The 58,110-nt window shown below is 32.9% G+C and overlaps 2 protein-coding genes across 2 annotated transcripts; both read right to left on the reverse strand.

The window, feature by feature from the left end:
- Positions 1-6,448: 6,448 nt before the first annotated feature.
- LOC143222757 (uncharacterized) lies at positions 6,449-17,692 on the reverse strand. The gene is made up of 5 exons (XM_076449702.1): positions 16,881-17,692; positions 14,037-14,227; positions 13,298-13,344; positions 12,942-12,981; positions 6,449-12,676 (listed from the first exon to the last, which is right to left on the reverse strand). The coding sequence occupies exons 1-5, from the start codon at positions 17,189-17,191 to the stop codon at positions 11,640-11,642; spliced, it is 1,626 nt and encodes a 541-aa protein (XP_076305817.1). The 5' UTR covers positions 17,192-17,692; the 3' UTR covers positions 6,449-11,639.
- On the reverse strand, positions 17,689-56,439 carry LOC143222756 (uncharacterized). The gene is made up of 10 exons (XM_076449700.1): positions 56,320-56,439; positions 38,407-38,603; positions 35,247-35,505; positions 33,781-34,020; positions 31,066-31,140; positions 29,079-29,277; positions 23,806-23,939; positions 21,424-21,587; positions 20,649-20,770; positions 17,689-19,228 (listed from the first exon to the last, which is right to left on the reverse strand). Exons 2-10 carry the CDS (start codon positions 38,536-38,538, stop codon positions 17,689-17,691), a joined length of 2,865 nt encoding a protein of 954 aa, XP_076305815.1. The 5' UTR covers positions 38,539-38,603; positions 56,320-56,439.
- Positions 56,440-58,110: the final 1,671 nt, after the last annotated feature.

Below are 58,110 nucleotides of genomic sequence, written 5' to 3' on the forward strand. Positions count from 1 at the left end.
ACTTACCCAGTTAAAGCTAGTGAGGTGTATGTAGAATAGCAATAGCAGGAAGTATGTAGCCTAAAAATCAAGTAATATTATCCAAAAGACAAACCAAACATAAAAAAGATCCCCCTAAACTGTATATGAACAAATGGAACACTTCTACAGACCACTACTTTGGTAAAATCCTTAGGTTTAACTTATGATACGAATCACTTAATAGTATTTGGAAACGCGCAAATTATGTAAGAAGTCTAACCGATAAAAATCAAGGAACTTCACCAAACAATATATAAAACGTACATAAGTCTAATCATAAAATACACATGCCCAGCTCAGTTAAATATAGCACCTAAACACAATAGGCAGTACAAAACTCAATTATTTCAACAGTATTCAAAGTCCATCGTAGCACCTCAATAAAATATATAAATAAATACGCAAGTATTCAAACCATTGCCGATAAACTCTTGCATAATTTTCTAAATTACTTTCAAAAAAATTAGCAAAAAGTTATTTACTATATGACCTTGATCACTTTTACATACATCATGAAAATAGACCTAAGTTCCTCTTTTCTGTTAACATCTGTTTTAGAAATAAGAATGTCATAAGACCAACAGCTGCTGGACTTTAAAACCAATGCTAGTTTAACGTTGATATTTTACCGCTTAAGAAAAAGTCTTATTCTTCTGACATTTATTATTAAGTAAAGTACAAATATAGACATGGACATTAGACCTGAAAATGGTCTGAGCAAGTGCTATTTTTCTCCAACCAGCAGATAAAATAATTGCACTGAGAGGAAGAAGAGGTCCAAGGGAACCTGACCATCCCTGGTCTATAAGCTCAAAAATCTGACAACGAGAAAACGAAAGCGAACTGAATAATTGTGCATTTTTATCTCCCCAGAGCCGTTCCTTATTACTATAAAGGATCCCATCGCACGGTAAGAGCATTATACTAGAAGAGAAATACATATCACGTGCTCAAAAATCACTAATTATTTCACAGAGCGATAATGAAAAAACATGTACGACAACAAAATATATAAAAGTTGTTTGATGATTCATGTGTTACTCAATATAATATGACTGAACACATTTATAAATTTTATACAGTCGTTAAACTTGTGACATCACAAAGGTCATATGTCCTGAAAATATGCAGGTACATAAAATAGTACTGTGAGTCCATATATCATAATCTGCTTACATCTTTGTTAATAATCACCAGTAGTGACGTCGATGTTCCCTCAGCGACTTTCTGAGAGTAATATTTCACTTTCTATTGAAAACGTGAATAAATAGATTTAACTTTTAACTAAATTAGAGATGATTAAGGCTATCAATGCTTTGAAGTGATGTCTCAAGTACATTTTATAAGTTGAATGGTATGGAAAGTTAAGAAAACATGACTGAGACCCTTATTTCAAAAACTTCCTGTACTTACACTCTAAATAATGTTCGTTGCCCAGAAGAGGTCGGTCTATAAAAATAAAAATTTGTGAGGGAAATGTTTGTAAGCTATGATAACAGTGCATATTTACATATTGTTTTAATGTCATTTTCACACGGATGTACGGAATTGAAAAGAAACTTACAGGCTGGATTACACTATGTAACACATATTTTGTTCCTGGACAGTATGTGTTATTTCTTAACTGCTTATTTTGTAAAAGCACAAAAAATTACCATTATTTCCTTCAAACTTTGTTTTTGTGACCTGGATAATGAAATTTAGAAACATACCTATTTTCTACGTAAAAACGGGCAAATTTTTACATTTTCATTTATATAAGGTCTGAATAAAACAAAATGTTAATCAAGATTTACATGTATTTATACTCAAGTTATACAAAAATGAAAAAAATGTTTAGAAGTGAGTAGTTTTTTGAGATTTGCGACTGTAATGTAAATTACTTTCACGTGTGAGACCCCATATATAGTCTCCCATCATGTTTTCGTTATACACTCCCAGGTCACAAAAACAAAGTTTGAAGAAAAAATAGGTCTTTTACATTTACTTTAGGCATAAGCAATTAGGAAATAACACTTTCTGTCCAGGAACAAGAAAGAGAAAAACATTTGTTACATAGTGTTACCACGATAAAACGTAATTAAGGATTTCATTATACGAAAGCTTTCCAATTTTAAATATTACATTCTTTATCTAACCCCTTAGTGATTCATAAGAATTAGAAAAGGTTGTAATAATAGTACTTCTAACACACTATTCTCACCTTTTTTATTGTTGATTATGCGTTTCGCTTTATCCATCGTTCTTCAGACCGGCTGAAATAATAAATTATTTATCTAACCTTTTAGGAATTTTCAAGAACGAAAAGCGTGTACAATAACAGTATTTCAGCCCTATTATATTCGCCATGTTCGTGTTAAGATGTTCACACAATATTCTAACAAATAGCTTATGTAAGTAGTGTTCTCACCACCACTGTGTTTCACGTATCCCAGCCGGTCTGAAGAGCTCTGGATTGAGCGAAACGCGTTGTCGGCAGTGAATATGAAAAATGTAGTATAGTTGGAATAAAATTATTATATACTTTTGTAATTCTTGAAAATCTTTAAGGGACTAGATAAAGTATGTATTATTTTAAAATATAACAGACATAATACTGATGTCTTATGACGAGTTATTATGAAATTAATCTTTTTAAAAAAACTCATGGTGCTATTACATCGTAGTAAATAATATTATACTTCGATTATAATTTCTCTTGAGTTATTTAAATAATTAGATGTGTGTTGATGTTTTTGTGTTCGACAATTATATAGTTTGTTTTAAAGAAGAAAACATTATTAACAAAAGGATTTTCATTGCGTCATAAGCTGGATATATTTGTGATAAGGAAGAGCACAATATTCTGAGCAGCTATCTATAGTCATACATCCTTAACAACTTTCTGTACCTGTCCAACTTATTTTGTGATTTCACCAAATTCTCTATTTATTCAATCTAACATCAGTTCTTACAACTTTCTCTACCCATTCACAATTTCTCTACATACAGAATTTCACCCACACGTATGATACACTTTCTCTACTCGTATACAATCTAACCATCTTTCACCACTTTTCTAGTTATTTTATTTAAAATTTATCTTTATCAAGTACTTTTTCTGCCTATCCGGAATGTCTTTTACCTTCACCACTTTCAATACATGTTCGATTTATTTCTTAACCATTCTATCGTCATTCAACTATCATCTAACGTCATCGTTTTACCTGCCTACATTTATCCTTATCATTTTATCCACCCTGTCTGTTACCTAACTTTCTTTATCCTTTAGGACACTCACCTACCGTTACACCTTTTTCTACTTCTTTAAATTTTCGTTTCAAAATTTTCTAGGAACCTTGATGACCACCAACCTTAAGTACCCACACCTTAAACTATGCTAACTACATTCTCTAACATTCCAAACTGTTATATACCATCATATGACTGCCTTTTATTTTTTATAATGCCTGAGAGTAGGCCAATGGTTAGCATGCCATAGTGTGGATACAATGTTCGTACAGTATTAGAGCCGAAAACAAAATCACGATCCACACTTTGGTGCCGTGGGTAAGTTATAAAAGTGGTGGTCAGTCCCACTAATTGAGTAGAGTAGACCACGACTTGGCAGTGGTTGGTCCTTACAAGAAACTTTCCCTCTACTATCATTTCAAAATTAGGGAGAGCTAGCACATTGGTTATTAGTATGTGTGGAATTAAGTACAAAGCTACACAGTGTGATCCGCCCATCACGGTTGTAGAAACCTGATTTCTAGCGTTGTAAGTCCACAGACATTTTGCTGTACCACTGAGGTGCGCCAGAACGTTGATGGTTCTCGGACAGTTTTACGCAAGATTCATCAAACAATCATCTTCTTTACTAATCATGACCTCCGCTACCTGAACTGTTTGTCATCTTCTTTACTAATCATGACCTCTGCTACCTGAACTGTTTGTCATCTTCTTTACTAGTCATGACCTCCGCTACCTGAACTGTTTGTCATCTTCTTTACTAGTCATGACCTCCGCTACCTGAACTGTTTGTCATCTTCTTTACTAGTTATGACCTCCGCTACTTGAACTGTTTGTCATCTTCTTTACTAGTTATGACCTCCGCTACCTGAACTGTTTGTCATCTTCTTTACTAATCATGACCTCCGCTACCTGAACTGTTTGTCATCTTCTTTACTAATCATGACCTCCGCTACCTGAACTGTTTGTCATCTTCTTTACTAATCATGACCTCCGCTACCTGAACTGTTTGTCATCTTCTTTACTAATCATGACCTGAACTGTTTGTCATCTTCTTTACTAGTTATGACCTACCTGAACTGTTTGTCATCTTCTTTACTAGTCATGACCTCCGCTACCTGAACTGTTTGTCATCTTCTTTACTAATCATGACCTGAACTGTTTGTCATCTTCTTTACTAGTCATGACCTCCGCTACCTGAACTGTTTGTAATCTTCTTTACTAGTCATGACCTCCGCTACCTGAACTGTTTGTCATCTTCTTTACTAGTCATGACCTCCGCTACCTGAACTGTTTGTTCTTTCTTTTCAAACTTTCAAAATACTCGTTATCTGAAACGTTGCCGCGCATGGCCTTATGGCCGTCCATAATTTAGCAGTCTATTACCCTATATTAGTGTATTTGTATTATCCTGTACAACATACCACCACATTTTGCATCACCCTGTACAACATACCTCCACATTTTCATCACCCTGTACAACATACCTCCACATTTGCATCACCCTGTACAACATACCGCCACATTTTCATCACCCTGTACAACATACCTCCACATTTGCATCACCCTGTACAACATACCTCCACATTTGCATCACCCTGTACAACAAATCTCCACGTTTGTATCACTCTGTAAAACATATCTCCACATTTTCTCAAACACTTCAATCTCCTCCTTAGAAGATAATGTTACCTCTGAGCTAATGTCTCCCATAATGATTTTGTTCTTTACAGTGAGATCATCTACATTTAAATTAAAACAACATGCTCTTTTAAATTTCTTCATGTCAAAATCCACTATAACACCAAAAGATATAAAATGCTGTCTCTATAGAACCATATCGATTAAAATGGTGGCAAAATGGAATAACCTTGTTCGAGAAGCAGCTACTAAATAAATTCTACATTTAGGAGTTCATTATTGGGTAACTTTGTATAAGTGTAGTGTTGTTGGAGAATGTCTTTATTTTCATACATAAAGGGAATTTAAAATTTTGGATTTCATAGGTTTTATAAAATGAAAGGATTATCGATCTTAGAATAACATCTTTGGTGATTTTACAGTGGTAAGACCAAGTTCTGGTAAACAGTTCTTCTTAATATAGTGTATTTATTAAAATATCTTGAAGCAATGCAACTGAATTATGTAGCAAACAAGTATCGGCCTGTCACCAGTAGCTATATGATTAGTACGATGAGTTTCTATAGACTATAAGAATATTCTATTTACAGTGGCTGCAGATGTGTATCAACCATTGGATGACGATGCATCACAGTCAGTATTAGAACTCATGATGCATGCTGGGCTTAAAATTACAAAGCTACAAACGAAACTTTGTTTGTATCAGTCATTTGATACATGTCAGTTTTATCGTATATAACGCCTTATGACGGAGAGGCGTGATCTATAAATTTTGTGGATTACATAACAATAAAAGTGATAATTTTTAGCAATTCTTTATTTATATTCTGTGTACGGGTGTCTCTTGAAAGATAAATAAAAGCATAGAATAATGTTCCAGCCATACACTGTGCATGTTGCGCGTCGCTGTCTACTATGGTTTTCATTAATACAAAACATTATATGATCAGTTTGGTTTTAAAGTACACAAATCCTAAGCTGAAATGCTGTTTATACAGTCCATTATTATACATCAAATTTTATTATGGATAACATCTAGATTGATTGATAGTTTGTGATATTATGTACTCAATTTTACTGAAAGCCCGTATAAGGCCAGTAAAAAAGATTTGGTAAAACGTATGAGTAGTCTTACTGTGATGTAATAGTTTAATAATGTTTTAATTTCTTTTCTAATGTTGTAAAACTACCAACAACGTAATATGTTAACCTCCTTTAGTTCAAATGAATGTGACGCAACTTTTTCTAAGTTTGAAGAGTTTCGTTGGTTTTCAATAAAAAAAACTGAAAATTTGTTATTAGCTTTACAGTTTTCAAACACTGAATGATAAATAATATTGATACACAAGTTTTAGTCAAATTTCGTAGTTAACTTTAAGATATGACGTAAAAAGGAAAGAAGAATTAAGAAAATAATAAGTATTTTATAAAGTATTAGTTTAACCTAAAGTTTGAAATGTTCCGATATACAATGAATCATACTAATTTTTCACGCCCATTTAAAAAACTCGATATAATTCGAACAGGAAATTGTTGTACTAAAGATTATTTTTATTGTATTTAAATCAAATATACATAGAGCAGAAACATGTTTGGAGCCATTGTAATAGCGTTAGATTAATATATGCAATATCACAGACGTCATATATATATATATATATGTATAAACAAACACAAAAAAACAGTATTTTCATATATTTATCTGACGTGAATGCTTTATACCATATGATACAAGTATATAGAAAGCTGTGAAAAAGCGTGGTGTTATCCATTATTATTGTATACAAATTAAAATATGTACATTCTAGCACCCCATTATTCACTTCTCATAAATATATAACAAAATATGTGTGTATTATTAATGAAAAACGAAAGTGCCTGGTGGAATAAACGAGTTTTTATGGTCTTTAACAAAATAAGGATGGTGTTTAAAATACCACACTGGGTAAATAATGCTCATCTTCTCGTTTATGCAATGCACAACAGAAGACATAATTTTGACAATAGATAAAAATGTTTTCAATATATCGAAAATATTTAATACTACGGAAAGAAAGCTGAAAAAAATCAATCGGTAAATTTTATGGATTTTTTTAATCACGAATCATTTAGAATCTTTAAGGTATTGATAAATTATATTCATAATTACTGATCCAGCATAAAATTTTTCATTGTGAGAAGCAGAAGTCAACTATCTTTTAAATGTTATTTAAGCTTCTTAATTGTAGCTAAACCTAACTGTTAACATTAGTACACTGGATATTAATAATAAATATAATAATCATTTCGAGCCTTCATTCACAGAGGTTAAAGAATGTCTTTCTGTAATGCCTTCAAACGATCATTCTTCAAAAGTAGGCACATTTAGAAAAATAAAATAAAAATGTTTTCTCTCCATATACTTTTTTTAATCACAGAATAATCGTTATTTTTAAATGTTGAAAGTTTTATTCATTGGTGGGCAGGTAAAACTAAGGTGCTGGAACTGAAGTGCTGGAGCTGTAATATCGATCTAGTTTTAAGGTGAAGTTTCAACTAAGTTTAAACAATATTAAAATATCTAATATTAAAAACGTCATTAAATCGTTAGAAAAATACTTTTGTAGTTTAATGTTTCAAACATAAAGTACATTATTTCTTATAGCCTATGCGATAGTTATAATGACTGTTTGAATTGTTTAAAACTATGTCACTGGAATTAACATAAGTCACCAAAATATGCTTTCATTTGACTAAGGATTTTATACGTTACTATGCCCATCACAAAATCAGTTGAAAATCAACGAATTTGTAGAAATTACTTATCCGCGATTATTTATAGCGCTCAAATTGATAGGCAGTTCATATACGTGCACGTGCAAAGTATTTTGCATTGTAACTTGGAGTTGAACATCTAATTTGTATATTTATTATTATTCAGATGTATGACTATGTTCTAAGAATGTAACAAACGCAGACACATAAAAAAACAACTTTTCACATGTTCATCTAAACCAGTTGGAATAAGCAGAGGAAACAACGATATTATTTAAAGAGACATTATTGTTTGCTGCAGTTTCTCCAGTTCTACTCGTAATGAAAAGTTCCCTCGTTATTTAACTTATGCTTAATAAATCAATCTAATTCAAAAACATACTGGAAGATTATATGCCAAATTTATTGTGTTGCTTTGTGGCTTAGCCTTATAAATTAAAACACTTTATCCCATACTTAAAGTCTTTCGTGACATTTGTTCTCGAGATAACTTTAAATGAGTTATAGTGTTTTATTACATCGCAGCCATGACGTATCACGCTTGATTGGTTATCTTTATTAGCTTGAGTGTTCACTTATACTTTAAACCATTAGAAATGTTTCTAGGAATTTTATCCTAAGATACATGAAAAGAGATGTCCTAAACATACGATCCCAAAACGACTGAAGATTGCTACAAATAAGTAGCATTTTATATTTAATAATACAATGCATGGTAACATATATCGAGTTCCGACGAGATTTAAACTGACACCGTCACTTGCCAACCTCTACCTTCGCTTTTATGAAAGTCAATAGTGAAACAAAAATCCCACAGACATTTAATCCAATTAACTATCATAACTTTACGTTTGATACTTTGTAATTTTTGATGAACCATAAAATGTTTAATAAATTTTTGATGAGAATTAACAATAAGCATAATAGCATAAAATATACAGTAGAACACCAACAAAAATACACCATTTCAATTTTAGTACTTTTAATAATACAGAACGAGAGATATGATGTGTATCATGAAATCATATTCACTGTGTTTGTAGTTTAGTTTTGGAAGCTTTCTACCAGACGTGTTCAAAAGAAATTTTGTTAAAATGTTGATTCAATTGGCGCAAAAACTCTTATTGAAGCATATATAAATAAGGAACTAAAATTTTTAAGTAGAAATGTATATCCAAAAATTATGGTTTATGGTACTAAATAAACAAAATGTAATGTTTTGTAAACAATCGATAATTATAGTGGTAAATATAGTCTGTATGCGAGAAATCACTTAAACAGACTTGTTCATCACATATCCTCAACGGTAATTTGTTTGTTTTTTTAGAATTTCGCACGAAGCTACTCGAGGGCTATCTGTGCTAGCCGTCCCTAATTTAGCAGTGTAAGACTAGAGGGAAAGCAGCTAGTCATCACCACCCACCGCCAACTCTTGGGCTACTCTTTTACCAACGAATAGTGGGATTGACCGTCACATTATAACGCCCCCACGGCTGGGAGGGCGAGCATGTTTGGCGCGACTCGGGCGCGAACCCGCGACCCGAGGATTACGAAGTGCACGCCTTAACGCGCTAGGCCATGCCATGCCACCAACGGTAATACGGAGATCATAGTGTATATACAGATGTTTTTTTTTTTTTTCCATTACAAAGATAAAATATCGCCCTTAAGATCGTACAAAGCAGAATTACGTTTAGTTGTAATTCTAAATCTATATCCAGCAGATGGTTCTCTACTTGTAAATGAATACACCAGCATGAGAACAAACAACAAATAAATTTTAGAAATCATGCATTGCGAGTCCATGATATAGGTATATATCATAAGTCATTTAAACGTTATCACCAGTGCTAGGAATAAGAGGACAATATACGAGTCTTCTAATTTCTTGTTATTTCTTAATTATCAAAAATCTTGATCGGAAAAATTATTAAACTTTAACTACAAGTTTCTTTTTCGTGTATTTGGAGGCTCCAGAAAGGAAATGGAACTGTGAAAGTCACATGGACGTTTTAAAAAAAAAGTCCTCACGTTCATCACGTTATAGCAAAATCTAATATTAGGAAGCAAAATACCAAAGGAAAACGTAATAAGACATTTGAACTTTGGATGTTTCGGGTGTTTACAATTACTGTCATCAGCAAAGTATAGTAACATATACCACATATGTATTAAAGAAAACAAATTAATAACACAGAGATAAATACGCTGTGTAGGAGGGAAGAGACAGACTACAGTTTAAAAGCTCAAACAAACTCAAATACAAATGACTTTCAAATCTTCCTTTCGAACTGAAATACATGCTGAAAGCTTAATATTTCTTTTCGTTCGACGGTCATCTGTATTTACAAAACTTTACGGCAATCAAAAATATGTACCTGTGAATATATGAGAGTTTCGAGTAGAAATGAACAAAAACTCCACTTTCATTTTTTCTCTTCCACTCGTATAAACAGCGAAATCAACAATCATCCTCCATTTCTGTACAGAAATGGTTTATCAAACTAATTGTAACTTTACCCTCACCTGGTTCTTTTATACGTAAGAGGGCTTAAAATGTTGAAAATTGGGTTCCAATGCCTGAGGTGGGAAAAGCAATGATATCCTAGTGTGTACCTTTATATATAGTATCTCATAGTACAGAATGGTTCAAAAGGAAAATTAAAAATGTGGCACAACTAACTTGTGAAGAACCCTTGTGTACATCTTGCTCATTTATTTTATTAATGCCAGAATGTGTACATTTCTAAATGTATACAGCTTATACATGTTTTAGTTATTGTAGAATAGAGTCGTTAACTTGCGATATAACAGTTTAAACACACACACACACATACATACATTATTCAAAACGAAACAACCTATGCTGTTACTTGTAAGTGTCATGTGTAGAGGCGCTTGTTAATGGACACGAGCAACAAGCAGTCACCAATATTTAATTTCCTAAGTGATTGTTTCCTGAACAAGAAAGACAAAAAAGAACGTAATATCAAACAAGAAGTTAAACATATTGTGACTAACTACGGTTCTATTTTACGTACTGTAACACGTTTTATCGTCACTGATATTTTAACGTGTATCAAATCATATGTTACAATTCATACTTGGTAGTCTTATGATCAGTTAAACTCCCACACCAGGTAATATCTGGATGTTTTTTTGGCTTCTCGTGCTGTGTCTTATCTTATAATAGCATGTTTTTGTTTTTTTTTTTCTGTCAGGTCATACATACCTAGTTGTTGTTTGAATTCCTGTATGAGAACATGTTATGATCGTTTTCTTCTCATATCAGGTCACACCTTAGAAATCATTTGATTTCCTGTATCAAGACACATTAAAATAACTTATTTTCTTTAGGTTACTTACTTCTGGCATTCTTATAACTTTCAATATCCCGAGTCATACTTTTAGATCTCTTTCTTTAAAACATGTTTGTTTCCGATAATATGTCGCATCGGATAGTTCTAGAAATCCGGTACAATCTCATTTACTATGATTATTTGTTGTCCACAGCGAATCGTACATCACGCTTGCTTGTTTTCTAGTACAAACCTGATGAATGCTTAACTTCTTATGAATTGCCACAATTAACAATTATCTAGTAATCAGAAATTCTTCAGCTATCTACGTGCGTTTCGGTCAGAAACTGAGATCTCTATTTTATCAGTCATCTACTTTAACTAGTACTTAGTAACAGATCTGTTATGAACATTTTTGTGACACTACACAGTGTAATAGTAGTTACTTTTGCTGTTTAAGTGATTCATCAGTAGAAACCAGGAAAATAAGACATCTCTACAGTTCTTTCAGTTTCACAGTTACAACACTTTCTGAAGACGAAATTGAGCTGATTACATGAGAACTTTTGATCATCATAATCAAAACAAAACAAAAACAAAATAACATGGATAAATTTATATCACACTGGTTACAAAACTATGTGGTGACTTAGTACACAGTTAATAAAGGGAAATTTGAATGCAACCAGCTTTCTAGCAAACCGGTCTATGTTCTTCTTTCCCGATTGTAAAAGTCACCTGCCATTTTTTGTTATTCTGTAGTTTGTCCGCCGGAAGTTTAAATACGTTTTTTTCTCGACCATGCCTGATTTCGAACGTGAGAGGTCCATCGTTCTCCAAATCAAGCATATCTTCTAACTTCAGCGACCGCTTCTGTGATTCGTCGTCTGTCCTTGGAACTGTTGTTGCTCGAAGTAGATCCTCGACTGTTGTAGTGTGAGTATATTTTGTAGCGGAACCTTCGGAGCTCACTTCTACCGTAACCGTATCAGAAGGTTGGGCACCGTTTTGAAGACTAGCACTCATTACTCGATGTACCGACTCATTAACAGATTTTTTATCTTTATTATTTGTTTCTCCCTTTCCTGAAGAAGACGAAATTTCTTGCTTTCTGTCTGAACTATTGTCTTGTTCAGATTCGTTATTCTCTCCACTTACATCTTTCAGTTGCCCGTTATAATCAGTAACTAAATCAGTTGTCACTCTGTACCTACTTTCAGTTACTTCAGTAGTTACTGTATCATCTGTTTTTCCATTACTTGTTATAATATTTCCTTGAAGATCGAAGTTTTTACCAGTCTCTCCTTCTTCCTCTAAACTATTAAAATTCTGGAATCCGTATTCGGTCTTCTTGAGGTGGGAATTATCAAGACTCACATCATTACGTGCAACATTACTCGCTGTGTCTTTATGTGACACAGGCCTATTTTCGTTATTTACCTGTTTATACTGTTTCAAATTACTTTCATTAACATTCGTTTTTGACCTTAGTTCATCATTTTTCATACTTTCTCTCTTTTTGACTCCAGAAGGTGCTGCTACAGTGGATCCTATATTTCGGTTTAACACAGACCTTATAGTAGATTTATTTGACGAACGATATATATGGTTTGAGCGATTTTGAGAGTTTGTGTTTGTTTCACTAGCTGTTGTTCCTCCACTTGATGGAGGAGAAATAGCCGGCAAAACGGACTTCCCAGGAACATTAGGTTTTGGGAAAAATGGTTTAGCTGAAAAAATAGAATTATGACTTAAAATCATATTCAGTTAAGGCAAATAAAATAGAACATTTGAGAGAATCTGTGCATTAATGCAAGTTTATCATATACAAATAGACGTGCGATAATGTTTTAATACTTGGAAAAAGCAAAAATAAAAAGAAATTGGTGCATGAAACAAAATAAAACATTTTTACCTGTAAAAGTGACTATTAAAGAAGTCTTAATTTACAGTGGATTTGTTGTAGAATAGTGTTAGTTTTGAAAAATTACGTACCTGGCCGACGTCCGTGACCTTCTATGACAGGATTGTTTTTCTGAAAAAAAAAGTAAAAGGTTAACTTTAGAACATTAAAAAAGGTTATAAGGTGAATTAGATGGAAGCTGATAAGTAAATAAGTTATTTAATTTGAATATTTGTTTAACTCAGTTTTAAATATTACTATTTATAGCTTTGTGGACACGGGAATTCTATAAAAGTCTCAATTTAAATTACGTTTGACATTTATTATTTGTATTATCAAAAATATTACTTAATGGATCTGATAACCGTGTATGTTTAAGTGCATCAGACTACTTAAGTAATATAACAATATTTCTGGTACTTACTTTTGATGGTAAAGATTAACTTACCTTAATTTGTGGTATCTTTCCTTGATTCGACAAAAGCCTTATTTGTTCTGCAGATATGATAATAAATATATTAAGTTTAGAGTTTATTATAAATTAATTTGTTGCTGTTTTCTTTTTTATTGAATAACAAGTTAAGTTTATATTTCCTCCTACACTTTAGCTTTTTATAGCAATAACCGTATAAAAAACATAAAATATAGTTGCCTACGTAAAGTAACTATGTAAATAATGATCATTGGCGATATAGAATACACGATACATTGACATTATTGAGGTTATTGAAATTGCAATATTTGAGGTTTCATCTTAAAATTATTATTCTTAACTTAATTTACCGCGAACTGGAGTTTATTATCAGACATTTTTAAAATGTAAATAAAACCATGACTTGTATCTCCAAAGTGTAAATTTATTAGTTCAATATTTCGTTATTACAGCTTCGTTAGGAGCTATACATATCTTTTACGAGTTCACTAATACAAGTTTAACTGGCTTAACGAACTTCTAGGATATCAATAGCTCCTGACAAAGCTATAATAGCGAAATATTGAACTGAAAAAATTATATTTTGGAGATATAGGTCGTGGTTTTATTAACATTTATGGAAAAATTAATTTTATAATGATTAAATAATTTAATTAGGATAATAATAATAATAATACTTTACAGCACACAGTGTATATGCATTTTAAAAATGAAACAATGAAATATATCACTTTTAAATAATGTAAAATATTACCAAATATATATTTTTCATAAGTTTTATAATTATATGGCCCTTCAAATTCCCGTAGACCAGCTGCCACCACGTCCTTTCGTAATTTGTTGGCTAACCTCTGGACAATGACAGCTTCGTTTCTGCGACCATAGCGTTGTTGTTGTTTTTTCATTTCTTCTAGATCTTCAAATAATCTTTTCTCCACCTGGTTCCTACTATGAAATTACTTTTTATTTAGGCCTTAATGACCAGCTAGTACAAATAACTTCATTAAATTTTCCAAACAAGAAACACGTTTCAGTCACATTAATATATCACTGTAAGAGCGCCAAATCATTAAATTAGAACGTATAAAAATGCAACTCTTAATGACGAGAAGTTTAAATTAAATAACCAAATTCATACAAGTTTTAGTTATTAACCCTTGTATCCCGGTCATTGTAATCTGTTTTATTTATTAATTTGTATTTTTTGTTTCGTTTAGAGTAGTTTATTTCCTAAAACTGACTGCAGACGATAAAAGATCGTCTTAGCATCATAGTTTTAGCATCATACATCCATCTATTAAAATATTAAAACTTAATCGAAGTACACGCAAAGACAAAATATGCAAAAATAAATGTAAAAATACAATCATTTAAAATCATAGGAGTGTGTAACTGTTTACTAACATTCAAATATATCCTTCTAGATAATCAAACGTTTTTTAATAAATTTTATACTTAACATGCTATTTTACCGATGCTAAATATATATATATATATAGGGTTGGTCGATTTCACCGAGCTCGTAACCATTATTAAAATTAGGAAATAAATCTAAATTACCTCTTTCTTTACTTTAGAAAAAACTGCAAAAGTGCAACAGAAAACCACAAATGTTAATTCGAAATAATTTTAAATTCGTAACATTATACATCTATTGATATTTACAAATTTCAGTTTCATTGACCTGTGAGCCGTGTCTGACTAAAAATAACCCCCGGCATAAGTTACACAGCATACGTGCTGTTTAAGTCACCGTATCGAATAACATAACGCACAAGCTGCTCACTAGTATAATCCATAAAGATTTATATGATTTTGTTTTCATTAACTTGAATTTTAAGCTTGTATTTTTAAGTGTTAGTTACTTTTATAATAATAAATAGTGAAAACAAACGAAAAATAAAACCTCGTGATTAAAAATCAAACATTTTTATTTTTCAGGAAAGTTTAATATTTATCTGTAATTTTCTAAACTGTCATATTATACTTCATTCTCTAACATATATGTAAAAACAGTCGTAGATAAACGATTCTTTTCAAATGATGAAGTGGTGGGCGGAGCCAGTATGGTGAATTTTATAAATATTATGATAACTCAACGAATAAAAACGTAGGAGGTTCTTATTTTATATTCTAGCTTCCCAATATCAAATATTTGAGTTTATACTTCGTATGAAACCTTTGGCTTTGTATTGTTGGCGTCATAAAATATAATCTGACCTAACCCAGAAAATGACGTACAAGCGTGACACACAAAAATCGAAATTTAGTCATATTTTTTAATTTCAAATTAAGGAATTAACTAATGTATAATACTAAGAACTAAATTAAAATAAACAGTTTGATACCAAGTTTATTGATATACGTTTATAAAATATTTGTTCAAAACTTTTGAATGCAAGTTAACATACGTGATCAAATATGCCCCTGACCTTCAACTACCACTATAGGGTTCATTAATTACGAAGCAGCTACACTAGTTGCTTTTTAATTAACTTTGATTGTTTGTTTTTTGAATTTCGCCCAAAGTTACTCGAGGGCTATCTGTGCTAGCCGTCCCTAATTTAGCAGTGTAAGACTAGAGGGAAGGCAGCTAGTCATCACCACCCACCGCCAATTCTTGGGCTACTCTTTTACCAACGAATAGTGGGATTGACCGTCACATTATAACGCCCCCACGGCTGAAAGGGCGAACATGTTTGGCGCGACGGGGATGCGAACCCGCGACCCTCGCACGCCTTAACACGCTTGGCCATGCCGGGCCAATTAACTTTAAACTAGCTAGACTATTTATTTTTGACCTGGCATAGCTAGGCGGCTAGGTCGCCTCCACTCGCGATCCGAAAGCCGCGGGTTCGAATCCCCGTCCCACCAAGCATGTTCGTCCTTTCTTTCGTGAGGGCGTTATAATGTACGATTTATCCCACTATTCTTTCATAAAAGAGAAGCTCAAAAGTTTGCGGGGGGGCCGCTGATGACTAGTTAACTTCTCTCTGGTCTTTCAGAGCTAAATTAGAAACGGCTAGAGCAGATATCCCTCGTGTAACTTGGCGCGAAACTAGTTGTTTTTTTAATTAATTATCAAGTAGCGACAATAGTTTTCTCTGCTGACATGAAATCAGATTTCCTCTAAAGAAACATTTAAGTGGCCACTTACTACTAAGTCGTGAACTAAGAGTAACTAAACCTTTATTGAGAGGAGAATAATCACTGAACAATTTGAAAACAACTGTTACTCAACTTTTGAACTAGCTATCTTTACATTCTGAAATTTAATTGGTTTGTTATGAATTTTATACGAAATTGCACGAGGTGTGTCTGCGATAGCCGTCCCTAAGTTTGCAGCTAAGACTAGAGGGAAAGTACCTACTCGTCACCACCCACATCAACTCTTGGGCTATTCTTTTACCAACTAGTAGTGGCATAAAGAGCGAACACGTTCAGTCAGATGGGGATTCAAACTCAAGAGCAACAGATTACGAGTCGAGCGCCCTAACCACATGGCCATACCAATCCTGAAACTTGATGTTGTAGTAATTTATTTAATAATGCATAGAACAGATCCACACTTTAAGATAATAATTACAAAATAACTTACATTTTTATGCTTTTCTGCATCGCTTCATCGATTACGTCATCTTTTATAGTATTGTTATTGTGTAAAACACGTTGTTGATTAGGTTTCACTTTCGGTAGTCCTACAGAAGATCGTTTACTACGAGAAACAGGTGCTTTGGTGTCTAGTTTCGATTTCACGTGTGCAACATTCACTTTCCGGTCCTTAGGTCTCACAAATGTTTGCCCATTTACTATTTTATATTCGTCACTAGGTTGTGCTACACTGTAATCTTCTTCAGCGCCTGCATCCTTAAAGTTGACGGATAGTTTTTTCATTCGAATGTTCCGCATCTCTTCTTTATATCCTTCTTCTTCTCCGACAGATGAAACGTCTGGTGTATCAGAACAATGTCGTTTATCGTTATTGAGTGCCTTCGATTTTCGCGAATCGTTAGTGTTCGTTCTATCAGGTGACTGGGTGGTTGAGGACGGAAAGTGTTCTTCCTCAGTCAGCAATAAGCTATTTCTTTTTTTTGTTTTCAAAGTATATCTTGCTTTCTTCGCATTCGGATTTTCTTTTGCATCTATTGTCTCTACCTCATCTTCTGAAAGTACTTCGTCGTCAATACTTTCTTCTTTACGCTGAATGGCTTTTCCTCTTTCCTCTCTACCCTGTACTAGTTCGTCTTTCTCACCTTCTTCAGCCGTTGCGTTAACTACACTATCTGCCTGCTGCTGTTTTTCTCTGCGTTTAGTCAATTTCTGTTTGACAGAAACAGTAGAATTTTCATCTGCTGTTTTATTAGGAGTCTCTAACGGGATAGTTTTGTCTGTAGTTGGTAACACCTTCAAGTTTTTAATATTAGTTCACTTTTAGAATTTCTAAGAAATCCGGATTTTTCAGTGTCCGTTGTGTATTTGTTAGTTACTTTCGATGATGTCTCTGTCATTCCAACTAACTCGTAGTGATTATGTTTATGATTTTCTTCTTCCTCAGGTGGACTGGTCTGAGAATTGACAGTTTTATGTTCATTTAGTAGTTGATCTTTAAAACGTTTACCAGTTTCTAAAATGTTGGTCTCTTCCAATTTACCTGTAGCGTTTTCATTAAAATCAGTTTTATCATGATTACCAGTTTCTGGAATGTTCGTTTCTTCCAAATCATCTGTATCGTTTTTGTTAAAGTCATTTTTAGCATGATTACCAGTTTCTAAAATGTTAGTTTCTTCTAACTCATCTTTATCGCTTTTGTTATTATCAGTTTTAACATGCGTACCAGTTTCATTGTTATTTTGTTCATTTTGTCTACTATCTTTTTTAGCGTCATTGTCTTTGTTTGGTTCTTTCTGTCTATTATTTTTCTCTTCAGTTTCTTTATGGATATTATATTTTGTGTTTCTCTCGTTATCTTCTAGTTTTGTTTTGAGTACAATATTTTCACGTTTACTGGTAATATGGTTTTCTTTTCCATCTTTAATTTCAGTCGCTTTATTTTTTTCATTAATTTCGTAATATTTTTTTATTTTTATTTTACTCATTTTACGTGACTCATCATCGTAATCATCTTCTAACGATTCCTCTTCTTCACTGTATCCTTTGCGATTTTGAACGTGCCTCTTTTTTCTTTGAGTGTCTCTTTCTTCTGATTCGCTTTTATTTTCATCTTCATCGTTTTCTGATGTAGCACGAATTTGCCTGCCTTTTCCATCTTTGTGGGAACGTTTATCAGTTTGCTCTGCTATCTGGCCTGTGTTGGCTTCTTCATCTTCATCTATGTGTACAATTCTTTGCTTATAACTTTTATTTCTTCTCGATTTCTTCGTTCTTCTTCGAACAACATTTTCATTATTTTCGTATTCCTCAATGTCGTCAGAATCGACATCATCTCTATAAACGTTTTTTCTTCTTGGACTTCGACGCTTTTTTCTCTCAATGTGAGAATCAGCTACACTGTCTTCATCCGATGCTTCTTCCTCTTCAGATTCCTGTCTGTTTCTCCCTTTTCTCCCTTTTTTGTTATCATCAGAAGCAGTGATATATACATTTGTGATGATGGCTTGCCTCATTCGGTGTTCTTTTCCATCATCCTTGCTGGTTGAAGTTTTTTCAATACTTTCTTTCAGATAATATTGTCGTTCGATGTCCTTGCTCTTGGTTACGTTTTCATCCGTTTGGAGACGCGGGGTGTACCTTAGAACTTGGACATCAGCATCTTGTGTGTCTATTTTACTTTGATCAGTCTGCACAGACTCAGAACGCATTCTTATCTCGTCAAAACTCGATTCCAAACTGTAAGGGTTCATCTTATTAACAAAAGGAGAAGACAAACTTTCTTCTGATGGTGTGATCCTTTGACCCGGAGCTTCTTCCAAGCGACCAATGAATGATCTACCAGAACAAGAAATACATTTAAAAAATTTAAAGATAATATTTTCTCCTACTTTTCGGTCTCATTAAAATTAACAAGTAGGCTGTTATTTCAACATTTGAATAAAGAAATCAGAATATCAAATCTGCCTTTTCGATAGAAATTTAAAATATTGGAACATCATTTGGTAAAAAGGACGTCAATTAATGTTTCATATACAAATAAAAATAAACGAGACAGCAACGTTCTTTAATTTTCTTTCAGTGATTATTTTGTGCAAGTTTGTTGAAAGTAAGCAGAAACAAAAACGCTATACATTGAGACCCATAATATCATTTAAAGTGCATGCACCATTAATGCTTAGAGATAAACAATATTTAGCTCAAGTTAAACATATTTTCGAGTAACATTAACATAAGTAATTATGAAGAACAGTTTTGTAAAAACAATTTTTACTTGTTTTAAACTTTCATTTATAGAGAAACATTTACACTTTGCATCTAATGCTTTAGAACAAAGCATTAGATCATCAACAACACTATCTAACAAGATTTTAACTTTTTCTTGTTCCTGGACAGAAAGTGTTATCTTCCAATTGCTTAGTCCTAAAGTAAATGGGAAAGACCTATTTTACTCTTCAAACTTTGGTTTTGTGACCTAGGAGCGTATAACGAAAAAATGATGGGAGACTATATTTGGGGACTGATACGTGAATGTGATTTACATTACAGTCGCAAATCTCAAAAACACTACTCACTTCTCAACATTTTGGTTCATATTTTCATAACTTTAGTATAAATACATGTAAATATTGATTCATATGTTGTTTTATTCAGACCTTATGTAAATGAAAATGTAAAAATTTGCCCGTTTTTACATAGAAAATAGGTACATTTCTAAATTTCATTATCTAGGTCACGAAAACAAAGTTTGAAGGAAATAATGGCCATTTTCTGTACTTTTACAACACAAGCAATTAAGAAATAACACATACTATCGAGGAAACAAAATTTGTGTTACATAGTGTAATCAAACCTTCAGAGTATTTTGGGTAACACACCTGTTTAATTCTTAGTTCTTTTGCAGTCTCATGTCCACAAGCGAAGTTCATTTATACTAATGGAGTGGTGTAATTACAGCATAAAATTGTAACTTACCATCTAAATTCTTGTTTTTATAGCAACACTCGACTACTAAACTCTTGGGTTTTCTGACAGCTTACTGTTTGTAGATCATGTAGTTCGCTTACTAGCTCCTGATTTTAATTTTCTTATCTCTATGTTATATAATTTACACACTATTTTTTCCTTCTGATTTTTACACTACGCAACTCACATACTATAATCTTGTTCTGTTAGTAATCCTGTTTGAAGATGATATTAATTATATATTACATCCTAGGTTCTCTAATAGACTTCTGGCGGAAGATATTAGACTCACCTACTCAGTTCATGGTTCTCTAGCAGCCTACTGGCTGGTACTGCTCCATGAAGCTGAAGGTACTTAGCACAGCTTTTGTTACCTCTGCGTATAGTTGCATCTAACGGGGTCATTAACTGACCCTGTTGAACAAAACACATCAATTAATAATGACGGGAAACACACTTGAAATAAAAATGTATTTTAAAGACTACTAGTATGGGTTTAAAACTTTAATTTAAATAAAGTACAGAACAACGTTATTTTGCAATTTATTTTAATTAATATCACCACAAAACCTAATTTCTTATTTTGTTAATCACATAGCCACCAACTGGGCTATCTGTATTGTGTCTACCATGAGTATCAAATCCTGTTTTTTGTTCCTTAAAGAAACTGAGTTTTCTAAATGTTCATAGCCAGGATCTTTGCTTTGCAATTCTGTAGACGTGTCACTGTCCAACCAGGGGTAAGGGTGTGAGCAGTGTTTTTAGTCAAGTTTATCAGAACGACACGACACTAAGGTAACTACAATTTCGAGAATATTTAACTGTTATAATATATACTTATTTTACTATATCTGAGATCTTAGAATGACACTTTTAAAGCAGTTTAGATTATTTGTTTAGATAGAATTATCTAATAACACGAAAAATACTTAATTACTATTAATATTTAGTGCATCTATTTTTAGAGTTAATTTTATAAACTAAATTCAAATGTTTGTCAGTATAATAATTTTATAATCTTAGTCACATTTTTATTTTAACATAATATTACATAAACTTTATACTACCTTGCTTGTCCTCAAGACGGCGTTGATGTTGGCTCTACTGTCCAAAAGAATTTTACACATTTCAACGTTGTCAGTAAGAGCTGCAATATGAAGGGCTGTTCGGCCGTTAAGATTTTGAGCGTTAACTGCGTCTGGATTTAATGAAAGCAACCAGAGCACGAGATCTATTAGAAAAATAGAGCATATCAAATTTTTAGTTACGACAGTATTTGGTGTTTATCATCTGAAAATAAGGTATCTTATGTAGATTATAAAATTTTACTTCAATATTTGTAATAAAAAATAAATCGCTGTATGATATAGATCAAATTGGAAAGTAAACCATATATGCAGCAGAACCAATTTCTACCATCAACATGTATGGTTTCACACTGTGCTACTTATAACTATTTTTTGAACTTCCAAATTGAATTCTGTTATATACTTGTTTGTAATAATATATTTATAACAAACTCTAGTTAATTTAATCTTCGGTTTCTCACAAAATTACATCAATATTAATGTTAAATAGTGGAAAGATAATGGGAATATATCCCCAAGTTATTTTTGTGTTACTGGATATTGGTCTATATCTCAATAATACATCGAATGGAAAACTTTGAAAAAAATTTCATAAAATTTTAATAATGTGTGAACAGTTCAAACGGCTTTGTCGGCAAAGTACAATATTACACTTTACAAATATTTTAACTAGAGTATTTGTTTTTGTGTAGCTAAAAGCTACACGAGGGCTATCTGCGCTAGCTGTCCCTAATTTAACAATATAAGACTAGAGGGAAGGCAGCTAATCATCACAACCCACCGCCAACTCTTGGATTGCCCTTTTACCAATGAGTAGTTGGATTTACCGTCACATTATAACGTCCCCACGGTTGAAAGGGAGAGCATGATTGGTGTGACTGGGATTCGAACCTGCAATCCTCAGAGTCAAGCGCCCTAACCACCTTTAACTAGAGTACCCGAATAGTGGATAAAATAACAATATTAAACCAAACAAATAATGGAAAGTACAGTAGAAATAATATAAGCATTAAACTAAGTAAATATTCGTACCCGAGTAGTAGATATTACTACAGGGTATTCGGAAAGTCACTGTGCAGTTTTGTAATCATATGTCTATTCAGTCTATTTCAAACCAGCAATTGATAGCGGTGTTTAGAAACAAAATAAGAAGGATCCAAGCCTGTATTGATGCCAACGGGGGTCACTTTTAACATTGTTTATAATTGTCATTCATATTTACCTCCTGTATTATATATTGAAACATGTCTGTTAATAAATATATAAGAGCACAGTGACTTTCCGAACACCCTGTATATTTCATTCATTATTAAAACAAAAAAATAAAACACATAGACGATAGAAATCATATCAAGGTTAAATATAGCAAGTGTTTGAATTTTAGTAAATGAATAAAACAAATAAACGCAGGAAGTGCAAATTTATAATGTTATGTAAACTTTATCTAACATACATTGAAGACTCCTACTATCCAATAAACAACATCCACGTGCACAATCGCATTATTTAATTAGAACAAAGATATTAAGGTTCGAAAGAAGATTTAGTGTTTAGTTCATGAAAAGAAAAACAACAGAAATAAATATTGCAGTAAAATCTAAACAGTGTTCAAGAGAAACACCTCAGTGAAGACAGTAGTGGAAGAGATCCGAAACGTTGTCATTAAAGTGCACTTCTGAAATCAGCCCAACAATTGTTTGTCGCTGTTTTTGCTTTCCAGAATTACAGATTTCATGAAGAAAGTTCCAGTCTTTTTATATTTCCTGTTCATATTAAGTGTGCTTTATTGTTGTTGTTGGAAGTAAATGCTAATTCACTATGATCCCATGATCTCAACTAATACAACAGCAAAACCCAGATGTGTATGTCTTTGAGTATACAGAAGAGCAATAAAACTTATATAATGATTTCTTCAGATCTCATGATAACCAAAGTTTTGTTGTGTATGTCCTCTAGATATTGAGAGAGCTTGTATGTTTTAGTTGATTGTACATATAAATACATAGTGATTTTTGTTATATAACTGGTGCAGTTTTGTTTAGGATGCAAAAATAGAGTTAAGTATTAAGTAACTGAAAAATAGAAGCAGCACTAAGTTCACATATAACAAAAACTGATTTTTTCCCATGTTTTGAAGTGTACAAACTAGTATAATAACACATAAAAGTAAGCTTCTACATCGAGCAAACATCACAACAAAACTGTAAGAAATTTTGAATTACATAAGAAAAGAAAACCTTAATCTTTCTAACAATAAAATGGTTTTGAGTAAATTTACCTCTAGAAATTACTTTAGAGATATTAATTAATGTGTCATATTCTGTCTGCTGTCATACTGTAAAGGAAGACACATATAATTACCTTTTCTACCAGACTGAATAGCCTCATGCAGCGGCAAGTCTCCACGTACGTTAGTTAGCCACAGGTTGCCTCCATTGGATCTCAGTATCTTTAATGTCTCCAATTGGCCCTTGGATGCTCCACAGTGAGCAGCTCTTGCAGAAGGAAGTCGTTTTATCAAATATTAACATTCTTTAGCTAATAGAATTCTTCTTTGTTTAAAGAATACTGTTCTATTCGATAAGAAACTGACGGAAGGTTAAACTGATAATCTCTAGTACACTTTCAGAACTTGGTAATAAGCAGTTATTTCAAAACATTTTAACTCTTAATTATACCTATGATAATTAATGGACAAAATAATCAGTTTATACATGAACTCATAAAAAGCTCTCGCCAACCAAAACAGATGACTATTCACATCAACCTAGTTCTGTAGTATATATATATAACTGAACTCTGTGCAATTAAACACAAGAATACTTTATTGTATTTAAATCATTCACGTAGTGTATCACTGTTTGATAGTCTGAAGTCTATTACCAAATTTTACATTTATTCACTTATTTAATAGCATTGTTTGTAACTAAAAATTAAATTTTATCGTCGAAAGTCTCATTTATAATTTGTAGGAGTTTTACAGTTTCGGTTTTCCAAACTTAAGTAAGCAAACACGGGTGTTTAATTGGATGTCCAAACGCAGAGAGTAGATATATTATTGTGTTCTGGGGTAATCTATGCTCGTATCACTGTGTGAAAATGAGGATTGGACGGTTTGTATATAAAATGTTTCAAAAAGCACATGAAGGATATTTTCTTCCAATAAATTAATATAGATTTAAAACCTACAAAAGGTCCTAGGAACGCTTTTCATTATTATTATTCAAATATTCCACTCCTCTCTCTATTCCACCAATTAAAAGCATCTGATATAAATTAAATATAAGGGATATTTTAAGAACCTGATTCTCAAAGTCATCTTTGCGAATGAAGGCAAGGATGTTCTCCATGGTAGCAAATTAGCAACAAGAATTGCGACAAATCCATGGAAAGTATCGGGATTTGGCTTCTAAAAACTTCCAAAAAGTCTTCAACTAGCCACAGGAAGGAAGCCTTCTCTCACACACAGCAAGCCTTCCTTGTGTGACATTTAGACGTACATTTCTTTAATTCCACATTCCCTTTAGAAAGTCTTGAACCCACTCCTGACAATGTTATCTTATGGTACGATTTTCGCATAAAATATAAAAGATTATTCAATTTATTTATTTTCTGGATAAGGTGATGGCGCTTTCAGAGTTGTAACTCTACTCTTCACCCAACTTATTACAATATATATAATATTTATTAAAGTCGAAATATCAAAATGAACAACGAAAGATAGCATGGGTACTTAAGATACTATAAAAATGTTTTGAGCATTGTAATTGGCTCTGACTTGAATTTCTAACATGAAACGTATGTTGATCCATTATAAATGAAAAATTTCTGTTTTGGAAATAGAAATTTCACCAAAAAATACAAGAGAAAGATCTTTTGGTTTTGAATATAAAAGTTCCATTTGTGTTTTTAATGATATTATTGGTAATATAATCTACGTGACTAATACATTCTTATTTATTTTAAAAACCGTGCCTATAGCAAAATAAATGGTTCAAGTTTATTTTTATGTCTATAAGCTACGATAATACTAGTAACACTTACTAGATACACGAGAGGTAAGTAAAGTCTATCACTGTTTAACATTAACTTAATACCCTGAGGTATACCTTGCAATGAATAATAACACTTCTGACTTTGAGGACATATAATTTGGCGCGAAATACGCAACAGTCAGTTATGCCCTCTAAAGGATTTTTGTTTAATAAAAACATTTTTAATTCAGTTAATGTAACACTTTTCTTTATTATTCACAGTCTGTACAGTTTTCGTTGTTAACAAACATTGGATTTTTTTTTTACTTTTGCGAAATGATTACTGTTAAAAATTCAAATAAACGTCGGAATTGATAGATTTATATTAAAAGGTCAGTTTCTATAAAATTGTTATCAGATAATTCAATCAATATATCCAAGAAATGAATAGTTTTAAGGTTTTTCAAAAGTAAATTTAATATTTAAATCTAGATCATTTAAATATTGACGCTTTAATCCTTCATTCCAATATGTTTGATCATAAAGAAAACTATCTACTTAAAATAATTGCATTTTTAAAACTAGTTTTCCTTAAAGAATTAAATTTCATAGATACCTATTGAAAATCATAAGTTGAATTAGAAAATTCAACATTCGTAAAGAAATGTAAATATTTCCCTGACCAGTTGATAACATTCCCAAATATTGTAAGCAAGGAAGGAAAGGAAAAGATAAGCTACAACATATAAAAGGATAAAGATATACGAGGGCTGTTCAAAAATACGCGGACTGTTTGAATTGCGCGGCTCCAGTTGGTTCCAGGAGAATCCGCTTGATGTCGCTAGGTTCGCACAGATCAGCTGATTACGACGCCATTTCCCGATTGCAGATATCTTCATTTGTGTATTAGCTACGCGGTTTTAAGTGAAGTGCGATTTTTTCGTTTGGCGGATTTCAGAATGAATGACCTGAAGGAGCAACAACTTGCCGTGAAATTTTGTGTTAAACTTGGAAAATCTGCGACTGAAACTTTTGCTATGCTTAACACGGCTTACGGTGATGTTGCTATGAATCGTACGGCATGTTTCAAGTGGCATGAACGTTTTAAGGATGGTCGACAGTCCATTGAAGATGATGAGCGTCCTGGACGTCCTTCCACGTCAACTGACGACCCACACGTCGACAAAATCAACACTCTGGTGCGGGCAAATCGACGTCTGACTGTCAGGGAGCTTGCTGAAGAGTGTGGGATATTAGTTGGATCTCGTTACGAGATTTTGATCGAAAAATTGAAGATGCACCGCGTTGCTGCGAAATTCAGCCCTCAGAACTCGTGACTTTTTGGCCAAACACTCGATCACTGTTCTTCCCCACCCCCCTACTCACCTGACCTTGCTCCTTGCGATTGTTTCTTGTTCCCCAAACTCAAAAAACCCTTGAAAGGAAGAAGATTTGAGACGATTCCCGAGATTAAGGCAAATGCGACGAAGGAGCTAGAGGACATTACAAAAAAAGTGTACCAGGACTGTTTCAACAAGTAAAAACACCGTTGGGATAAGTGTGTGCGTTGGGGAGGAGAGTACTTTGAAGGGGTCCCAGACCTGTAACTTCTAAATAAAGTACATTTTGTTTTATGACGTCTGTCCGCGTATTTTTTGAACAGACCTCGTATTGAAACATACTAAAATGTAGTTTTACAATGCATAAGACATTATTATTTTTCGGCAGAGTATTTTCAGTTTCATACATTGTGTGAATCACCTACTACCAACAAGAATCCCTTCTAACGTTTACATATACAGATAGTATTTCTGTATGGATCATTCCTTGCCATACACATTGCAAGAAAGAAAAAGAAAAGTCTCACAGTTGGACGGCGGTAAGTTTACAGACTTACAACGCTAACATCGGAGGGTTCGTGGTGCATAACAATAGGTAGTTATCTGCTTCAGAATGTGTGTGTTTTACAAGATATTTATGTAAAGTATTATCTAGGTTGCTTGAAATATGAAGAATTGGCAGAATTAAAATCTGAAATTTGGAAAATTATTGTCTCTCTGTTCTATATCTTTTGTAAGATCACAAAAAAGGGAAAATTCTCACTGCTTTCTGCTTCAAGCTGTAGCACTTTCCGTAAACTAAATTTGTGTAAAATGTCATGTGAGTTGATCAACATGTAAAAAACCAAAAAAAAACCTCTAACTTCTTTAAAATAAAAAAGATGAATTTTGTATTTGTGAAGATATAATGAAACGTCAAAATATATGTTCGCAATATTTGATTTAGGACCTCCTAAAATGGAGATCTAAATTGACAGGGTTCTGAGCTTATTGGATAAGGTATATGCGAAGTTACATAATGGTTAGTTCAGAAATAAATAGTGACACACACGACTGTAATTTGTAGAAAGCTGAAGAAGAAATAAACATAGGAATTATAATATATCTTTCCTTTTAAAAAGTATGAACATGGCAAATGGTGTTTTGAAACTATATTACACTGACAGCTAACAAGATTTTCTCAAAAATTAGAATTGCTTTATTTCCCTATCTTCTTTCTTTCTCCGTCTACAATACAAAACTGAATATACAAATACGCGTGTGTCAGTAGGCTCAATACTGCAAGTATCATTGAATACGATCGTTAACAGCTGATGCTTGCAGTAGTTTCATGTATTTCTAGGTGTTATGTACTTAATAAACGATTGAAACCATATGAGCACCTACTGAAAAGAGCTTTTGAAACTATCATTTTCAAATTGTCTTGGAAAAAACGTATGATCTCCAGAGACCTGTAATGAAATTTGTTTATCTTAGGACAAGATAGTTTTTCAATCGTTTGAAATGTGTTTCTCTTCTCTGTAATCAAGCTTGAGTTTTTTCATGGCATAGATGTAACATTTGATTATCAAACAAAGTATAATTCACTTACATTCTGTAAATGTTTAGTGGATGATCAAAATAACAACTGGATGCAAAATTCAATCATGTTGGCCATTTGTATCTGTTTAATATATTGGTAAGGATAAAAAATTACTGTCGTTAATTATCAGAAAACCTAAACAGAATACATTGCGCGTTAACTAAATGTAAATTTAAACTCTCTAATTAAGCAGCGGCTCAAATGTGTTTTTACGGTGTACTTATATCTCATTGGAGTTTATATTTCTTCTACCAAATGTAGCACCAAATTTCATTGTTGTTGTTTCTTTGTATGGTAAAAATCACGAAGTGTGATATTATTTTCACCTAATATATGGGTTCAACACATAGCCCGATGTGGCTTTGCTATAAGAAAACACAAACCTAATATATGGTACAGAATACAGGAAAACTGATATTCAATTTATTGAAATATTCATTAAATATAAGTTAATATAACCTTAATTTTTAATATTATTTGTCAGTTGGCAAGAAGTGGTTATTTCATTTCAAAAGATGATTCTTTAGCACATACCATTCACTCTTTATTCCTTAAATCACCTACTTTCAAACTAAAACAATATTTGAATATTAGAAAGTACGAAACTGGAGAGAAATCTATTACATTGACCACCTTTTAAATCTAGAATAGTAAAGTAACCTCAAGCTACAATTAGCACTATACCATGTAACACAATTAACGCACCTCTAACCACTTTGTCTGACTTTAAGTACTTACGTTCTTCCTTTGCGATCCTGACGGTTTGGCTGAGCGCCATATTGAAGTAATAGCTGTGTACAGTCAGCATGACCTAGGGTGACAGCGTAGAATAGAGCTGTACAGCCGTTGCTGTCAATGGTGTCAACTTCAGCACCACAAAGACTTATAAGAGTCTCCACACAGTCCACGTGACCTCGGCTGGCGGCACAGTGCAAAGCTAAAGGGTGGAAAGTTGAGATGTATTGTTTGTATGTTTTGGTATTAAGCACAAAACTACACAATAAGCTATCTGCGTCGTGCTTACCATTAGTAAAGAAACCCTGATTTCAGCATTATTCGCCTTTAGACTTACCGCTTAGTCACTGGGGTCGAGGTGTAGTGTTTTGGAAAACATTTAATGTTTTTTTAGTTCCACATTATGTTGTAAGCACTTCATAGTATTCTAAAATCTGTCAAACCGAGCTTACCCAGCTTTCTAGAAAAAATCATTTTATACATGAAGGCAATATTACTTCTGAAAACTTTCTACATAAAGGTTCGAATCGATTAGTAGCTTACCTTCATAAATTTCATATTTTACAAACAATATTAAAATTTAAGTTTTATATTTTCTCGAAAATATGTTCAAAACTTCTCAACTTCTTAAGTGTAGTCTCGAAAGAGTTGCAGATATACTACGAAAGTAGAAAACGTCTTTTGTATTCAGTACTAAACAACACCATGAACCACAATAGTGGTTTGTTAGGGATCGAAAGAGATTGTACAAAACCCTAATAGAACGTTCAGAGAAAAACAAACAAACCTTAAACAGTATATATTCAGTTGAAACAAAACTTTGAAACATTTACTATTGATTGGTGAGACTGTACAAAAATGCACAAAATAGCAGAGATGTTAGACTCACAACAGGAAAAAATTCCGCTCAAAACGATCCATTTGTAATAATAATTATTATTATTATTCTCTTGTTAGACTACAACAAAACGCTTGGTATATTGTACCCAACTATTTTGTAGAAAATTAAATAAGGTAGCGCAGATAGCTCTCGTGTAGCTTTGCGCGAAATTCAAAACAAACAAACAAACTAAATAAGATACCGAGAAGATTCTAAAGGTAGTGAAAAGTTGGTTTGTTTCATCTATATTTTACATAAGCCAGAGAACATCATAATCCTTGAAATTAGATTTAAAAACAACTTATGTACAGGGTGGAACACCAACTATCACCCAATAACAGGTGAATATTAGATGGCTGTAACATGTAGGTACTCAATGTGTTGCACACTATTCAATCGATATCTTTAGGGAGTCAAGCATTATATAATGTATGAAATGAAGATGTGAAAAGATCAATACACATAATATCAATTTTTATGACACACATTTGTATAATAATTATTTTAAAAGACACAAAGTGTTTATTTAAAGCGATGTTTTATTTAAAAACTTTTTTTGTGGGTTTTTCACTGGTAATAGTTTATACGCTCTTATTGGGAGTTTCATTTTAGTCTAGATATAAACTTGGCCATTGCTTTGCATTATATATGTAATTTAGTTACAAAGAAACTATAAATTCTCACTACATCCATTAACAACTATTTACGACAATCTGCAACTGTAGTTCAACATCTCAAACTAATGCGATCAAATAGTCAATAGCTATAGTAAATCATCATGCACCATATCTTGTAGCTACTAGCTATGTTTATTATCATTACAATATATAAAGTTAGCTACTATATCAAGTAATATTTTGCCCATAGTTTAGTTTAAATAAGACAGTTAAAAAGATAGATAAAATTTAGAAATTAGAAATCCTGGAAGTAGGGATTTTAAAACATAAGAAGACAAGCTGAAGATACTATAGACGTTCTTTACTCAAACTACAAGTCCCTATTTTGACTCCACCAAATATAATTACACGTAACAACATGGAGCCAGAATACTAAGTAACAATTTAAATAAAGGTTAAATTCATTTGTGAACGTTTTTTAGGTCAATTTTACCTGTTAATCCATCCTTGTCTTCACCCGTCACCACAGCTCCAGCATTCACCAAGGCAACGATAGCATCACTACTTCCTGAGAAATAGTAAGGTTTACTAGGTATGCTCTCTTAAAAAAACAAATAGTCACAAGTATAAACATGTCAGTGTTTTCCACAGCCGCTACTGGGAACTAGAGTAGACACCGATTAGTCTTTTATTATAAAAAGTACACCCTTCCTTCCCTAATCTAGTTTCAACAAGAAATAACTAGTTTTTTTTTATCATTTTCCTTGGAAAGGATAGTCAACAGTAGTTGCTACCATAACTAGAATGTATTATTATTATTTAAGTAAACAGATATGAGACTACTATGGTGGTCATGTTTCTTTTTTTAATCTGTTTTATCCATCTATTGTCTCTTAAACATTTCACTACAAATCTATTGCGATCAAATTTTGATTGATAAGCACGTGTAGATTAGTTGTAATTTAAATTTACTCTAAATAATTCATACGGGATCTTATTGAGCTAATCACTTACCGAAATATAAAACAATATTTGATATAACCAAAACAGAAACCTTTATTTCAGTTTTATCAAGACTTCTTCAATCTACGTGTTTTTAGCACATCAATATTTCGTTATCTTATCGTAATGAATAGCGGTTCTTATCAACTTTCTTGGAGTATCTCAGCGGTTGATGTTTACATGAATGGCTCAACTAGGACGAATATCAGTAGTTTATGAAATTCAAAAGAGTTGAGTTAATTGATAAGTATCTTTTACACATTCATTTTTTTTCATCATTTTCATATGAGGTCTTTCATAAAGGTCTCTCATTTAACTGCTTTATTAAGTCCAGTAAACAAAGTATATGGAAAAGTAAAACTATATTTTGATGTATTCCTCAGACCATGTTGACTCCAGTAATTCATGTGTATAAAAAAGTAACATTGTTTTTTTATTTCATCCTGACGTCATCTTGAATTCAGTATACTTGTGCACAGAAAAGGGACACTGTCGTTTGACACTTTCTTTAGGTCTATTGAGTTTAATAATCCATCTAATTGGAAAAGAAATACTGTGTTTTGATGCTTTTCTGACTTAGTTTTGAGTCAAATAAACTATATATATGGTTTTCCTTGTTTTAAAGCAAAACTACTTTAAGCTATTAGCCGTGCCCGTCGTAGAGAATTAACCTTTATACTCTAGAGTTTTTAACTAGTAAACTTACCGCTGTTCCACTAAAAGATTCGTGCACGTGTTTTGATGTTTTCGTGAAATCGTTTTGAGTCCATTAAAGTAATTAAACTGTATAACTGCAAACGGCTCGCCATGGCCAAGCGTGTTAAGGCTTGCGACTCATAATCTGAGGGTCACGGGTTCGAATCCCCCTCGCGCCAAGCATATTTGTCCTTTCAGCCGTGGGGCGTTATAATATTATGGTCATTTTCACTATTCGTTGGTAAAACAGTAGACCAAGAGTTGGCGGTGGGTGGTGATGACTAGTTGCCTTCCATTTAGTCTTACACTGCTAAATTAGGGACGGCTAGCACAGATAGCCCTCGAGTAGCTTTGTGCGAAATTAAAACAAACAAACAAATATAACTGGAAAACTAAGACGGTTATTCTGTGCTTTACTGAGGTTGTGTTAGGTCCAGTAACCGATGTACGTTGAAAAATAATACAACATTTGACTCTTTCGTAACATCATTTTGAGTCCAGTAATGCCGTATATAGAAAAGTAAAACGTATTTTGATGTAAACCATGTGCGTTCCTGAAGTTGTTTTGAGTTCATTAAATCATGTGCATGGAAAAGTAATACTTTGTTTTGGAGCTTTCTTGGGGCTGTGTTGACTCTATTAAGTGCTGTATATGAAAAAGTAGCATTTTATTTCCAGTGCATTCCTGGTGTCGTCTCAATGTATAGTAAACTGTTTACATGTAAAAATAATGACGTGCTTTGACGCTTTTCTCACGTCGTTTGGAGTCCAGTAATCCTTGCATATTCAAATGTAACACTGTGTTTTGATGTTTTCCTGATGTCGTCCGGACTACAGTAAACCATCTACATTGAAAAATAATACTATGTTGCGACGCTTTTCTGACGTTGGTTTAGGCTCAGTAAAATTCTTAACTGAGGGTAACAAAAATGATTTAAAGTTTTATGACATTGTCTTATACCATTTAAACCTCATACGTGAGTCTAGCAAGAGACTATTTAGTTTCAGAGTTAGTTTTGAGTGAATTATAAGGTTGATGAAACATATTAATAGTTTCTTTCTCTGCAAATGAGAGCTCCTCTAAATGGGTTAGCTAACTAATCGCAATGATGGATTCCACGAAAAGCGAGAAAATATTGACAAATAAAAGCAGATATTTTAAGACTGGCGACGGTTGTTTCTTGTCGTATAGACATATCTCAAGAGAACAAACACTTAATGGAAATGTTCCTAAATACATCCGATGCTATAAATAGTCACAAGAGAAGATGGCGTTATACACTGACATTTACAAACTATTTTCTTTTTATGTCAGCCGGATGACTATTTATTACTTAAATGAATAGACTGAACTAAAAATTTAATTTTATTAGTAGCAGCAGAAGTACATCGCCGTAACTTTTAAACTTTTAACATACAATGCGTACGCAACGGTAAAATGACAGTTATTTAATAATATTTAAAGTAATCAACATAGCGACAAAATGTCTAACACTATCTCTTCATTTACCTGCGCTGGCTGCCCACAAAAGCGGTTGCCGGCCGTCTTGATCCCGAACAAGGACGCTTACACCCCGAGCCAAAAGTTTGCTCAAAACGGCAAAGCCTAACTCCATATTATTTCCCATCTCACTATTAGGTCCGCACATCTGAGAGGCATAATGGATTGGATAAGCTCCGTGTATATCCGGCGTAGCAGGATTACCTCCAGCATCTATCAGAATGTCCAAACACTCCAGCTCTCCACAAACTAATGGAAAAAAAGACAAAATAAATAAATAACTGTACTGTAATTGTTGTGATATGTAAGATTTAGAGCGACCAAATAATGTCCATTATTTTTCTATCTTATTAAGGGAAGGCAAATAAAAGTATAAATTTATAAAGAAGTTATTAAGTTTTGAATATTGAATAAGAAAGAGATATATAGTAAAATAAATAATTTTGATTAATTATTTTTTTCAAATGAGGTCCCAACTCATAAGGCTGTTGTAGGGGTGTTCACGAGATATTTCAATATCAGAGATTTTAGAGTACGTACAGTAATTTGCAAATACTTTATACGTGTGTTGGAGGGGATGGCGGTCATCACAACATGTAATAATCTAAACACCCAACAAAGAAAATTTTAGAGCTCTTCCCTAAGCTAAATATACCATGGAAGATACCATACTAACGAAATAAGGAACTGACAGTATCGAATCCTGACGGAGCTTGGAACATGTATTACATTAAAATATACTTAAGTACTGACAAGTTGACAAGAACAATAATCATAGTATAATGTTTTAGGTTAGTTATACAAACCCCTGCGAAGTTATTTTGAAAAATAAACTAATTATCATAATTTCCTTCTTGCATAAACTGAATTATATTTTAACGCTAGATTGTAAGAAATAACTTCAAGACTTCTATATTACATATTTCATTTTGCGGTTTTTTATCATCGTAACTCCACAAAGTGAAATCCCAAGTCATACGGTTCGGAAGAAGTCTTTCTTGGTTCATTAAAAACAACTGACTAAAGTAAGGTATCTGTAAGGATCAGAGCTATCTATAAAACTATACATCGTAAACCTAAAATTCATTATGATGAAAATGTATTCAGTTATCATTATATATATATAGATAGATAGATGTGTGTGTTTTAATATACGGTTTGTACCTCTAGTCAGTCAGTACAATCAAATATGGTACTGAACTATTATAATTCACCATTTTAGATTTATCTTTATTCACCATTTATCTACTGTACTATTTTTGTCTACACGCTCTAAATAACTGAGAGACGCACACTTCCTCATACACCCCGGTCAGAAACTCCATGGATACGACTTTAAGTGCTTTACTTATGAAAATAGTTGGGAGAAAGTATTGATAGATTTATATGAATTTTTGTAATAATTGTTATTAGTAACGATTTAATAACTTGTTAATATTTGAAAGACCACAATAAAATAGTTAATTGAATCTTACCAGTTGCCCAGTGGATACATGAATGCATTTCGCTGTCTACAATGTTGACGTCAGCGCCTTTATGAATGAGATACTTAGTCATAAGCTCGTTGCCATTGATTACAGCTAAATGAAGTGCTGTGTATCCTTCTTCATCCTGTTCATTTAGTAAGCTTGGTTCACTCTTCAAAATAAGATCAGCACAGGTTAAATCCCTATTTTCTGTACAGTAATGAAGAGCTGTTTTCCCATTCCTGTCACGCGTAGCCACGAGGTGGTGCTGTAAGTTAAAAGTTTTCTAATTTTGAGGAGCATGAATAGTTTCCCTTATAATTTATAACTTTGGAAAATATTACAGCAGTCTACACAAAAAAAATAAATAAAATATACAAATAAAAGCGAATAAGGTTTTTTGTAGAATAATTCTTTTGTAATAGTCTGGCAAATCATGTTTTTAAGTTTTTATTATATTACATTATGTTTGTCGTAGATGCATAGGGTACATACATGAACACGACACAAGGAATGTTAGAAATACAACCCTGTTAAAACGTTCCAGATATATTTGAATTAGAACAATTAAGTTAATTTTAATGGTTACTACCTGAAACTGTTTCAATGAACCGGATCCTCTGAATGGAATAGCCTATTTCTACTATATTAATTATATTTATAAACATTTTACTATCAGCGTCTTAAAATCAGTAAAATACTTTGGCTAAATAGTGGCATGATACAATAAAGTACAAAACGTTGCATGAAAAGTACAAACTGTTTCACACCTGTTTTGTAATATATATATATATTTATATATATATATATATATATATAAACAGAAAACAAAATTGACATGAATGCTTCTTCTGTAAAATGCTGTACTACACATTCATTACTAAAACATCACAAATATCACCAGGATAAACTAAACAAAAACTGAACTAGCTGAACCTAATAAAGTTGAACTAAATAAACACAGTAAAATCTGGAACAACACGAACTTGGTAAAGTTGAACTAAATAAACATAATAAATATGAATAAGCCCATTGAAAGCTGAAATCATATTATTATTATTATTTTATCTATAAACCGTGTATTATTAACTGTAATACAAGTTACGTACACTACTAAATTATGTTTTTGTACGTCTCTTCTTACAGCTGTTTGAGTATGTTACATAAAAACGATTTTGAATATATAAATTTGCAAGTCACCTGACAGCCACAGCAAATATAAAGTCGTGATAAAACAGTAGTTATCAGAGCTATTAATTATACGTGTCATAAGACATTAGTATTTCAACTTTTTCGAAAAGATTCATTGATACTGTGTCAGGAACTAGTTAGGGATCAGAAATGTGGATACAAAGTTCAAGGTCAAGTCTACTTATTATCAGACTGATATTCTGGACCATTTTATCACATAGAAATATCGGCTTTGTATAGAAACAAGGTGAAGAGGGTATGTGTTCACCAAAATAAGGGTTCCAGCTGCGTCTCTTGTTTAACAATTGAATACTTCAAGCACCTGGAGGGTGAAACAGGTATTCATATTATCCCGTGCAAAGACATGCCGGTCAAATCTAGGGATTTCTGTGGTATGGGACTGTTAAAACAGACACCGAGGAACCATCGTCTTGGTACACTAGATACATTATGAGAAGCGAGCAAGAAGGTGAGATTTGCTTTGGAAGTAACATCCTTATGACAGGGCGTTTTACAATGGAACCTACACTGAATGCACGGTCTTCAAACAGATCAAGACCAGACGTGGTGACATGATAAAACTCCAAAATCATTTTAATATAAATTTTTAAATTAATGCAGTTATACAGGAAATTGTTGGCTGAAATGTTTAATATTTGTAAATAAAAAGTCATATTTGTTTAGTGCCAAACAAATATAGAAATGCATCAGATATTGAAGCATTTATATTAAACAAATATAAAAATGTATTATATACCAATCAAATATAGAAATATATCAGACATCAAACTATTTACACTTCTTTTGGATAATTGAAAATTACTTCACTTAGGCTATTTTTTTTTTTTACTTTTACTGTAAAAGACTACAAGGTGACTGCACTCTGACCATTGTTAATAACCAAGCCCTTGATTCTAACGCCTTAAAATACCACTGTCTTACTGATGGACACTTAGGCTAAGCACCAAAAGATGTAATATACGTGGTAAAATATAGCGTTAGGCTTGTCTTTTATATCAGTAATGGACAATTTAGAAGGAATATGAAAAACAATTAATAATTTTCTGACTGTAAACCCGTGGGTCCTGTTTCAGGTCTCATTGCCTTATATTCGCGCTCCGCATTTTGAGATCGTAAATGCATTATAAGACTGAGGGACAAATAACTCTGCGCGATTAAGTTGACAGAGAGTTGGCGGAAGGCGCTGTTGAGTAGCTGCCTTACTTTTAGTTTTCCGTTCAAACTTAGGGACGGCTAGTGTATACAACCCTTCCGTAGATTTTTGAGAAAACCTAAAACAAATAAACAATAATTGGAGATTCATTTTTAAAATAATTATTTAAATACAACCTTGATATAAAACAAGAAGTATTGTACTATTAATTCACTTTTCAGCACCAAACACCACATAGTCCCTAATTTAGATTTCAGCTGATAATGTTCTTTAAAAAATAAGTTTCATTTGATGTTGTAATATTAAGAGTATTTTTGTTTATTTACCATGACATTCTGTGTTTATTTGTAGTGCATAAATTATCATTAAAACTGATAAATCATTTGTAATAATATTGCATTTTCTAACGTTATTATTTGAATAACCTGGAAAGTGTTACAAACTAACTATGATTTCCAAAGCAGTTAATGCTTGTGTGTTTGAAATCAAGCACAAAGAACTATCTGTGCTTTGTCCACCATGAGTATCGAAACCCGGTTTTTAGCGTTGTAAATCCGCAGACATTCTGCTGTGCCACTGGTTGGGGGGGAGCAAGAGTCAGTGTTGCTTATGTAAAGGTCTACAGCATATGATCATATCATACTAGCATTTGATCAACCGTAAATGTTTAAGGAAACATCTCAGCTCTACTGTAAATATGCTCAAACTTGTTATCACTAAATCAAATCTTATACAAGTGCGTGATTTAGAACAGTAAAACAGAAAATAATTAATATGATAAAAGTGTACTATAAGATACCATACCCTCTTCTGAAGAAGCATCCGAACCTCAGCGTCATCATTCCGTTGACAGGCCGCCATCAAAGCCGAGAGACCTGGGGATTTAGGATGGCTGGCTAGAGGATCGTGACCTATGGTTTCCATGACAACAGACATAGTTCTTTCTCGAGATTAAGTACTTTGTTTATAACTCATAAACAAGTGTCACTAGTGTGGAAAATCTGTTATAAAACATATACAATAGAGAAAAGTGTATACCCATTATAAAAAACAATGACAACTTAAGATAGTTTTAAGCATGACAGTTAACTAAGAAAAACAATTGATCTATATAATGTATTGGAACATTATGAAAATGTTTAAAATAGTAAGAGGTTTGTTCTGCAGGAAAACACAAAATACACTAATCAATAACAGGAAAAAGTCAGGACGAACATAATGTGATAATCCAGGCTGATGTCAGGTAAACATGAAATGGGAACCACAAGAACAGTAAGAAAACCTTTTTCTGGGGCTGAAGAAACATATGTGTTGTTGTCTACCGGGTAAAAATAAATTCACCATGATATTTTATCCTGGAAAAACGTTAATAATCATGAGCTATACTTATGCTGTTTGTTAAGTTTTGCACAAAGCTAATCGAAGGCTATCTGAACTAGACGTCTTCAATTTAGTAGTGATAGTAGGGAAAGTAGCTAGTTAACACTACCAAACGCCAACTCTAGAGCTACTCTCTGCCAACGAAAAGTTGGATTGACTGTCACATTTTAAGGCCTCTTTGACTTAAAAAAAAAAAAAAAAGCAAGCATGTTCGTTGAACCGATTCGAACCTAAAAATTAGAGTCGATAGTCCTAACTGTATGTCAGAATGTGTTAGTATAAGAAGTTGAAACGTATAATGAATAAGCGTATAGAATATATGTGTTTTTGTGTGTATACATGGGTTTATGAAGGTAACTTTATCATCATTTTATAATTTTTTAACCAATTATGATTACAAACGTCTTTTCTAGAAACTGGATTGCATGTAAATTGTCCCTAATGCTGTTGACATAATAATGATTGAAACTGACATGCTAAAAGTAATCACTGTTTCTATTTTTCATATTTCCAAGAAATTACTTTAAATTTGTATTAGTATTGATTTTAGTCAGACGGTGCTAGTTTAACCAATAAGTTGTTCTAAGTCTGATGACATTTTCTCGTGCATTCAAAATCTCGAAGCAGCCCTATTTTCTCTCCCTCTCTAACAATAATATTAAAGTTTTAGTTTGTGGTTATCTGTTCAAAGTAAGTCTTTTAACTTTTTATGTATCAATTATACAAACTAGCGAGCTGTTGCTGTACACATGTCTATTATTCTAATGTGTAATCTACAATTATTTGTTTTATATTCGGACGTGAATCCTGTCATGTGTAATCTCTCTACAATAAAAACATGCTTACTGATGACTTCCTAGCAGACAAGTTATGCTTCTTGACCTAGTCCCACTATACAGTATAAGTTTGTTGATATCTTCAAGGTACAGACCCCATGTTCGTTAATGTCGAACAGGGGTATAACAAATTTACTCGTGTTTCAACGATACAACATACACGAACTCAATTCTTTCCGACATATAAAATATGTTTACTGTTGCCGTATTTACGAGAAACAATATATGTAAATTAAGATCTTCCCGAGGCATACATTAAATATTTTATCCTGTTTACAAGGTACAACATGTACTTGTGGGTTAATATTTTAATATAACAGCCATTTTTATTTCATAGAAGAATAACTTAAATCACGTTCAAATGTGTTACTGAATCTTGTTTTTGATTTGAAGTCTTTGGCCTTTTATAAGTTTATAACCTGCACTTTAGGATTTCTTCTTCTTCTTGCTGGTCTCTCAGACCTTGGTGTCCAAAATGGTTACTTTTTTATAGAGTTGTTGACGTGATATTCACATGGTAAGTTGGAACATTCACCAATCTATAACTGGTACAAACAGAGTGAGTGGTACATGTTCTTGTATTGAATTTTGTCAATGTAGTTTTCCTGAATTATTTCATCAAACATCAAAGGGAGTAACAAACATTAGTTGAACAAGTAGATGTGAAAGTCCTGAAAGGAACATTCGGAGACTTCTTTTATCTTGTATAATTCGACAGGACTTTACAAGGATGAATGTTTTATTCGTCCATTAATTATAATGTCTGACTGCATCTTCCACCATAGTGAAGAGAAACTGACGTTTCTGACCACCCTGACTGTTTTCATTCCCTTTTGAGGAATAAAATCATAATTTCATCTAAATTACCGCGTAGGTTATCGTGTCGGATCTACCACAGTCACGTACGTACCTGTTGCTTATTTGTCAATCAAGTCTTAGGACTTTATATTTCTTATTTGAGGTAAAATTTATTGTGCGTTGTTATTTCACAAAAGAGGAATACCGCATATTTACTGGAACTCAGTACGTGTTGAAATATTCCTCGGTGGAGCAGGTTTGGATGTTTTTAATGTTTTAAACTCGATCTTCTACAGTGAATATAGCGCAGATAGCCAGTACTATGTCAAATTTTATCAACGTTCAAGCTGTACTCTATACAATAAAATGGAAGGCGGTTATCCAACGGCTTCCACTGCTGACTCTCTAGCTGCTTGAATCGAATATTGCTATTCGACCGTCATTCTTATAACGTATCAATGGCCCTAAAGGGCAGTGCAAGATTTTCTTGGCAAATAGATGGCATATCAATAACATAAAGATTAAATTTCACCTCATTATTTGTTTCTAATTTGTGCTATCAGAGTATAGTTTCTCGTGAAACAGAGTTCCTTCTAAAAAAAAACAACTATAGCGTTAGCTGTTCATGTTATATCTTGTGAAACCGTAAATTTCGTGTTAAATATCAAACAAAATCTGAAACTGTAACACATTTAAAATAAAATTTATGTTGTTTACTTGTTGTCATAGATGCACTATACTGAAGAAATGTTTCGAGAATAATGTCTGCAAACGTACATACTTCTAAAAGGCGTGATAAACACTGTGTAACATTAGAAATATTTGAAAAGAACAAAAGCTTGTGGTTACCATGGATACGTTCTATATGTTACTATATCAACCATACATTAGAATCTAACAGTGCAGTCCTAAAGCTGGTGAACTAATGACCCACTTACGTGCATGATCATTACTGAGACAGTGAAAATGATATTGATTGAGTGAGAAGAGAAACCACAAATGATTTTGTTCGATAACCTTGACATTTAATGTTAGAAAAAGCTTGTACACGGAAAGGAAACGGTTATTGAGAATGATGCAAGAAAACTAGTGTATTTAGAACATTTTATTCAAGAGTGCAATGCTGTAAAATGTACGTTCTCCAAGTTAATGAACGTAAACACGAGAGCTTAAATAAAACATGGCCCGGCATGGCCAAGAATGTTAAGGCGTTCGTCTCGTAATCTAAGGGTCGCGGGATCGAATCCCCGTCGCACCAAATATGCTCGCCCTCCCAGCCGTGGGGCGTTATAATGTGACGGTCAATCCCACCATTTGTTGGTAAAAGAGTAGCCCAAGAGTTGACGGTGGGTGGTGATGACTAGCTGCCTTCCCTCTTGTCTTACACTGTTAAATTGGGGACGGCTAGCGCAGATAGCCCTCGAGTAGCTTTGCGCGAAATTCAAAAAAACAAACAAACAAATAAAACATTTGTTACCCTATCTGTAGGGGAAAAATTTAAAGCTATTATTATTGTACAATTGCACCAAATTTGAAATTCACACATTATTTTCAATAATATTTTCATTTTCAAACTGTATTAAAAAATGCAACTGGCTATGGAATCACAGATTTTATACTGTTCATTCTAGCACTTGCATTTAGTTTTGAAAATAATTGTAACTTGAACATCAAAATTTATAAAAGAAAATTCGAACATATTTTTACTATATGTGTCAATAGTTATTTTTAGTATAATTTACAAATATCTTATAAAGGTTTAACTTTGAAATAATTTTTATTTTTTTACGGATTGTAGTTTTCATGTTAGTCCATTTTTTGAGACAATATTTATTTATTTATTTTGCAATTGTGGTTTCCGATATATTAAAAAACAACTGATTCAAAACATGAATTTCAAACTAATAAACAGGAGTGGCATCTTATAAGAACTACATTATTATCATTACAAGGTTATTTTTAAGAAAATCTACCATCAGAGACTGAATTCATCTTTAATCATCTGTTTTCGTTTAATAATTTTATAAAATGTGAAATAAAAGTATCTTGAGATCTGTTATTACTCACGAAACTAAAAGGTTGACCTGAAACAACAGGGAATCCTCAATAGCCGCAACATTTCAAATTCTCTTAGGCATCATAAAAGTAAACTAATCTACGAGACTTTTTTCCACTTTTTATTAGCTATACTTCTGTGCGTTAGCAGTATCAGGCTTGGGGCATGCGTATATCTGATTCGATGTTCCTACTCATCCCTACCAGCCTACCCTCAACTTGAAATTATCTGAAGCAGAGCTAGAGTGAAATAATCCTTGAGACCTTGGGCGTGATCATATATATGAATCAAAATGGTTTAACCTCTTATGTCCAAAATTGTAAATATATCTCAACTCGGTCAAGAGATGATATAAGATAAAAGTTTGTACTTGAAAAAAAAGAAAACTCAGTGCCATTCTATGAGCCGCTTTGATGCGGCCAAAAGAAAGTGTTGACGTAATCGCCCCACTATTGACACATTTTTATACAGATTCATGTTTTTTACCTTTGTTTTCGCCTTACTAAAAAAAAAAAAAATTCAAATGCAGTAAAATAGCCAAAGTCTAAACTTTATGAAAAGAAGTAAAATCTCCATTCAGAATCACATTAAGTTTCAAAATGTAAAGGTAAGCGTAAAAACGTCCAAAAGTCGTTGTTTTTAATTAAATACTCCAGTTTTCGACCATTGTCAAGTTTCCGAAATTTATTCACTTATTTAGAGAAAAAACAAAAGTGTACGCTCTTCTCTTCAACAAATGCCTTGGAATTAATAACAATCTTAGCTCACCTTCAAAAATCATGTTCAACGTCAGATAACTCATTACCTCGGTTTTTTTAGGGACAAACTAGTATTGTAAGAAAGTTGGAAACAATATTCTCAAAGACAGAAAGAATTATTGCTTATAATAATATAATTTCATTTCAATTTGATTAAAACACACCATTTTGATATTCAAAGTTGATCTTTGTTATACTTTTACAGAAAACGTGTACCCAAACTAATATTAAAGTTTATGATACCGTAAATGGAATTTAAATACAGCAAGACAGAAAAGCAAATTTTCAAAATTCGATTTATTTATTTTTTTGAATATCAGTGGTGAAATTTCGGAAACTGATGTACTCTCATATACAAGAAGATGTACTGTTACTCCAGCTGACGCAACGTTTTTGAAAATTTTATTCTGTTTACTAGAGAAAGCAAAGCCTTTAAGCTTGTACAAAATTATTTACCTACCATTTTTGATGACGAAAACCCACTTGAAATAAAAATACACTGCTGGACAAAATTTTAAGGCCAATGAACATAAAGAAAAAATATGTATTTTGCGTTGTTAAACTTAACCACTTATTTGAATAGAGCTTTGAAATATGAAAATAAGAAAAGGGAAGATAACAATAAAACTTTTATAGCATTTAATAGGGAAAATGTGAACACTATGAAATTGGCCTAAATACTAGCTGGTCAAAAGTTTAAGACCATACTGAAACGGTAATAGGTAAACACGAAATGAAATTTAGTCATTTGTGTTCAAGCATTAGCGTTGTTAACATCTCCCACTGACATTTCCTGTGTTACAATGGGGAAAAACAGGGCAAAGGCTAAAAGGTTGACAGAGTTTGAACGTGACAGAATTGTCGAGCTGCAAAAGCAAGGTGTCTCTCAACGTGCTATCGCTGGTGATATTTGGTGTAGTAAAACTGCTGTTGCAAATTTCTTAAAAGACGCTGAGGGATACGGAACAAAAATTTCAAGTGATTGGCCCAAGAAAATTTCGCTGGCGTTGAACAGGAGGATTCGACGGGTTGCCCGGCAAGCCGCCAGTCGATCGTCGAACCAGATTAAGGCCCTTACGAACGCAGAATGCAGCTCAAGAACAATAAGACGGCATCTACGAGAGAAAGGCTTTAAAAACCGTAAACGTCTTCAAAGGCCGCGTCTCCTTCCACACCAAGAAACAGCTTGATTAAACTTTGCTGAGGAGCACCAAACATGGGACTTAGAAAAGTGGACAAAGGTTTTGTTTTCTGATGAGAAAAAATTAACCTGATTGGTCCAGATGGCTTCCAACGTTACTGGCACGATAGATATCCCACTGGAGACATGTTCTACACGACACAGTGGAGGAGGTTCCATCATGATCTGGGGTGCTTTCTCCTTCCATGGAACAATAGAGCTTCAGGTTATACAGGGGCGTCAAACAGCAGCTGGCTACATTGGCGTGTTGGAGAGAGCATCCTTATTGACTGAAGGTCCTCGCTTGTGTGGAAATGACTGGATCTTTCAGTAGGACAACGCTGCAATCCACAATGCCCGCAGGACAAAGGACTTTTTCATGGCGAATAACGTGATTCTTTTGGACCATCCAGCGTATTCGCTCGAACTGAACCCCATTGCAAATCTTTGGAGTGTATGGGAAAGGAAGTCTATAAAAATGGACGTCAATTTCAAACAGAGCATGATCTTCGTAAAGCCATTTTCACCAGTTGGAATCACATTTCAGCTAGCCTCCTGCAAACGCTTATATCGACCATGCCAAAGCGAATTGCAGTTATTCGCAATGACGGCCGTGCAACTCACTAGTGAGGCCTCTTGTTGGGCATTTTCTACCCTGTTTAGGACTTTTTAGATATGGTCTTAAACTTTTGACTAGATAGTATTTAGGCTAATTTCATAGTGTTCACATTTTCCCTATTAAATGCAAAAATGTTTTTATTTTTATTTTTCCTTTTCTTATTTTCATCTTTCAAAGCTCTACTTAAATAAGTGGTTGAGTCTAACAACGCAAAATGCATATTTTTTCTTTATGTTCATTGGCCTTAAGATTTTGCCCAGCAGTGTATATCACAGAACGGTTGCTATTGGTATTAACACTTTTATTGATAAAGAGAGAACAACGTTTCGACCTTTTTAGGTCATCTTCAGACTAAGAAAGAGAGAGTTTACAAGTGACCGTTATCGGACTCGTGTCTTAGGGACGAGAGTATAAATGGGTACCGGATTGCAGGGAGAGTTGCAATGCCCGTTCATACGCTCCTTATCAATAAAAGTGTAAATAGCCATACCGGCCATTCTGAGATACATATCTACCTACCACTTCTACTGACCCGGTATGGCCAGGTGGTTAAGGCGCTCGACTCGTAATCCGAGGGTCGCGAGTTCGAAACCACATCATACCAAACATGCTCGCCCCTTCAGCCGTGAGAGCGTTATAATATTACGATAAATTCCACTATTCGTTAGTGAAAGAGTAGCTGAAGAGTTGGCGGTGGGTGGTGATGATTAGTTGCCTTTCCTCTAGTCTCACACTGCTAAATTATGGACGGATGGCGCAAATAGCCCTCTTGTAGCTTTGCGCGAAATTCAAACCAAACCACTTCTACATTGAAGCTAAATTATGAGAATCTGTGGTTTACACGTACAATTCCGGAAAAAAGACAAGTATGTCTTTCATAAAGTTGTATTTAGCAAACAAAAAATAGTCACATATATTTTTTGTATATAGAAGTTAAGAAACATTTTTATTTCGCTACCAATAAAGTTGACAAGCCATCACTTGTAATATAATACTAGAGTAAATGTGATATTGAAATTGTTATTATTTCCAACGAAGACAACTATTTCAGTGGGAGAAGCATAATTAAGCTAAATTTAAAATATTAGGTGCGTTACACGAGTTTTACGAAAATCCCAGTTTTATTGTACAATTAATCATGGATTGTGCAAAACATTAAGTAATGTAAGATGTTCCTACAACAGGATTTTTAGAAGTTTCGACAGAATTTCTTCAACACATTTAACATAACATGAAAATAATGAACAATGTCATAACACTGTACGTGTCTTGGCAGAAATAAGACATCAAAATTATCATCAAATTTGGAAGTGTATTGCGTATTTCGTCAACGTATTCACCTGAACATTTAGAAGTATCATGTATAGCTTCTGCTGCATGATGTAAGTCTGCAGAAATGATTTCTGATCTTTTCAGGTAATTTTCCTCATGGCAGGAATGTTAAAGAAACCACAAGTCCTGTACTGACTTTACACTGACTGTGTCTTGTTGAAATTGATGGATTGGAATTTGTAAAATGATTTGTTTATACGCAGTAATCTTTGCTGTATACATACATCAACTAGAGTTTTGCACGATTCAGGGTTATTATTCTCCTTGTTGACTCGAATATCACAATCAAGAAACATGTTCCTTAGAATAAGATTCTGCTTGCTTGAACAAGTATCTTCTAAAGTAAGAAGGAAAACAGTTTTAGAGACTATGAAGTTCCATCATGCAATTTCATCATTTTTCATTGCAAGGAGGTTTTCTGCAATTTTTTGGTTAATTTTGATAGTTCAAACATGTATTTTGCTACAATATAGTCACATCTGTATTTTGCACAAAATGTTTAACAATGATGATTGGTAAGGCCGCTAACAGATTGAATATAATCACTTACGAAAGAAACCTGGCGGTTATGAAGACACTATCCAGTAACTTTCAGTGACGATAATTTATTACACTTTGATAAGTTGGATGTTTCAGTTGTGTGTTACTTCCGTCCTTGAAGGTGAAAAGATGGCATTTATGTTTTAAATCCAAGGGCATGGATAAACTTGATCGCACCTCTAGAACAACATGCTACAGTAGCAACATCATATGGTTACATCTAATTTGAGATGTCTTCAACGTTATTTTAAATATACGTTGAATTACTGCAGTATCATTGTTTCTACCACTATGGATAGTATGTATCCAAATGTGAACTCGATCATTATTGGTTTAACAAAGGGCAGTTGTTTATGTATGCTGTAAACCCTTCGTTAAAATGCACAGTCAGCAAATTGCTTCATATAGGTAAGGGTCATTTAGAATTAGGTTTCTCGTAACACATTTCTCATTAGCCGTTTGTTCCCTCGCCAGGGATGAAGTGTGAACGTCAAGTACATTTTGACAACTAATATGCCCAAATCCCCAACAAAATGGAACAAAGTCACTGACCAAAGCTGTATGAGCCGAGTGGACTGCTATCTGTTATGGAAAGAGGATCTTTTAAAACCAAAACATTTGACATAATTCTTTTCGAAAGATAATGGAAATATTAGCCAATAAGACAGTTAAGCATGTCTGCACAGATTTCACGTATTTTACGATAATGGTATACTAAATTGTCAAACAAATATCTATCTAATCTTCCAAGATTGAAATATTTCTTATCTGTAAGTTTGAGAGAGTGATGAAGATAAATCTTTGCTTATCGTCGCACAATTGTTTTAATATTTGCAAATAAATGTATAATATCAGTTCTGATGAAATATTTGAGCAGTCCGTCATAAGGGAATTAATTAGTTAAATGGAGTCTGTCGAAAAATAATTTCAATTTAGATGACAAATTCAACAGTAATAATAAAAATCTGTATAATAAACACGTGAGTTCTGGCCTCAACTAGAATAACGATTAACTTGAACGTTCCAGTCACGAAACCAGTCGACGATAAATACCTGCGAGTTGGCTTAGAGACCCAGATTTGAAAAACAGTTAAAGCTAAGATTTTTTTGCGATACTTCATATAATCGAATAAAAAAAGACATTTCCGTTTTTAAAAATTAGTAATGAATCAAATGTTTCTTAGCTTGGCCGTGCAAGTATTTGATACCCGTGGTGGGCAGAGCACAGATAGCCCATTGTATAGCTTTGTGCTTAATTTAAAACAAACACAACTGAAAATTATTCTCACTTCCATGCGTTTAATTTGTTTTTCATCCTATACATCTAGTGTTACCATTGAACTAACTTTAATACATTGTTCCCTAAACAGCACATGATGTTTAGACAAAATTTAACCTTATTTAGAACTTCGTTTCCAAAGTAAAACTCCAGACGATCGCGTTTTGCAGTTTATTGCCTTATCATTAGTATAAACTTTATCGAATACAGAGTTAAACAATAATAAAAAAGTGTAAATATGCAACAAGCATAACGTTTATTAATTTGCGACAGAACTAATATTGAATTAACAAAGTTTCAGACACAACTTTTTTGGAGAGTAATTTGTTTCTAATTAGCTGAATACATTGCACATATAATGCTAGTTTCAAATACTAAAACTTTAGTTTGTAGATTTTTAAGAAAAAACAGTAAATAAATTATTTTACTTGATGTTACTTCAAATGCATAAAAAATACTGTGTCTCAAATATAAAAACCAATGGAAATCAGAACTACTAAAACAGCTTCACCCTCATTTTATTACGAAGATCATGAAATTCATTTGTACTAACCACATGTGGGTGTTTATATACTTTTCAAGTAAAATATTATCAAATTTGCATCAAAATAATGTAACATATTTAACACTACTAGCTAGTTGTTGTAGTGAATGGTTTTCTACCTTATTGTAGCTCTACAAGTTTCTTTTCCTTAGAAGTGAACTATAAGCGGTTCATAAATAATAACATTTTCAGAGGCCTTATAATAGCGCTGTTAATCAATATATAACTACTGAAAACAACGTAATTAATTTATGAACTTAGCACTGCGTACAAAAAACACAAACAAGTATTTTTTTTTATAATCAAACATTTAAGTCAAGAATGAGCTATCTTAGAAACACTAGTGTTCGTCTTTAGTTGTTGTAACTATTTTTAAAGGCCCGGCATGGCCGGGTGGTTAAGGCACTCGACTCGTAATCCGAGGGTTGCAGGATCAAATCCCCGTCACACCAAATATGCTTGCCCTTTCAACCGTGGGGGCGTTATAATGTTACAGTCAATCTCATTATTCGTTAGTGAAAGAGTAGCCCAAGAGTTTGTGGTGGGTGGTGGTGAGTAACTGCCTTCCCACTAGACCCACACTGGTAAATTAGGGACGTCTAGCGCAGATAGTCCTCGTGTAGCTTTGCGCGAAATACTAAAACAAACAAATTATTTTAATACACACACACACACACGTTTGTTCTCCGTCATTACAATGATTTTTCCTTGAATATTAAACGTATATATATATATATATACCGGTAAAAACCATGTTTCGATACCCGTAGTAGGTAGGGCACAGATAGACCGATGTGAAGCTTTATGCTTAAGTCCAAACGCTCACTAAGAAGCACAACTTCGTCTTGAGCCAAAGCTACAACAAAATTTAATTATACCATCATTCTAATACACTAATATAATTACCCGGAGAAAAAACAACAACTGTGTCTTATGAAAGAGAGAGACGTCATAAATTTTAAACCAAGTTACGTCCATGCATATCATTATTAGTTTAAAAAATAAACAGCTCTAATGAACACACGTTAACCTATTATTAGTGCATATCATAACTTCTCTAATATATGTATAATTTTAAACATTACAGTCACGTAAAATTTAATATATTTTTATAGCTTTAATGTTCGCGTTTTGATGCGCGATATTTAAGCATTATATACAGTTATATGATTGTATACAAGAAAGAACAAAATAAAACTCTGCCTTTTAATAACATTTTATTCTAAGTTTTGTATAAAGTCTCATTCTTGGGGTCGATTCAAATATATTTTTCAGGCTCTTTCTGACATCAAACTTATGTAATTTTCTCCTGGTACGCGAACGCTTGATGCTTATAAAGAATGATAGGCGATAACAGTAAAATCAGGTATTAGTTACCAGGCCTGGCATAGTCAGGTGGTTAGGGTGCTCAACTTGTAATCTCAAGGTCGCGGGTTCGAATACCTATCACACCAAACGTGTTCCCCATTTCAACCGGGTGGGCGATATAGTATGACGGTCAATCCCACTATTCGTTGGTAAAAGAGTAGCCCAAGAGTTTGAAGTGGATGGTGATGACTAACTGCTTTTCATCTACTCTTACACTGCTGAATTGGAGACAGGTAGCTTTTACCAACTAATAGTGGAATTGACCGTAACTTCATAATGCCTCCATGACTGAAAGAGGGAACATATTTGGTTCAACGGGTATTCGAACCCGCGACCTTTGAATTACGAGTCGAGCGCCTTAACCACGTGTTCATGCCGGGCCTGGTTGCAGTGCCAACGCAGTCACATGTTATGTAAAAATAATTAGATTTGTCACAACTGCCTTTCAGATGGTACAGAAACGATAAACTATAGCGTTAAATCTTAGAAGCTTTGCAAAAGAATGACTAAGAAGAAATATTAGTTTATAATAATTAAAAACAAGTAAAAATGTATATATTAACAGTGGAGTACAGTGTGTACTTTTTAAATCCAAATATTTTATTATTAAACAAATATTTCACTCGATGACGCTTTTTTTTCTACAGAATCACTTTAAGGAAATGTATTTTAATTTTATGTATTTTAAAATATACATACATATTTAAGTATACTATTTATTTTTATTAAAACACTTTTAATTTACTTTGAAAGACCAATATTGTTAATAGAATTTAGTACAAGACGAACCCTGATAAGATAGCGTTACTATATTACAGATATGAAATACTTTCTCGTGTGAAATGTCACAGATTAATCACTGGACTAGTTTGAGTGCTTTCACTGAACAACTTAAGAGCTAATCACATGCAACTTTGATCTAATAACGTTTATACTATAATTAATGTTGCTGCTTTGTGTTTACTATTATTAACAGCTGAAAATTATACCAGTTAATAAAATATTTACTAACTGAATAAATAATCTACTTGTTAAAATATAGTAATCAATTACTATCATTATCCGAAAAAGCAGTGTCCCAATAGTGAAGAAAAATGATTTCTGATTGAAGAATCACATGTAATGAGATCTTAATGGAGCTGATTTACTTTCTAGCTAATCTAGCTCTTGGTGCTGATATATTTTTAATTCAAGAAGCTCATTGCTAACTCTTCTTATAACTCTACTAACTAAATTATTTGTCAACTCACGTTGCTAAACTACAAAACATGATTAATTATAAATATATGTGGCTAAGCGTATTTGCTTGTGAATTATTGTGATGTTTGCTATTATTTGATATTTTCAATCTAAACAGCACCTTACGAAACACATTGACTAAACCGCAAGTCAGACATATTAAGGTACACAGCTATCTATCTTTAATCTAGAACTGCTGAACAGAAGGAGGACGATTATCGGCCAGAAATCATCGTCTAATACATAGAAACATAATAATTGCAATAACTGTTACAAATATAACTCCCAATAATTAAAAGTAGAAAATGAGTTTTAGCGGCATATAGAGAGAGATTCAAGCATTAAGCTTTCTGTCCTCAGATAGGCACGTTAACCATCAGACCAAGCACGAGCTTATTGTTAAGTCAGAAACACTGCCTGTTAGATAAATCTTAATTTGATGATTTTTTTTAGAGTGATTATTATTCAACTGGTTATTTGTTTACTTGTTGCATTTTCGCAGAGTTTTATTGGTAGTTTTCAAACACTTTTAATATACTTTGAAAGAACAATTTTAACATTACTTTCACCAATCCATGATAGGCCTCTATTACAACAGTTGATTATTGTAATTATAAATTAATTTCAAGTGTTAATAAACGCATTCAAGTAAGATTTTTTTTTTTTAATTTATACTTCACATATAAACTTAAAGTTATTGAACTAGCAAGCTTGGAAACGCTGGAAGAGCTTTTAAAGTAGTTGGAATGTTTACCTGATAAAGAAGGACTAAAAGTATTTGGTAGCTTAAAGATATAACTAAGCCTAATTTATACGTGAAATTCAGTCTAAAACATTCTTTACACGATAGTACTGTTTATTAGTTTGGCATTGTTACAGTTAACAGCACTCTGTAGTACTTTATATATTACTACATTTAACTGTACTGTTTGATATTCAGTAGTGCTCTTTTTTGTTTTAATATTGTCACAATCAAAACAGTTTTAAATATTTGTCTGTTACTACATTTAACTGTTATGTATGGTATTTGGAAAAAGTCAAAATTAATACCAGTGTTAGATGTTGAAATTGTGTTATAAGTAATGGTTCACTATGTTAAACTTTTGTATAATATGTAAATGGTACCAAAGGAAAACCCAACAGATTAATGATTGAATATGTGTAACAGTGTACAGTTTATACAGTGTTTGATTATATTAAAAATAACGATAGTGCTATGGTTTTCGTGTTTGATTATTATTACTGTTATCATACAGCATTTTTATTGTTTAAACATTTGAAACAGTACATATTTTTCTGTCTTATATGTTGTTATTGATATAACTAATAAAAGTGTGTAGTGTTTGAATATTGAAATAGTCAAAGCAGTCGCTGTTTAACTTTTAGATATAACAAGTTATTTTGACTTATCAATTGTAAAACACAAAGGTATAGGTCAAAGTACTTTCTTGGAAATAAGTTGATCCATTTATGTATGTGTTTATTGTGCTATAAACTGCCTAGAATCTAGCTGTTGACAGACGTTTAGTTATAGAAACGGTTTGGTTTGCGACAGACCTCTTTCGAGGGCATATTGATTGTTTGAAATAGTTGCTTCATAACGTACGTGTCATACTTTTAAAAAAATAATACAACACTCAACATTTCAGTTTTATCATTTTCATAATTGTGAATCATCACAAAACAGATCATTTTCCATCTCTAACGTTAAATGCACAATATGTTTCTCTAAGTTGTGACTTTACACATTCGTTTTTGATGAAATACAAAAAGCATATCCTACTGTTAAACTTTAGTTTATGGTGCATTGCAATTGACATTACTGAGAACTCTGATCGACGTTATGTTTCCACGACAACAAATATGGTACCTATAGAACCTAACAGTTGCATGTAAATGTGTATACGTTATTGTTTTACATCGTTATTTAATTTTCATTCACAGTTAAAAATATAATAGTATTATAATTACCTCACTAACGTCGGTCATTCAACTGATATTGTTGTTAACCAGAGATAAAGGTATACTTAACAAACTGCTCTTAGCAAATGTATGTACACTAGTGTTTTGAACTATAGTACGTGTATGGACCGTACAGGAAAACATTTATATTTAGAGGCATTAACTTATCATCTCTCCCTCAACCAGAAGCACTTCGGTGGCAGATGTTGGACTTTAAAAAGTCGTAGATTTATCAAATTTTAGTGAAAGTTATAAATATTGAAACATATGATGAGATATGACGATTACAATATACTCTTTCAAAATCGTACAAAAATTGACTAAGTTATGACTGGCCACATAATCAGCAGAAATCTTACAGCTAATAAGAGTACTTCTTATTATGTAACAGATGGATCCCTTAGGTAAGACCTTTCTTCTTTGTCGTTACATTTGTTTTCAGTCTATAGCCAAATATTTTTCATCAGATAGTTACAAGCCTTGCTGACAGTGACTGGAATTTTCCTACTATTCGGTATGTTATCATCAACCATCAATAATTTCTCGATTATCCACATGAACAAGGTTCCAAAATATTCGAGTTACAGTCTATGCAGCTGCTGTGGTTATGATCACGGCGAGCCATTTAACACCGGTAAAACTATCTACCGAGGTTAAAGATTTGATGACACCCAAAAACAAGTTTGGTGCTGACAAAGACAGTTGTGATAATATTAGTAGTAGCCCTCGGCCAGATCAAAAGATAAGAAATATTGTTTAGAACGTTAAGCAGACAATGAAGTGTAGCTTGATTTTAGAATTATAAATGAGATAATCAAGTTGTATGTGTGTAATCCTTGCTGGGAAAGTTGTGGAACCTCTTAGAAATTCGGTGTCTCTTTGATTACTCATAACTTCCGACTGAAATACGTAACCATGATTTCTTGATGACCATCATTTGAATTACGAATTTGGACACATCTTATTCTAGATTTTTTCAAGATGTATATAACATATTCAAGAAAACATTATCAGAATTTCCTGTTCTTTGCCCAGTCACCAAAAACAGTACTTTCTTTGTAGTTCAAGGAGAAATTCAACATCAAATTTTCCTATGTGTAGAAATCTATAGAAACGTATCTAAGGCTAAAGGTTTTATGTTGTAGAAATCTACAGATAGCAGTCTAATGGAAAAGTATTTATAGCTCGACGTGTGAAGTAAACACCTAAAGCAAGATTATCACATTTTGTTTAATAAGTTTCTTTGTTCATAATTAAGATAATTAAAATAATAATTAAAAAGATAATTTGCATAACTTATTTGTTTATTATAAAATAATTAATACGGGAATGAAAACATTTGTACTAGATTATGAAGTTACTTGACAACTGTTGAAGAATTATATTGTTCCAATCACTTAACTTACCGTATTTATAAGTTGTTTCAAAGCTGTAAAAATAATTTGAGAGAGAAAATCAGTTAGTTGGATTGTTATAATTCAGTAACTTTACTCCGGAGATATATTTTAAATGTTTATATAATATTGTTTATTTACCTTAAATTCAATGAATCAGCTTACATATACGTATTACCACAATATCTATTTTAATTTCAGATGACCACTACCTGGTGTGAGTGTTGCTTTTCTTGTTACACACGTTAGAAAATTACCATTTCGCGTGATGAGATGTGATTCTTGGAAGTAAATGCAATACAGATGTCATATAATGGCTTTTCCATGTAATCCCCGAACAACCGTAAACAACTGCTAAAAAACTGAATAGGTAACTGTAAATGATGGTAGCTACAAAGAGCATGTCTCTCCATTTTCAGTTGCTTACGAAGCTAGTTCCATTATATAGATTTATTATTTCAATGTGATAGAGAATTAAGAGTTCAAATAGCACATGTAGTATTTAATTACCTGTAATTTCTATTTATCGGCACAACGTTTCAATATTGTTAAGCAGTTGCACAACACAACACTTCTCTTTACTGTGATATTTCATATCACTATACATTATGTAATGTTATTGTAGGTCAAGCGTGTTAAGGCGTGCGACTCGTAACTTGAGGGTCGCGGGTTCGCATCCCCGTCGCGCCAAACTTGTTCGCCCTTTCAGCCGTGGGGGCGTTATAATGTGACGGTCAATTCCACTATTCGTTGGTAAAAGAGTAGCCCAAGAGTTGGCGGTGGGTGGTGATGACTAGCTGCCTTCCCTCTAGTCTTACACTGCAAAATTAGGGACGGCTAGCACAGATAGCCCTCGAGTAGCTTTGTGCGAAATTCAAAAACAAACAAACAACTAAATGCATCAGAGATCCTTCTCCAAAAATAAATTTTCAAAAATTCATAGAGTGGTCAAAATAAAACATATTCTGCTTTTTTATTTTTAATTCATAGTTTTCTAACTATTATAAATTTGTATCAGTTTTGCTTCTAGAATCAAAGCAAAAATATAATTAAAGATTAGAACTGATGAAACGTTAATATGAACACAAGTTTTTTAAATTCGACGACGTGGTCAGGAAAACAAAACCAATAAAAAAGTACGTTAATGATTCACATTGTCAGCTTTACAACAACTTTTTTGTGTTTCTTAAAACAATGAAAATATGAAACAAAATCCATTAAATAATTACAATGAGAGATAGTAATATGCGAGTATTATTGATAATAAACAATGTTTTCAATTTTTTAATATGAGCAAAATTATTTATAGATGTAAATAAAATAAAGCAACCTAAACATCATGTTTTAACTACCACACATACACTTTTCTTTCTTTATGAAACAGTGAAAGCATTATTTTTTAAATCTTTCTTATTAAAATAATAAAATTTACCTTGATTTGAAACCTAAATAGGGGCCAGAAAAAGTAAATTAACAGGATAACAGTGAGAAAACTGCTTGGCACACCTGCTGTACAATAGTCTCGCTACAAGTATGTAGAACATCCAGTAATTTGTCATCAAAGGAAATAAGGTCCATTGTTCTTACAAAACGACCTTTAACACTTGTGTAACATCAAAGACATATGCATACTAAAAAATGGTAGAAAACGTGTTCTGGAAATTAGTATATCGACAAATCTTAATCAAATTTATGAACCACGAATCCAACGAGCCTTCGCTGTTTTAAGACGTATTTCAATATAAGCGCTCACAAATTTCGAAAACGCAAGCCACGTTGGTGAGTGTTGTTTGGTTACTATGACAACTACTAACCAATCTAATCACTAGTGTCGAGAAGACGAAAATAATGACATCAGCGACCGAAAATTATGTTTCAAAGAAACAAGGAAAATCTGTGTTTTGTTAAATTGCTTGGTTGGTGCTGACAGAAAAATTTGAAATTCTTCGATTATTTATGTTTGAAACCTTAAATATATTGCTTTATATTATGTACTTCAATATAAAGTACTGCAGTTATAGTTCAGTACATTCAGTGTATGAAAAGACAGGTTTGTGACAATAGCGCTCTCTATATTATATGAATTAAAACACCTTTCCAATTGTGTCAGAATTAACGTTATTTCAACAATAGTATAGTAGTACTTAAATAGAGTAACAATTAAAACCAGTAAATAACATCAAAAGTATAAAGCTGGGATACGTTTTCATAACTACTGAGAATTTTGTCTCCGCTGGGTCAGCGGTAAGTCTTCGAATTAACAACGCTAAAATCAGGGGTTCGATTACCCTCGGAGAACACAGCAGATAGTCCGATGTGGCTTTGCTATAAGAAAAACACATACACACACACTGAGAACTTTCCTTCCAATGTTCATTTGCACAGTCTTTCCACCTACTGATCAAAAATAACACTAATCTCATTTTTTTTTACTGATCAGGTTTATTCATAATTATGTTTCCCTAAAAGATTATAGAAATATAGGAAACGTTTCGTGTACAATAGAATCCTCGATTTTGTTATGTAACTCCAACACATAGTTGCGTGTGTATTCATCACAAGTATGGAAGAATATAGTCGAGAATCAGTTTAAAGATCACGCAGTTCAACAAGGTTGGAATGAAGAATATGCATCAGAGAAATAATATGACCCCAAAGGTTTACTTACAAATAATAACGTAAACCGTTATCAAAAATATGTACCGTAATATTACCCCAAAAGTTTACATACAATTAATAACGTAAACCGTTATCAAACATATGTACCTTAATATGATCACAAAAGTTTACATACAAATAATAACGTAAACCGTTATCAAAAACATGTACCTTAATATAACCCCAAAGGTTTACATAAAAATAATAACTTAAACCGTTATTAAATATATGTATCTTAATATGACCCCAAAAGTTTACATACAAATAAATGCGTAAACAGTTATCAAAAGCATGTACCTTAATATGACCCGAAAAGTTTACATACAAATAATAACTTAAACCGTTATCAAAAATATGTACCTTCAAATTTATACACACAGGCTAAATTTATTGCATATAAGGTCATACTTTTACAGATGACGATAAAGTGATTGAAGTGAAAAAAAGGCACAACAGTAAATTTCTACTTGACTTTACTGTAAACAGGAAAACAGACGTGGATGATCAGGCTTTCCTTGCCTTAACTGCTTAGATTTCGTTCAAATTATATATATCTCTATATGTA

The sequence above is a fragment of the Tachypleus tridentatus genome, chromosome 8 (assembly GCF_004210375.1).
Source record: "Tachypleus tridentatus isolate NWPU-2018 chromosome 8, ASM421037v1, whole genome shotgun sequence".
Taxonomy (NCBI): Eukaryota; Metazoa; Arthropoda; class Merostomata; order Xiphosura; family Limulidae; genus Tachypleus; species Tachypleus tridentatus.

Bases quoted from the DNA above. Each gene is read 5' to 3' on its own strand.
- LOC143222756 (XM_076449700.1), bottom strand. From the start codon at position 38,538: ATGTCTGTTGTCATGGAAACCATAGGTCACGATCCTCTAGCCAGCCAT. The intron at 31,141-33,780 runs GTAAATGAAGAG...ACTATTTCTCAG, and splicing joins TTTGTGGGCAGCCAGCGCAG to GAAGTAGTGATGCTATCGTT. The intron at 21,588-23,805 runs GTAATTATATGT...TTTTTCTAATAG, and splicing joins TATTCAGTCTGGTAGAAAAG to ATCTCGTGCTCTGGTTGCTT.
- LOC143222757 (XM_076449702.1), bottom strand. From the start codon at position 17,191: ATGCGGAACATTCGAATGAAAAAACTATCCGTCAACTTTAAGGATGCA. The intron at 13,345-14,036 runs GTAATATTTTAC...TCATATCTGCAG, and splicing joins TTATGAAAAATATATATTTG to AACAAATAAGGCTTTTGTCG. The intron at 12,677-12,941 runs GTACGTAATTTT...CTATTTTTTCAG, and splicing joins AGGTCACGGACGTCGGCCAG to CTAAACCATTTTTCCCAAAA.